The sequence below is a fragment of the Nicotiana sylvestris genome, chromosome 1, assembly GCF_000393655.2.
Source record: "Nicotiana sylvestris chromosome 1, ASM39365v2, whole genome shotgun sequence".
NCBI classification, from domain to species: domain Eukaryota; kingdom Viridiplantae; phylum Streptophyta; class Magnoliopsida; order Solanales; family Solanaceae; genus Nicotiana; species Nicotiana sylvestris.
Genome location: NC_091057.1, coordinates 116,860,548 through 116,913,941, shown reverse-complemented (window position 1 = coordinate 116,913,941; position 53,394 = coordinate 116,860,548). Strand labels below are relative to the sequence as shown.

The window sequence follows — 53,394 nt, the reverse complement described above, 5'->3', positions numbered from 1 at the left end:
AATGATCCAAAAATTACGTGAAGTACGTTGGCACATCACCCGCCAAAGCAACTGCACCATCATCGGCATTTTTTTTTTTTTTAAATATTCATGTTATATTCCAAGTAGACGGCACATTCTATATTATTCTTCATTAAATGAAAATAAAAAAGGCGTAAGATTCTTTACTAACTCTTTTTGAAAAAATCACATCTACTTTTAAAAAAATATGGATCGTATCATGAGAGGTATATAAATATAAATTGAGTAAACCAAATATTTATTGGCATGTTGATTTGGAATGAGTTTGAACTTTGAAGTAATCACCAGTTAAATGCTCTTACAAACCAGTGCACAAGATTCATTAAAAGAAATAAATACAGAACGTTTATGTTTAAAAGAACTTTTACTAATTCTTGAAAATATAAAAAAAAGTTTCTAAAAGTACCTAAACGCTCACAACAAAAACGTTGAATTTCTATATTTAAAAATAATTTAATATTAAAAATTTTAGTTACTCTTTTTTTTAAAAAAAAAAACCAAAAAATTAATATTTAAAATTTTGTGCCCTGATATGATATGTTAATAATGTAATCTATATATATTAAAATAAAGGCGTAATGGCTTGCTGACCACTTAAACTTGTAGGGCTTTTGAAAGCCGATACATGAACTTTGGATTTTCCCATTTGAACACTTCAACTTGACAAAATGGGTAATAATAAACGCATCCACCAGAGCGTGTATATCAATTGCGCTGACATGTAAAACACATCATGCTAAGCTATTTATTACTTGCCATGTGTTATTTGTGGGTCCCATTTTTAAATACAAAATCAGAAAAAAAAAGTTACAAATACAAAAAGGAAAAAAAAACGCCTGAAACATAGTTTGACAATTCCACCGTGGGAATTGTCCCCTCCGATGAGCAGCAGAACTCCGGCGAGGCAAAAATGAACGCGCAAGTTGTTCCAGGTATCCAAATTGGAAAAGTAAGGTACCAAAATGTTCGCCTTGATGAGAAGAATGCTCCTACACTTCCAATTTCATACGGGTACCAACCAATTCCTCCAATTTTACAATCCAAAAGCTCAGGCAGTCCGGTGAGTAAGGTGTTCGACGAAACGCCCCTATCAATTCTGGGCCAATTGGAGACCAATTTCCAATTGGAATCTTTTCTACTACACCCATGGATCCTCTACGCAAAGATTCAGCTCAATCCATTCAAGAAATCAACCATCACCATCAAGTTGAAAACTCAAAACTTCACCAGTTGGCCGGGCAAGGTGATCAGGTAAACCAAAGGACTCAAAACCAATGCCAAACTACTCCTGCTCCTCAGGAGAATGTTTCCAAACCTTCAAACCAGACCTTACATGGGCCAAATCTTTCGAATATCCAAAATGGTCATTCCGCACACTGTTCATATAACAGTGTTCGACCAAATGCCAATGCACCCTCCAGTTCTACTAGGCCTCTTTCGCTAGGATTCTGAACTTACATGTTCATAACATCACTTACTCATATGATAGCATCACTTAATCCATGGTGGACACCTGGGAATATGAAAAAATTGGAAAAGTCTTTTTTTTCTTTTTTCTTTTTCTTTTTTATTTATATTTTATTCTAATTCTAATTTTTTTAAGTAAAAATAATACTATTCACGCGTCTTAGGAACATGATTTGCACACAATTTAGCTATATCAGCTGTAGTACTTTCATATAAGCATGGTCAACGGTCAAATATATTTATTATTACTCATTTTGTCAAATTAAAGTGTTCAAATAAAAAATACAAAATTTGTGTATTCGCTTTCAAAAGCGCTATAAATTTAAGCCGAAGGAAGAATGCCAAATTAAAAAGGTAGTACTCCGTAAAAGATTTGTTTCCTGTAAAGGAAATCAGCTTGTGCTTCTTCCCCAAGCATTCGACAGATACTGAAACACGTCTCTCTGTCAGTATCCCATCCACCTCGTACAGTACGCACCCCCACCCCTCACCCCCACCCACCCCCAGGGCACTTTCACTCCCTCGGCGAAGACGAAAAATCAGGACAGAGTCTGTTGAAAACTTTCCAATTAAACTGTTTCTTTTGATAATCGCAGCTGCAAAGGATCTTGGGAACTTCTTCGGTATCTTCCACAGAGGTATGTATGATTACTTCTCTTCACCTTTTTATAGAATTTTGGAATTGGGTCTTGAAGTTTCGGTTTTTTGATATTACTTTCTTGAATTTGGCTTTCTGATGGGTTCAAGAAGGGTCTGCGTCTCGTTTAATTATCTTTGGGTTTTGTGTTTTTTAAAGCTCTACTATTATGTTTTAGGACTTAGGAGTATTCTAATTTAATTCGAAATTACTGCTGGTAAATAATTGAATTTCAAAATTAACAACAAAAAAAAAGTTTCTGATTTTCCATAAATATTGAAGAAAAACGTGTTGATAGTAATAGATTGAAAAGGGGGAAAAGGAGAAATCTAAGACTCGGTTTTTAATTCAAAGATCCTGGCTTTCTTTGAATGCTTGGGTATGGAGCTATATTTAGTCAGAATTGTACTGGGAACTGTTGATTAGTGTTGAATCTCTCGGTTTTTTGTTTGATTCTGTGTAGAGATTTTTTTTTTTCTTAAAAAAAACTAAGGTGGTAGACGGACAATCTGCTGGGAGAAAAAGAATTAAATTTGTTAGGGGAGAAAAAGAAAGAAGACGAATGAAGGCAAAATACAAGAGGAATGTAACGTTATTCACCTAATTTATTTGGGAAAACACGGTATTCTAGCCTCTAGGTCCAAAGCACTGGTCACTGATCAGTCAAAACTATAACAATTAGCAGATATATTTTTATTTAATGAGAAAAAGATGAGTTTTCATTCTAGGGTAACATATTGATATTTTCTTCCAGTAAATGCCATTTGAAAACCTGAAGCAATCATTGGTTCTCCCGGTTTTGTCAATGCCCAGATATATTATCTTCTTTTTGCTTCATTATCTTTTGGAAATAATAAAGGGTTAACCCTGCAAATTGGATATACTGCAAAAGAAAGGAAATCTTGTATATCTTGTCTTGGAGTTTCTCATGAGCAATTTCTGCTTCTGTGGCAGGTTATTTGCATAGTGTTCTCTCTCATTGTGCTGAGATGAGTTGAATATCAAGATATTGCAAAATGGGACCTGAATTAGAGAACAAGCAAAACGCAGACATGATTTTGGAGGCTTCTGCAAAGAAGGAGAACGGAACTGATTCTAAAGAACTTGAAGCTAGTCATGCAAGCAACTATGAACACTGTACCTCATTGGTTGAACAAGTAAAGGGAGTCCATGGCAGTGAGGATGATGAAATTGATATTACAGAATGTACAAGACCAGCTAATAATTTGCTGGTGGAATCAGACAAGGAAGAATTGACAGAGAGTTCAAGTTCTTTTGAGAGTATTTCTTCTGAAGCAGAGAATTGCTGCACAACATTGAGTGATGCTGAGTGTACATCCGAATACAACGGTGACGCTACATCGCGACTAGCATTTAGTGGATTTGGTGACATATTTAGGATGACGTATGTATTACTTCTCCAAGATCCTTATTTCTTGGATATCCCTATTTTTTTCTCTCTATAGGCTACATTTTGTTTTCTGGTGCCTTGAATTTGATGATTCATATGTGAATAAACATTAGAATCCATTGCTTCATTCATCAGAAAAGGAAACTTATTGCAGAACTCAAGCTCTCTTTCTTGACATTTTGTCAGTGGGTAAACTCATACTAGCATTTTTAGCTTTGCGCAATCATGTACAAAAAGTTGCTCATTTTTATTTTCCGTTGCATGATATTAATTGAGCCTAAAGATGATTTCATGAGTATTTTCTTTAGGATATTATGGCTGGTACTTTTAGACCTTAATGGCCTTATTTGTGATAAAATGAGCTAATCGAGAACATTGCCATCATGCCTAGTAAGAGCTATTCTGGGTTTGTGGTGGGTTTACTTGTTTGTCACTGATTGTTTGGGCATTTAATTAGGTTGAGAGAAAGAGTTAGAGTATTGGCTGACATGTGAATGATAAATCAATAAAAAGTAATACCTTCCAAATAGAGAAAGATGGTGATTGCCATTTTATCTATTCTATAACTCTAACAAAAGCTGGAGTTTGCAAAAGTTACATAGAGGAGAGAAATAAACTCTGGAAATTGATGAGTGGATGGAGAGTGAGTGGTTACTGTTAAAATGTGCTCTGGTGGCACAATCATGCCAGTGAACATGCGCCGGCACATCTATTAAAGTCAATTTTCTTGTTACATTAAATGAATGGGTTTGTCTGAAGAATTATATATGCATGGTTTAGTTGTTAAACCAAGCTCTTTTTCTTTTTTGGATAACGGTAGTGGTCGGGCCAGGTTGTGCGCACCTCAACTAATTCACCTGTTATATACTACCTTCACCAAGGTTTCGGCATATAGATAGAATTCACTTAGTGTCACCTCTACTAAGATTTGAACCTTGGTTTCGTTACTCAGATTTTCAACCCCAAGGGTACCCTCCTAGGGCAGTTGTTCAACTAAGTCTGCCATGAACTGACTTTTGAGGTTCTTGTTCACAGTCAGAACTAACTAGTTGTCTCATTGTTGACTTGTGTCAAGGTTCATGTGTCAGATTCAACATTCGTTGAGGGGTGCTGTAGTTCTTTTTGTGGTGTTTTGTCCCTTTCCAGAGTAAGAGAATATCTGTAAAAACCTTAACATTTACCTTGTTATTGTCCTTTAGGAGGAAAAAGGTGACCCCTCACTGGAGAGACTTTGTACAACCTCTTAGGCAGCGATGCAAGTTGATTGAATTGAAACTCCATATGCTTCAGTCTCGAGCTCGAAAATATGAGAAACAAATGGGGGATATCAAGTGTCAGATGCAACTTCAGCTGGGAAGTGTTGAATTGGAAGGTTTAGGTTCGAAGTCACTTCCATTTTCTTGTAATAGTTTAAGAGATAAGGTTGTGAAGAGAAAGAAGAGAAGAAGAACTGAAGACACACTGGATATAGCAGCTTATATGTCTCATCATCCCTTGTTTTCTTTCTTTGGTAATATTTTCATTTGTTGTCCTTTAGCCTGATATTCTTACTTTCAATTGCAAGTCATGAATTTATATTTGTGAATTGCAGAAAAGAGAAACTCAATTGCTGATGGTTCTTTTCCGGACAATGAGCTGGGAAAAATAGGTAAGGATGCATACTTTTCTTAATCTTGAGTTGCAATTGCTGTTGTTTTGTGTTGCTTCTTGGTGGAAAAATATTTTGATAACATCAAAATAGCAATGGATACATTGTTCCTATTCATGTCTCTTGCTCACCAATATTAATGGCAATTGCACACACAACAGAGGTTATGTTTGGATGTGTATGAATTGGACCTCTTGTGAGACACGTGCTGTTTGGTTAAGAATTTATAATTGTCTCTTGAGTACAAGTATCTTCAATGTTGCACACAGATGTTAAAGATTGTAGGTTTCAAGTTCACTTTGTACTTTTCCTTTTTGAGTTTCTGAGATTTGTTGATGAAGTTGATCCTGAATCTTGTGGCCTCTAATTCCGCCAAAATGCTACATGTCCTATTTTGCTTCCATTGTGCAGTTTAAATTAATTAGTTCTTTCATTGATGGTACAAGATTGCTTGGAACTACGCTTAGTCATTTAGTTAGGTTATAGAGGACTGGGTTGGTGGAGGAATAAAACTCATACTTAGCTAAGATTCCTAAAACGAAGGACAACAAAGCACCAAGAACTAAAGATAGTGAAAAGAGAGTGAGTTTTAAAGGAGTGGCATACGTATGGTCGACGACACTTGAGGTGACACATATGTGCATGCATATGAAGAATCTGCTTGTTGGAGTAAAATTAGTTACAATTATTAGGTTGATGCAGATAAAAGACCAAATTGGGTATAACTCTGTCACATAGGACATAAAAAGGCGTAGTTTTAGGCCTTCAGTCTCAAGGGAATTTGAGTTCCCACATTGGTGGGTGATGGGTTACTTGGTCTCCTTATATGGTCACCTCATGAGCTAATTTTTGGGTTTGAGTTAAGCTTAAGGTCCACTTCTTCTCATGGTATCAGAGCCAGGTCCATGAAATGGGTGTATTAGAAATAATTTCTTAACAAGTTTTGAAAAGGGAGGGCGGCATCAAATAAGATGGAGATGTTATTTCAATTGATTGCTTGACGTAATTACGAGGATAACTTTACAGATGTTGGTACGTTTTGTGATAGACAAACAACACTGATAAAATTAGTTCTATAGAAGTAAAGAAATACCGAGAGAATGAGTATTAGAAAAGCATGTGGTCGAAATAGAATTCATATGGAGGTTGGAAGTGCCTTAGAGAAGTTGGACTAGCACTGCAATCAAGCTATCCAATGTTATATTAAATGGAAAAATGGAAAATTAGTGGAGAATGATTACCCTCATTCCAATTTTCTTTCTTTTAATTATGCAATCTATCGTGGTATCTATGAAAGTAAGAGAAGACCCTAATGTGAAGAGATCGATGAGTTTTTGATCTTCTTTATATAGGAAATTAAAGAAATATAGTGGAATGAAGAGCCCCTTCAACTTCAGTGCATTTTCTTTTGCACTTCCCTAGAACTTATGTACGGCGAAACTCTTAGTAAGAGTATAAACTAGAGACATCACAAGGGTTAATAGAGAACTAGATTGAAATTATGATTGATAAATCTACCATATGCAATATTTTGTTCAGAAAATTAAGGGTAAGACGAATTTCCCATAGTCATTAACCTAGAGAAAGCATATAAAAAAGTGCCAAGGACTTGGCTTGGTAAGAAAGGGATTTATGTCAAATATGTAAATGCTATCGAGCATATGTCAGAGAAATTGGTCACGAGTATGAGAACTCAATTTGAGGAGATATAGAGGAGTTTTCTAGATTCGTGGGTCTAGGAATTTGCCCTAAGCTGTTATTGTATACCCTAGCCAGAATGAGCGAACCAACAAGGATGAAATACGATGGTGCTTGCTAATTGTGGATTATATTGTGTTAATTGACTAAACTAGTTAGAGAGTCCGTCAAAAGATGGAACAGTGGTAAAACACTTAAGAGAGCAAGGAAACTCGCCAACTGGCCCATAAAAATGAGCCCCGAACCAGCACTTCTATAAATTGGGCCTTGGCTGTCCTGGCAAACATATCTGGCTGAGACCAGGCCAAGGCTTTTCGACCCCTCATCCGGATCACAGCCCAGATCAGCCCAAAACTACAAAAGAAAATATGAAGAAATGTTGGAATAATTTGAAAGTAATTCTGCACCAGTTTATGGATTTTCTGGATTTGTTAGGAGGGACTGTAGGTGATGTTGGGATGCTCTTTGTATCTTTTTGTACCATCTTGGTACCTTTTTAATAAACTTTTACCTTGTCAAAAAAGTAATTTGAAAATAGTTGAAAGTTTTAATTACCAACAAACCCTTCAAAAGACTTGCAATCTCTTGAAATTGATACGACTTTGTTAAGGACATTACAATGGAAGCAAAGGGATTATATAGGCGATATTGCTTAGTTGTGATTTAGTGGTAGTTGGTGTTACACACTTACACGTTGCATTATGTTGTGTTTGTTAAGAGTATTTTTGGTGTCCTTAGAAACTTGTATATTTTAGTAGGAATAAGTGAGAAATTTCTGTTATAAATGGGCCTAAATACAATGAAATGGATGCAAAGAATTGATATAGCCGACTGCCGACCCAGTTAGTTTATATTGAGGTATGGTTGATTATTTGATTCATTCTGACCGCCAACTGTGTATATTCATCTCATCTTTGAAGTTGGTCTAGTATATAACAGTTTTCTTTCGTAAATGTGATCCTATACAAAATTCCATCTGTTGTATGTGCTTAATCTCTCGTGCTGGTTTTCTTCTAGTTGTTCTGTGCATTTAATCATTTCACTTCTTAATTCTGTAGCCATCTGCTCTGACAAGAACAATGCTGATGATGAGTTTGAGATTCAAGATGACTTGCACCAACGGCCTGCCGATGGTGATACTTCCTTGGAGAAAATACTCCGTAACATTGGGGTTCTTCAGTCACAAGTTATCCAGCTTAAAACTAGACTTGACAAGGTAACAAGTGAGAACGCTGGAGTGTTCTCAAGCACTGATGACTTGAAATCACTTCTACCATGTAATGCTTTGGCCAGCTCAGCTCGAAGTTCTGCCTCTCTTCCGGACAATCGGGTCAAAATGCCAGTAGAATCTTGTGATGTTGTATCACAGCTGATATCTGAGTATAATATGACTGTGCCTGTCAGTGCAGCTTCAGGCCGTGGAAAAGCGGTGAACATCTCTGATATGAATGAAAGCAAAGACCGTTCCTTTCTCTTGGATACAAACACCAATGTAAGTACTTCAACATGATTCACTATGCTTCATTTAATGTTGTTCTTGGGTACTGTGTATGGGCCTTATCATTCATCATAGATCATTAACCCTTCTAATCTCGTGGTTTTCAAATTAGGTAGGTGAAATGATGGGATGTGTTTTTTCCTGTAGATTTCATTTTATGTTCCATTTTTCTGAGTGATCTCTCTCGCTGTCTTTGTTACTTCCTGCTTTTACTTGGTTAACTAATAAATTTCTGATCGTAATAGTTGGTGGTTAAATAGTTCCTTCTATCGTGAAAGCAGTCAAACTCAATACTAATCGCCTTGGAAAAGTTTGGTGGCTTTGGAAGTAGATGTCTATTTTACCTGAAGTGAAGGAGATACAGCTGTTCCTACCCACTATTCCAACTAGCAGAAAGCTTGTACTTTAGATTTCTACGGACACTATAACCTTGTGATTTGATTTCTGCGCTTTCTTCTTTTCTTCTTCCTTAGTTGTCTATGGTTTACTTTGGCATTGGCTGTTGGCGATTTGGTCCTCAGCTCACTGTGCTTTTGGATACTGAAAAATCTCTTCTAACTAAGCATTATCGATAATTATAGTGGTCTTAGAGGAAAAGGCTTTGATGAGGCCAAGCAATTGTCTTCTAGCTTGCATTTTTTGGCTAGTCATGAATATTCTTCATATTGTATGATGAAGAGCTAAATCTTCTTTGCTACTCAATTGCTGAATTGATGCTTGTAATATGTCTCGAATTCATTAAATCATCTTTGACACGTGCCAGCCTGAAGATGGTGTTCTAATCTACTATCAAAGAATGAAGGAAGAGATGACTAATTTTGAGGAATTCAAGATTCATTCTGTGGAAAAGCCTCAGGTTTTAGAGACAGTGCAGAAGGGTACTGTCCCAACCAGTCCCCCAGATCCAGATCTTGCCCTGGATGATCAACCAGCTCCAAAAATTCGTTCTATTTCCAGGCTTACTGCCCCTAAGAGCAAGAAGAAGAAGGCTCGACGGAGAGCTGGTAGAAGGAATTACTGATCTTCAGCTTAGCTTTCGTGATTGCAGTATATATCTGATTGAGTGATCTAGTAGAAGGTGATTGAAGTTGATTTCAAATCGTCACTTCTCTTTGGACATAAAACGAACATGTAAATTCGACTTGAATCTCAACTGTCCTGTAAATGCACCAAAACAACGATAACTATTCCTCAATCTGAAGTTACATTTTTCAGGTAAATAACGTAGTCAAATGCCTCAAGAAACAGCAGGATTGAGTTTGATTTGCTTATTTCTTGTCTTTCTATATCAACACACCAATTGCCCCCTTATCCACTGGTTGTAATTGGAGGTCCATGCTAGTTTCTTGTTCTATTGAGCATAAATATTATCAGAAATTTTAATAAATAATGGAACTAATTAGGATGGGCAGAATGTGAATTGGTGGTTGTAATTCTCGAAATGAGGAAAAATTGATCGTAATTTTTGCAGAATATTAATCCCTAGAATGCCTTTTTAAAGTCCATGTTGAAAATTTGGGGGTGACCGTATCGAATTATTGCAAGTGTGGTGTAAGGTTAGAAACATGTCATCTCAAGTATTTTGAAAAATAATACTCTAATCGAAGTTTTATTAATTCCATAGTTAATAGCTATGATAGAATGATGACTCAATGAATTTTCTATTGGCTTCGTGCGACTGCTTATGTGTCCAAAAAGGTATCAGTAACTGAAGCAGAGGAGAAAATTGTAGATGCAACCTAATCTTTATAACATTTCCTCCAGTAATCTGAATATATTTGAATAGAAATGGAACCAAAAACTAAATTCCGTTACCGGGAATCGAACCCGGGTCTCCTGGGTGAAAGCCAGATATCCTAACCGCTGGACGATAACGGAGATGTTGTCAAATACAAATGCAGAATATTTATTATATCAGTGAACCATGACTTCATTTTATTAGCTGGTACATTGACTAAAAAGATTGTCAAATACGTAAATATGAGAAAGATAATTTTTCACCTTCTGAAAGAAGAAAAAAAAAACAACGTAAAATGATCACTTTTGGAGGCAGTGTGAAATGTGAATAACTTCAAAAGATTGCATGTGAATTCAAATTAAGGACTCATGCTAGTCAAGATTCACTCTATGAAAAATGTAAACTTGTTACAATATGCATATTAAGTACACACTTATACATGCATTAGAGAAATACTTTACTACTATATGTTTTATAAAGGTTTATGAATTGAGATAACTTTCCTTTTTCTTATCCATGTTTTGGCATGAACACAATTTGACAGCTGAAAACATGTCATGCAACAAAAAGGTACACACGTAATTTAGAAATAAAAGTAGCTAAATAACCAAAAAGGTGTCATGTAAAAACATATAAATACATTTTCATCCGTCTTTTAATTTCTTCCCAAATCTTATCATTGCAACTCTTTATCTGCCATTTATAAAGGTCTTAAGTCATGTACAATGATAATATAATAAATTTTTTATATCATTAATGTTATAATATGTTACTTATCATTTACTATAGATTACCAAATAATATTATTAAATATAACAATAATTACCTTATAAATGAGTTGATTGTAAAAAAATTTTACACTACAATGCCCATTAACAATTTATGGAGCAAAAGGCTGATTGGGTTTTGGGGGTGGGGAGCATGAAAGATTGAAATGTAAAAAGGGGTAGAATTGATGTGAGTTGACAATGGTGATTACCTAGTAAATGGGAGACAATGGCAGCCCCATTTTGCACTCTCCTTTATTGCTGCAAAAGTCAAAAACCAAATCATAGTTACAGCTATCAGAATCATCATATATAGTCAAACAAATTAAAGCTAAGTCTCTTTTCTTGTACAGATATGCAAGGGCAAGTGTGTCCACATTGTACAAGACTGAAGGAAAGAACTAAGTCGTTACCTTTCCCTTTTACCCTCCACTAAGTCGTACTAACACCATGCTCGCTCATGCACCCAACTTTATCTCCATATATATAGTAATAAATTTAGTTGGACCCATTGATTTGAGCTCATATATATAGCTGTATATAGTCACTCGTAAAAATCAAAGGCCATAATGAATTTGTGAACCCCCAATATATTAGTAACTTAGCATCTACAACATGAAGCGTGTATGAGTTTTTTCTACTAGTTTATAAATTCAGTTCATTTTAGGGTTTCTGATCTCAGTAGAGCCATTTTGGCATTCTGTCCACCTCCATCCATATCTTTCAATGAGGAGGGGGCCAGAGTGCCAAACTAGCTCTACAAATTTCTCTTTGAGAAAATGCTCAGATCATATACTACATGCAGCTTAATTCTTCATTGGTATGTTGCTTAACACCAGCTTGTTCATTTCTTGTCATCCTTCTTAATTTTGCACCTTGGAATTATATTCGCTCTTCTATCACTTTATGTTCACTGGTTATACGTACCTTGGAAAGAATAATAGCTTAGCTTAGTCTTACATTAAAAGAATAATACTAAACAAGATCGAGCCCGAGATCTTCTTGGAAAACTTCTCTGGAAAATCCGAAAGCTCTTCTTTGTGGCAACTAGTTATGAATAAAACTAGTGTCCTGTAGTGTTTGGGTCCAAAAATAATTGATGCTTCAGCACCCAGTACTGTCATTGTAACTCTAGTGTGTATATATATATATTCATTAATTCATGCTAAATGTTACTGTAATTTATTAATTATCTATTTCTTGAAGAGAAGCTATATATCTACGAAAGATAATTTTCCCTAAAACTATAATTATGTGAGACATGTTACTCTTACCGTCATTGTCCCAATACTTAGCTAACCATATATATCTCATATTTTACCCATAAATTCTGCCAACTTTTTCAAATAGCACAATGTGTCCTTCTTCAAGTCTCGGTACGTTAAGAACACTCTCTCTGGTCTATCTACACTTGACTTTCGGTACCTTAAAACGTGGTCCATATGGGGATTGGCCTTCATAAAACAACTTGAGTTCCTGTTCGAGTGGAACAGTGTCTGCTTTAAGTAAGTCGACGCTTTAATTAAGCCTTTGCGCGTAATGCCACCACGAAACAAAGGTGTCTTTGGTTCGATCCCTACATATGTAGATATATGACCTTTCAATCTGATTCTAGTACAGATGGTGGCAAGCAAGTATACGGAAGATGTATGGCCAAAAATGGCAACTCTGTGTCAACAAAAGTAGGATTTGTGAGATAGTCAACTTCCGAGCAGGGTATGCATTCGTGGGTTACCTTGGTAAGTAAAGGGTTTGTGGAGTCATCAAAATGATCTCTGGTTATAATGGAAAAGGCCAAGGCTTTAAGCCCATTGTACCTGTTTTTGAGAACTGCAAATGTAAATATCGGAGGGTTGAGCCTTGGAGACTTGTTGCAAAGACAAAAATTGGTCCAAATAAGACAAAAGAGAACTAGAATCCTTGGTATTGTCCATTGATAGTGATCGATCAAGATCAGAAGGATATAGAGGGTTTCTCGTTTGGGAAGGGTTTGTATGGGTCAAAATCTGACCACAAGATGGTTATCATTAAATGGAACGGGGTCAACCAAGTCATAGTCGTGCCCATGAGGCATAGTAGCAACGAGTATCTCGGCTATTGCCAAGATCAAGCTACCAGAAGGCTTACACGGCAGAATATATGCCGCAATACTTGGGCGAGTAAGGAAGAATACAGTCATGAGAAGGTACGCTGGTTAAAGACCGTTGGATAAAAGGGAAAATTGATAATATATATATATATATATATATATATATATAGGAGAGAGGAAGGCAAGAAGGAGGGGGTACCCATCCGAGAAAAAGAGAGTAACAATGTATTGAAGATGAGAACAGGAGGGGATCTCCAACAACGAAGCAAAAGTCCAGAGTTTGGTTACAACTCTATGCAGTCATCATTGTTGAATCAATAAAGATAGATCTCATAGTTATCAACGACTTTCCCTCTCTTCCTTCTTTGCTCTTACAAATACGTAACAATATATCAAAGATGTAAGCTTATCATTTACGTTTGGTGTCTCTTAATCATCTTAAGAAATGTTATATAAGCCAGGCCTCCTTCGATTCTCATATTAAAAATACTTAGATCTATAGTTAATTTTGTTTGGCTAAGATTTATCCTTTCTTTATTAATTAGTTTAATGAAAAGCTCAACATTTTTTGGTCAAACAATTTGGCGCCGTCTGTGGGGATTTCTTAGCCAAAATTTTTAGTTTCCTTTAGATCTAGAACTAGCCAAGTATCACTACCAAGATGTCATGGCCTCATCATCTCGGCATAAACACCAACTCGAAAGACTGGTAGGTAAGTCAGATCTCTACATAAAATAGAAATTGTGACCGATGTCTATGCAAAACCCATGCCTCACCTATAATGATGGGTTTGACACGCCATATGCATGTTTAAAGTAGAATCACGATCACTATGTGCTTGGCATGACCGCAACCCCATTTGAAATATTCACCTTATATGTCGACCCGTACTCCCACCTCTTAGGAAGGGATGATAGCCTACTGAGTGATCCTTTGAAATAGCGGGCATATCCTGTCATATTATCGTACCCACATGCACTGGACGATTTATGAACAAAGTATGACATGTTTCCCTTGTTGTTTGTGCATATTGGACGGGGTCGGATCGGGACTCGGTTTTGACATCCCAACAGGCAAGGTAAGTCCAGCCCACGAGTAGCCTAGACGCGGTCAATGATGGAGCCGAACATGACCGCCAAACCTGAAATCATCATTCGAGTACGAGGCGAAGCGAGCGACCCTACGACGCTATTCCTCCTTTCACCAACTTACCAGGCCAAGGTAACATGCAATTTCGTTTGGGTTTCACTTACCACGATCTCTTGTTAGTTCAGAATAGGAACACGAGCACTCTCACAGGTATGCGAACAAGGAATGAGCGCCACCAAAACACCCCATGAAAAGGCTCCGTACCACACCACCTCGCAAGCAGTGACCTAGCAAAGCCCTCTAAGCCGTACCGAATTACAAAAAACAGAAACGGTTCAGCACAGGTCGACTATTAAGAAAATCTCCAACATGAAATGCACAGTAACCTCCAATGAAACGCACAGAAATCTCCAATGAAAGCAAGGTTAAACTAACCGGGACTCACCCACGAAACGCCCAGAATTCTCCAGTAAAAGCAAAACCAAGCACATCGGGACTCACCACGACGCACGCATAAACAGTATGGCAACATGTTATGTTCTCCTATAAAAATAATACAATGGGTTACAATTCGACCTCGCTCGAATTAGCACCTTTACGGCCACCGGCCATCGTCAAATGTGTTACAATTCGACCTTGCTCGAATTAACAACCTTTATAGCCACCGACCATCGTCAAATGGGTTACAATTCGACCTTGCTGGAATTAACACCTTTACGACCACCAGTCATCGTCAAATGGGTTACAATTCGGCCTCGCTCGAAGTAACACCTTTACGGCCATCGGCCATCGTTAAATGTGTCACAATTCGACCTCACTCGAATTAACACCTTTACGGCCACTGGCCATCGTCAAACGGATTACGATTTCGATCTCAAATTCACGTCTATGCGGCCGTCGGCCATCGCGAAGAAAAAGTAAAAATTCGTCCACCCGAATCAGCAGATTATAATTTGAACTTGTTCGAATATATAAGTCAGAAATTGAATTCTCCCAAGACGGCAACTCCAAGTTCAAACTAGTTCAAATATAAGTTAGAACTTGACTTCGGCCAATACGGCCACTCCAAGTTCGACCTCGTTCAAATATATCAGTCAAAAATTGACTTCGCCCAAGACGACAACTTCAAGTTCGACCTGGTTTGAATATATAAGTCAGAAATTGACTTCGCCCAAGACAGAAACTCTGAGTTCGACCTTGTTCGAATATACAAGTCGAAACTGACTTCTCCCAAGATGGCGAGTCTCAATTCGACTTCGTTTGAATTAAGATTGAATCTGCCCGAGTTGGCAAACCAGAAGTCAATCTCGCCCGAATTTGAAAATCCAAAATGACTTCATTCAGACTCACACGACGAGATCCTACCCGGTCAGGGCAAGGTCGGATTCCAAATTAAAAAGATCAGGGACTCATCACAAAAAAACAATCTGAAGGTCGAACGCAAAATATATATATATATATATATATATATATATATATATATATATATATATATATATATATATATATAAGACAAACAGGAGAGTAGGAATAAGAAAATCAAAAGATACACCAACGAAGGCTAAACAACTATTTTGTACAAATATACATGCGCGACAGCCGCACCTTACAAAAGGCCAAAACATGCCCTCACGAAGAAGATTAAAATAAACAACAACAAAAAAACTAAGTACACAGGTTGCAGCAAAAATTTCACTCGCCATCATCCCCATCGTCGTTCTCCCCAGCATCATCATCATCAGAAGGAAGCCCATCCTCAACATCAACGCCCTCGCCAGCCTCCGGTGTCGCAGGGTTGTAACCGCAGGCAGTACGAGCCTCGCATGCCTTCGTTCGAGCATCTTCAAAGGCGGCCTCTAGAACATTCCCCGCCTCCCATAAACCCTTGTATATATCACGTTGGGCCTCGGCATAGACCCATAGCTCATACAGGTGGTGGGGAACAGTGGTTGAAGTAGACTCTCGTTGGGGAGCTTGGACCAACAATTGCGCTTCTTAGCTTCAAGAGCAGCAACTCGGTCTCCCAAGATTGAAGCGTCCCGATCAAGTTCACCAATTCGCTCCTCAAGTCGTGCCTCCCTTAGCGTGGTCGTCTCCTTCTCAGACTCCTGCTCAGACTTGAGGATGCGGATAGTATCCTCTAGTGTCGCCGCCCTCGCCAAAGCTGACACTCGAGCATTCTCAGCTCTCTCCATCTCGGCCACTTTCTTTTCTAGCTTGGCCACTTTCTCTGTCGATTCAGCACTCAGAGCGTCGACCTTAGCAGCATTTTTCTCAAGCTCAGCTCGTAAAGATAGCACCTTCGCTTGAAGGTCCTCGCACTCCGCGGTAACCCCTTTTCCCACCTCAAGCTCTTCGTCCTTGGCATGTAGCAGCTCCTCAAGCTCACCACATATGCGGATAGACCGCATCAGTACCTCTTCTCTTTTCTCCAATTCTTCCCTGGTAGACTGGGTACTGACGCCCCCTCTGAGCTGTTTGTGCATCTCACGACATCTGTTACGGTATCGTTAATACTTCTCAGCCATCTTCAGAAAAATCACAGCTTGCGTCTCTGCCCTACGAGCACTCTCGACCTCAAACATGTAAGTCTAAAAGAAAGAAGAAGAGAAGGAAGAAATGAGTTAGTAAAAACAAAGGTCACTAAGCAAAGGAAACAAAAAGGAACTCACCCTTAGGCCCATCATGGCCAGACCGCGTGAAAACTCGGAGTCGCGAACATCCTGAAGAGCTCCGCTTTCAGCGGTGGAGCATAGAAGATCGAACTGCGGCACAAAGTCCACCGTATCTTGCAGCAGGTTGAGATCAGATGGAATTTTGAGTATTCATTAAGGGCCTCCCAATTCTACCACAGTACGGGTAAAGCCCTCCTCAAATATCCTCATGTCCTCAGGGTCAATGTCAGACTCGGATTCAATATCCTCAACCGTGACGCCCTTCCCCCTCTCACTAGCCGAAGAGGGGGTGCGGTTCGGTCGAGATGTTTAAGGGCCACCCGAAACAACAACGGCGGTCTCAGAACTCTGTCTCTCCGCCACATTAGCCCCTTGAACGCTCGCAACGGGCGTCGTCTCCACGGCTGAGTTGGCACCACCTCTAACTTCGGTCACCGCCGGGAAAGGACGTCCATCAAAGAAGTTTCGGCTGGAGAAACCTCTTCCAACACTACCTTTCGTCTCTTCGATAGGGCCTCTCCACTACTGGTGCGGGAAGATTCAACCGTTGAACAGACTGCGGGAGTCGGAATCTCTGGCTAAGTAACCTTCAAGCATACATCTTTGGCCGCAGGCGTAGGACGGACAATAGTTCTTGGTGCAGGCTGGGCAGCAACCCTCAGTGCAGGACGGGCAGAGGGCGTCGGTTGACGGAATGTGAGAAGAGGAGCTCTCGTCCTCCTCACTCATCTCCGACCTGTCAATAAGGAGGGATTACATCATACAATGACAAGGTTAAAAAAAACTACGAAGCATGGAACAAATCAAAACTACAACAAACCAACTCACCAGTAAGAGGCTTGCGCCCAAACTTCTCATGGAAGGGCGCCCACTCACGAATTCCCACCGTGTGGGGGAGAATTGTGCACACCCACTTGCGAATATCAGCAATCGGCGGGGGATGTAGTCCCTCGGCTGCAAAAGCAAAAACAAGTCCTCAACGATGTCCCCTAAAGGAAGACGAGCGACGATCGTCTTAAGAAAAATCACAAAGTAAACAAAGGAAAACTCACGAGCGAAGTTCCACGTCTCTGGAAACCCTGCCGAGTTCGCCACAAGGTGCTCTGTCCGCACATAGAAGTAGCTTTCCCAAAAGCGTCGATTGGCATTATCGTCCATATTCACCACCAAACTCTCTCTTCCTCGATGGCGCATATGGATCATTGTACCCCGAATAAAATGAGGGGCAAAGATGTGGAGCATATGCCCTAGGGAAATTCCTCGGCTGGCCAGCTCCATGTACTTGATGAGCATAAGAAAGAGCTTGTACGCATACGGAGAGAGTTGAGTCGGGCACACTTCATAGAAGCGGCAGAAGTCCACCACCATAGAAGGAAGAGGAAGCGTGTACCCAATAACAAAAGGGTACACGTAAAACGTGCAGTATCCCGGGCGGTGCAAATGCACAATATCCTTCCCCGCCGGCACCATTTCGATATGGGAAGGGATTCCCTACTTAGCTTTGAGCGTCGTGATCACTGCCTCATCCATAGTGGAAGGAATGGGTTACGGTTCATTTCTAAAAGGGTTGTAAAAATTGGTCCTCGTCTTCCCCGAATGAGAAACTATCTCATCCACAATAGGAAATCCCTCGTCTTCCACTACCTCCACCCCCTCTTCGAATAGGGATACGTCATTTTTTGGCATCGGAGCACCAACTACTCTATCAGATCGAGAAGAAGCACTAGCCATTTGTCTTTCTTGATCGAAATAAACAAGAACGGTGAAGAAAAAGAGGTAATGGTCCCGTCGAATTCTAGCGAAAGCAGAAGTATGAAAGACTAGAGAAGAAGGAAGTTGGCGAAGTTCTTTCTTAGATAAACTGAAAAGCATAATAATCAAATGAGAGGTTCCCTTATTTATAGGGACATAAATGTCCTGAGCGGGAAATCCAAGAGCCACCAATCAGAAAACGGAAAGGGCATAGGAAAAGATACGGTGCTTGGGAAACGTGCACAATAATAATTCATAAGAAATATTCATGGTACCCTGAATCGATGTGATGATCCAACTCTGAACTGATGTAATGATCCAACGAAATCCTTAAAGCGTCACGTCGCTACCTCGCCATAAGGATATCATTCCTCACATAACGTTCAGATTTCTCCTAACTCTTGAGTTAACAGAATCCGCCCATCGAGCTCGCCAAGAGGCGACCCCAACGGGCAGAAGGACTAACTGTATGGGTCAAAATCTAACCACAAGATGGTTATCATTAAAAGGAATGGTAAGGGGTCGACCAAGTCATAGTCGTGTCCACGAGGCGTAGTAGCAATGAGTATCTCGACTACTGCCGAGATCAAGCCACTAGAAGGCTTATGCGACAGAATATATGTCATAATACTTGGGCGAGTAAGGAAGAGTACATTCATGAGAAGGTACGTTGGTTAATGACTGTTGGATATATAGGAAAATTGGTAATATATATAGGAGAGAGGAAGGCAAGAAAGTGGGGGTTCCTATCCGAGAAAAAGAGAGGAACAATGTATTGAAGATGAGAACAGGGGGGATCTCCAACAATGAAGCAAAAGCCCAGAGTTTGGTTACAACTCTTTACAATCATCATTGTTGAATCAATAAAGATAGATCTCATAATTATCAACGACTTTCTCTCTCTTCCTTCTTTGCTCTTACAAATACGGAACAATATATCAAAAATGTAAGGTTATCATTTACGTTCGGTGTCTATTAATCATCTTAAGAAATATTATATAAGTCAGACCTCCTTCGATTCTCATATTAAAAATGCTTAGATCTAGAGTTAATTATGTTTGACTAAGATTTATCCTCCGTTTTCTTTATTAATTGGTTTAACGAAAAGCTCAACACTTTTTGGTCAAACAGGGTTGATATTATATCTTTGTATTTCATGCTCAGTTCCTTGGAATGTATTGAGAATGAAACTCCTTAGAATGTACTGGTTCAAATAAGCGACTAACTTTGGGAGGGGGAGATGAACTTTTTTGTACTACTGCCAGAATTTTGCTTTACTTGAGTTGAGGATCCCATTGATGACAAGATGCGGGAAGCGAGACTCAGATAGTTGGGGCATGTACAGAGGAGAAGCCCAGATGCCCCGGTAAAGAGGTGTGAGCGGCTGGTTGTGGAGGGCACGAGAAGAGGTAGAGGGCGGCCTAAGAAGTATTGGGGAGAGGTGATCAGGCAGGACATGGCGAGGCTTCAGATTTCCGAGGACATGGCACTAGATAAGAAGACGTGAAGGTCGAGTATTAGGGTTGTAGGTTAGGAGGTAGTTGAGTCTTGCCTTACTACTTCGCACTTTTGTGAGACTAGTCTGGTAGGGTTTTTGTGTAAGATAGCTAGTGGCAATGTCGTGTCTTACTATTTCGCTTTTCAGTGTCAGACTTATTTACTAGCTATCGCTTTTGCTTTACATCTTTCTTTTAGATTTCATGTTGTTCCTATTTTTCTTATGATTTATGTGGTGATACTGATATTGTCTCCTTTTTTTTTTGTCCTCTTGAGCCGAGGGTCTTTCGGAAACAGCCTTTCTACCCCTTCAGCGTAGGGGTAAGGTTTGTGTACACACTACCTTCTCCAGACCCCATTAGTGGGATTCCACTGGGTCGTTGTTGTTGTTGTTGTTGGTCTATCAAAAATAGTTTCTCTATCTTTACAATGTGTGTATATACACTACCTTTCCTAGGTCCCACTTGTGAAATTACATTGGGATTGTTGTCGTTGAAAGAAGTGAAGGGGTGAATTCAAGATTTTAAAGCTTGATAGAAGAGAGAACTTCTCAATTGATATATATAGGAGAGAATTTCCTTAAATTACAAATAAGTCCGATTTTCATTACTGGTGGGACTTTTATCAAAATCTGTAAGAACCAATCAATTTTACACTTCTGTCAATTTTATTAGGAAATCAAGTATTATAATTAGGAGTATATTTTATCTCACCAGTATTTGACTTGAGGATGGTCGCGGGAAGATGGGTTTAAAGTAATTAGAGTAAGCATTACTGAATACTTATCACTCAATTTGAGGTGAGTGGGATAAATTGATTAAATTATTTTTGACTGTATATGAGAAACGACTGCGGTGATGATTGGCAACTTCAAGTCGTAAGGTATTGCTCTGGCACCTCACCACTTGATAGGCACTCAAGCAGTGATTTCCATCAGATAGAATGAGAAACGACTGCGGTGACGATTGGCAACTTCAAAAATTTCTCGCATATAATTAAAGTTTTGGTAGTTCAACAGAAAGAGATGGGAGCAGGATACTGTTAAGTCTCACCTAATCCCATATGTGCAACTTAAATCAAATGCATTGAGTAGTCAACTGCAACATTCCAACTAAGAGATGTACTTCACCTCACAGTAACTCCACACAAACTCAATTTCGCAGTTTGTGGCTTAGTTCAATTATACAATTCCCACAAGTCCTTTGATAACATATCACCTGTCTGGCAAAATATGACTACTATTACTCTAAATATATAGCATGACACACTACAGATATAGATATCTCTATAGGACAAATTACAACAAAGGTTAGACGTTCAGCCAAACAAAACCGATACGCAGAACAAGGGACTAGGAGTTCTTCAATTAAAGTACAAAATTATAGGCTCCTTCATACGAAAAATACAAGATTATTAAAGCAGATCTCATCAAGATCAGTCACACATGACTACTCCCTAGGAACAACTTATCATATGTAAATACATAATCCAGCTAGCTATTAGTCCAGAAGTTGTCATAGTGCAACTTAGACCCAAACAAAAAGAAAACTCAGCTTATATGCATATGGAAAAATGGAGCACATTCCACCTTCTACCAAGCCTTCAACCAGAAGATTAAGACTATTAAGCTGCCTCACCAACTATCTTAAAATTGACAATCTTGCATCCCAAAATATCACTCTACTAGCAACAAAGTCAGAATATAAAAGGTTTGAAGCTGAGGAAGAAAGTTTCACGAATACATAAAGGGCACCAACTACCTTGTAATTAAAATATGTCACTCTTACATGGCAAAATCTATCAGTCAAATGCCCCAACTATCTTGAAACTAAACTGCGTCAGTCTTTGCAAAGCATATGATGTATCGGTTTACACGCAACAGAGTTCGAATCTAAAAAGGTCTGGAGCTAGTTGAGAATGTATCATGGAGACCTAACTATTTCTTTAAAACCACGACGAGGGCCTACTAATTTGGTATTAAAACATGCCATAAACTTACATCCAAGACTTTCGGTTTATAAGTAACAGAGATACAATTTGAAGGGTTTTGAGCTAGCTGAGTGTGTTTTCATTGTACCTCATTTCATCATAAAGAACCTCAAAATCTTTTCAAGTTTTTTATTATTTAAATGCACAAACAATTAAAAGAAACAGAGAATAAAAACAAGCAAAAGAAGAACAAACATTTGATTTCAAAACGACAAAAATGGCTAAAAATAAGGCACAAACTAGCAAAACAGGAGTCATTAACCTCAAAATTACATGTACTCTTACACTTCTCTGAATATCTCAAACATCAAATACTAAAACTTAGCCAACTATTTTTTTGGAAACAGACAAGATCATACTGAAAACAGCTTCTAATCGAACAAACTGAATCCCATATCATCATCACTTTCTTCCTTTGGCTCCTCCTGCACACATTCAACAAACAATAATAAGTACGCAACTCAGGGTTAAACAGATTCCAAAAAGGACCACTAATTTCGTTTACCTTCTTTTCCTCGGCAGCAGGAGCAGCTGCAGCACCACCAGCGGCGGCACCACCAGTGGGGGCAGCTACGGCTACGGCACCACCACCGCCGCCGGCACCAACATTCATGATGAGATCTGAGAGATTTCTCTTCTCAGCAAGCTTGGCGAACAAGAGCGGCCAGTAAGGCTCCACGGTGACATTTGCTGCTTTTACGATACTTGAAATCTTCTCAGCCTATTAATAATCAAAACAAACCAAAACCAATACATCACAAAATAATAAAACAAATCCGGAAAACAATCGTAAGGGCAAAGAAACATACAGTGATAGGGATGTCCTCATCGTTGAGGATCAAACATGCGTAGGTACAAGCGATTTCTCCGATCGACATTTTCTACTCAATCGATTTAGCTGCAATATTGTAACTGTGAGTGAGCAAACGTGCAATAAACATATAGATGACATTGTTAAGGGGCAGTCGAATTGGTTAGGGTTTATACCTTGAGGCAAGAAAATGCTGGTCTGCTCTTTCCGCTGCTGCAACTGATTGCTAGGGTTTTCAGATTTGAGATGGTAAGAGGCTTATAAAGTGTAGAAACACAGGGTTAGTAGGGCTTTGGGGGCCCAATTTTGTAAAATGAAGCCCAACAAACATCAGGCCTATTCGTCTTGTCCTCTTTCTTAATATTTTCTGATAATGCTAATTGAAATAGCAATTTTTTCATTTCAATACACTATTTGAAACTTTATTACGAAAAATATTTATATTTTTGAATTTACCCGACCTAAACACAGTTTAACTACAAAATATATACAATCCATTATTAGTGCTTAAATTAGGAGATTTAGTTATATCTTTTTCCTATTTTCTTTCCACTCATCTTTTAAGAGGACTCCTTCCAATTGTGTATTACCTATTTTAAGCCATAACAAACAAAACTTCAATTACGCAAATTTTAGAGCAAATACTATTCCCGTTACGTCACAAGTTCATAGCTACCAAATAGTTCTCGTCCTATTCTGTTTACAATTTGGGTCAAATTAAGCATTAAAGTTTTTTCTCCTTAATTTATTTTCCTTTTTTCCCCTTTCATGGCGAGGACTTGGGAGTTGAAAATAAACCTAGAAATTACAATTACCACATTCATTCACAAGAAGACAACGATAAGTATATGTAAGCAAATGTCAATGACAAAAATTGATGGGTTATTGCATTACTGAAGTTATCTTTAAAGCAGTTTAAGTTTCGCGTTGCTCTAATTAAATTAAGACTTCGCGGTCTGCTCTTAGACTATCGTTCTTTTGAGTGTGTTCATGGTTTCAAAAAACTTGTAAAGTGCCAATAATAGTGAGAATCAAATAATTAGCGGCATCTCAGACAATATATGATACAATAACATACAAATTTAAAAATAATTTTCGTACAAATTTAATACAAATTGACATATTTATAACAATATACATACTAAAAATAAATTTCATTCAACTAATTATATAGTATACACTTATTTACAATTTATCTACAACTTTCATACATTATTTTTCCTTTTGTATAATACCACTTAAATACAATTTTTTACAATATGTCTTTTGTATATTTTGTATCTAATTTATACATAGTAAAAACAAATTTCATACAACTAATTATATATTATACAATTTATTTACAACTTATTTATAACTTTCACACATTATTTCTACCCAGTTAAATACAACTACAATAACATACAACTTAAATACAAATTTTATATAATATGTCTTTTGTATATTTTGTATCTGATTTATACATAGCAAAAATAAATTTCATACAACTAATTATATATTATACAACTTATCTACAATTTTCATACAATATTTCTACTCAGTTATATACAACTACAATATCATACAACTTAAATATAATTTTTATATAATGTTATTCAACTTTCATACAATAGTTAAATAAATAAAAGAAAAATATATAAACAACAGAATATAATTTTTCTACAATTTTATTACAATTTCTGTAGTATAATGTATGTCATGTCTTCTTCTTCTTCTTCTTCTTCTTCTTCTTCTTTTTCGAAATTCAGCCAAAATCAAGTCTAATCTTCACCAAAACCGCTCAAAATTGAGATATAAACTCCAAACCATATTTCCAATTATTTGCAACAACACCCAATCCAAACAAATAATGATTTTTGAAAACCCAAATTCGAATTCAAAGCTTCAAAGTTTTTTAATGGCTGTCAATGATGGAATTGCTGTTCTCTTTTCCTTTGCTTTACATTACTGAAATTTGGATTGAGAGATAGAGAGACGTAGAGAGAATTCTCAATTCTTTGCAACAACATCCAATCCAAACAAACACTATTTTTTGAAAACCCAAATTCGAATTCAAAGCTCCAAAACTTTTTAATGATTGTCAATGGTGGAATTGCTGCTCTCTTGTGCAAGATACGTGGGGAGGGAGGGGTGGGATGTGGAGAGAGAAACGTGAGGGAGTGGAAGATATGTTAGAGTAATTTTAGGACACTAGTTATTATCATTAATTCCCTTAAAATATACATAAATGGTAATTGGGTATATAAAATGTAATTATAGTAAAACTTGAGTAGGGAGGGTAATATAATTTTATATAGTGTATAAGAATATAAAAATTCCATTGAAATATAGTTTTTTTTGTTAACTAGAAAAGTGTGTGCAAAAGAAAATTTTGTAGTAACATTCAAAGGTGTGCCTTATTGTTAAATGAAGTTAGAATGAATCATGTAATATCAGGATTTAAATTTCAGTAAAGAAAGAAAATATTTACTGATTTTACACATTTAGTGATGTTTTAATGGACATAATTTTCTTTTCACTATGCTCTGAAAGACATATCACACGATATAATGCTGGTGAGAGAAAATAAATATTCGATGAATTAGGCCAAATGCGCACCAGCATAAAAAGACATAGTTGTATTTGTATACCTTTTAAAAAAAAAAAAAAATTGTGAGAAAAAAATATTTTATATAGCTATAAGACCTTACTGCGCTTTGTTCATAAACTAAGATAGTCAGTGAGCAACATAGTTTGTGCCTCAATCTTAATTAATTATCTCCAAGAAACATCTGTAATACGATTAGGGTAATTTGTGGTCTATTTTGTTATCCAATTTAATTGTTTTTATTCTCCTATTTCTCTTTGGCAATTGTCTCAAGTATTTACCGTGAAAAAGAATACTTGTTGGGTTGAACTTTGCTTCACAAAAACAGGTGAAAAAGGTTTTCAGACTTCCTTTTAATGTTTGTAAAAAAACAAAACATTAAACCAAAAAGTTTTTCAATTTCTACAAAACTAAAAAATTCCTCTAGATTATTCATGTTCAGCTTTGAAAACAAACATCACCTTAACTATTTTGCTCATTTTTTGGGACTTGAGGCTCAAGTTTGTAGAAAGATTAATCGAAGGTTTAATTTCTTTATAAATTAAAAAAACAATAGTCTAGGTGATGGTAATATTTTGGATTGTGGCGACGATAAAACTTAGTCTGCTGCTAGAGACGTCTTAAGCGACCTCAAAATGACTTAGGATTAAATCATAGCTTACATAACTATAAGATTAAACATTAAAATCCTTTAAGCAGCCTTGCTGCCTTCCACATTCTGTACTGCTAGATAGTGAAAAACTTTTGTATTGTCATGATTCGCTATTTAACAAAATTGTAACGCTTTAAGTCTAGTTTCTAACATTCAAATGATTTATTAATTAAATTACCATCAAAGGATGAGGTGTAATGGATGAGCTACTTCACCTTTAACTAAAGGTCTAGAATTCGAGCCCTGGGTATGGAAAAATGATGAATTAATCAATGACATGCAATTAGAAATCGAAGATTAGGAAGAGAGAAATTTAGAAAGAGAATTTTTGAGAAGAAGAACTCTGCTCCTTTTTTCAATTACAGAGAGAATGAAGACGACTAAACAGTGTAAATAGAAAAGCTGTACTTAACTACTCTAACCAACTAGTGGGGCCCAACTATACATCTAATTACAACTAAATTAACTTAACTAACTATGGTTAACTACTAACTATAACTATATCCTTTACATCCCCTCAAGCTAGGACTGGGAAAAATGTTCAAAAGTCCTAGCTTGGACAACAAATAGGCATGTTGTGGTTGACTAAGGCCTTTGGTGAGGAGATCAGCTGCTTGTTCTTGTGTAGCGCCATAGTGAGTAGTGACGAGGCCTTGTTGAATCTTTTCACGGATGAAGTGACAATCAATGTCAATATGTTTCGTGCGCTCATGGAAAACTGGATTGACAGCAATTGCAAAAGCTGATTTGCTATCACAATAAACTGGTACAGGAGACTGGTGCTCAATTCCCAGTTCTTTGAGTAAGCCAAGTATCCATACAATTTCAGCAACAGTAGAAGCAAGGCTGTGATATTCAGCCTCAGCTGAACTCATAGATATGGTAGTCTGTTTCTTTGACTTCCAAGAAATGAGAGAACTACCAAGCTTGACAAAATAACCAGTGACTGACATGCGTGTATTGGGGCATGCAACCCAATCCGCATCACAATATGCTGATAATGACTCTGAACATTTTGTCGGGGGGAAAACTCCTAGTCCTGGACTAGTTTTGATGTATCTCACCACTTTAAGTGCTGCTTCCATGTGTGAAACTTTGGGACTATGCATGAGTTGACGGAGACTCTAGAAAGCAAAGGAAATATCAGGCCTCGTGATGGTCAAATAGAGCAGCTTACTCAACAACCTTTGATAAGGTCCAGGATCAGTTAGCAGTACATCATCAGATAATCCTACATGGTTGTCAAATTCAGAAGTGGTAAGCTTCAGATTAGGCTCCATAGGGCATCCCACAGGTTTTGCACATGAGAGTCCTAACTCAGAAATAAGCTCCAATGCATATATACATTGATGCATCAATATTCCATCACCATTTCTGTCAAATTCTAGGCCTATGAAATATTTAAGCTCTCCTAGATCCTTGATCTTGAAAGAAGATTGCAGTTCATATTTAGTTTGTTGAAGTAGTGCAGGATCATCCCAAGTAATAAGTGGGTCATCAACATAGACCAAAACAATGACTATGTGAGCTTTTGTCTTTCTGATGAAAAGAGAATAATACAAGTGACTTTGTTGAAAACCAACATCCCTTAGGGCTGAAGTTAATTTGATATTCCATTGCCTAGATGTTTGCTTGAGTCCATAGAGAGACTTCATCAACCTGCAAACTGTGGACTTATTGTGTGAACCATAGAAACCTTGAGGAATAGTCATATATACTTCTTCAGTGAGATCACCTTGCAAAAAAGCATTATAGACATCCATTTGATGGATGAGCCAATGCCTTGATGCTGCAAGAGCCAACACACTCCTAACATTGACCATTTTCACTACGGGTGAAAAGGTCTCTTGATAATCCAATCCTTCCCTCTGATTATATCCTTTGGCTACTAGACGAGCCTTGAATCTTTCTACTTCTCCTGTTACTTTATACTTGATCTTATAGACCCATTTGCACCCTATAGCCTTCTATCTTTGTGGCAAAGGAACCAACTCCCAAGTTTTATTATCCTCCAAGGCTTGAATCTCTGCCTGCATTGCTTCCACCAACCTTTTATCCTTGATTGCTTCAGAATATATTGTAGGTTCCACTTCAATAGAGAAGCTAGCCAAATAACTTTAATACTTTGAGGAGATGACCTCATATCCAATAACCTCTGAGATAGGATATTTGCAACAACTCACAGAGCCTGACTTGTCTGGTCTAACATAATCTTTAAGCCATATAGAGGTATTGGATACCCTAGTTGATTTTCTTAATCCCACATCAATGGGAACATCAGAAGAAACAATTGGGGCTGCAGGAGGATTAGGTTGAACTTCAGCATTGCTATGAATAGTAGTTGAAGGATTGTCCTGTTCAGTTAAAGGAACAGAAATCATATCTGAAGGGCTTGGAATATTAGGTGTGGCATAAGAGCTATCTGTAGCAGAACATTCCACTGCCATTGGTTCTTCACTGAAATCCTGCCTAGGCACTGGACACATGTCTAAGAAGAATGAGTTGGATGTGCTTTCAGCTACATGAAAAAGAAACATGTCTTCATAGAACACCACATTTCGACTGATAAAAAATACTCTATTCTCCAAATCCAACAACCTATATCCCTTTTGATGTGCAACATAGCCCAATAGAACTGACCCTACAGCTCTTGGTGCAAATTTGTCAGTGTTTACTAGGTTAGTAGCAAAACATAGGCAACCATAACTTTGAGATGTATTAGTAAAGGTGGTTTACAAATGAGCAGATCATAGGGTGATTTACACCCCAAAACAGATGAAGAAATCCTGTTGATGATATATATAGCAGAGTCAATACAGTGTCCCCAATACCTGACGGATAAATATCTTTGAAATCTGATTGCTCGAGCAGTTTCAAGTATGTGTCTATGTCTCCTTTCCACAACTCCATTATGCTGAAGAGTGTAAGGACATGAGCTTTGATGAATAATTCCATGTGATTGAAATAAATCTCTACAGGCATGATTGAAGAACTCACCACTATTGTCTGACCTAAAGACCTTGATCTGCTTGTCAAATTGTGTCTTAATCATAGCAATGAAATTCTTGAGCAAGAAAATAACATCAGACTTAAGTCTCATGAGAAACACCCAAGTCCACCTAGTATAATCATCAACTAGTGTAAGAAAATATCTCATTCCATTATGAGTAGCAACCTTATAAGGTCCCCATACATCCAAATGAATCAAGTTAAAACTGCACATACTTCTGCTAGTACTAGTTTGAAATGGCACTCTAGTTTGTCTAGCTAAGGGACAGATTTCACATTTAGACAATGTACTACTGTGTATGTTGCTACTATATCCTTGTAGACTGGAAATTCTTCTAAGAACCTGAACCGGTACATGTCATGTTCTTTTGTGCCATATATCTATGTTTCCCTTATTAGTCATTGCAAAGTCTTTATTCATTTTCTTTCCTAGTGCAGCTGATAGAATGTATAGATCTTCCTCTCTTTTACCAATATCTTTCACCCTCCCAGACAAGAGGTCCTGAAATACATAACATTGAGGAAAAAAGTTAACACTACACTTAAGATCTTTTGTTACTTTTGAGACTGACATAAGATTGAACTTGAAAGATGGTACACATAACACATCCTTCAATACATCACCTCATGTGAGCTGACATTCTCCCATATGAGAAATAGTGGCTGAATCCCCTGTAGGTAGTTGAAATTGCCCTGAGTTCCCTACTGAAGTTTCATTTTTTAGCAAACTTTTATCACCAGTCATGTGATTAGTAGCACCAGTATCAACTATCCATTTGCATAGCTCTAAGTTTTCACAGAGTGCTATATTGCCACAGAAACATTTACCTGCCATGTTGACACTTGCTTCTTCAATGAAGTTCTTGTTCAACAATTGCAACAATTGATTGTATTACTCTTTGGTGAAAGATTGACCTGTCTCAACATTTCTTCCTGACTGATAAGTAGTCTGTGGACTTCTCAAGTCCTGCTGTCCAGTTGAGTCAACCATCACTGCATTGGCTTTCTTCTTCTGCTTGAATTAGTTGGATATCCAACAATCTTGTAACAATTCTCCTTGCGATGTCCTGTCTTATTACAAAATTCATATTTCATTAGCTTATAGCACTCAATCTTAGTATGACCTTTTAAATGACAGAATTCACATTTTAAGTTGAAATTTCTACTTGGTCGAGCAGTGAAAAGAGCTGTAGGATCAGTGTGCCCTGCTTGCCCATATGCATTTCCAGCAATCATTTTCCTGTTTTCATCCTGTACTACCATAGCATAAGCTTTATCTATGGACAACAATGTTGGCATCAATAATATTTGACTCCTTGCTTGCTCAAAACCATCATTTAACCCCATTAAAAATTGCAACAAACGCTGATATTCCAATTGCTCAATGTATTCAGTTGCAGATGAAGGAGGTGGCAATATTGAATCATATTCTGCCCAAATGTCCTTCAATTTAGTAAAATATGTCGAAACAGATGAGATTCCCTGTGTTAGAGTGAAAATCTCCTTGTGCAAGTAGTACAGTCTCGATCCATTCACTTTGTCAAATCTCTCCTTGAAAGCTGCCCATATCTTCTGAGCATTAGAAGAAAACAACACTCTTATGACCAGTTTTCTACTTACATTGCTCATAAGCCATGAGGTGACGATGGCATTACATTGATCCCATTGACTTCCCAATTTTGTACCAAAATCTTCCTTCGATGTCGATCCGTCAACTAGGCATAATTTGTTCTTCTCTAGCAATGCGACTTTCATCGCACGACTCCACAAAGAATAGTTTTCTATTCCTATCAAAATTAATCCCACCGACATGGATCCAGGACTGTCTGAAGGATGGAGGTAAAGAGGATGATTATGATCCAGTATAGTCGTGCTTCTGACCATTCCAGTTCCAGATCGAGCTCCAACATTCGCATTCGTGGTTGAATCTTCAGGAATTGCCATTGAAATACGAAAAATTAGGGTTTAAGCTTTTGAATTTGAGTAGATCCTCTCGAATTTTTCTTCAACTGCTCGAAAAATTTCCTAGAATCACTCGTTAATACTGCTCTGATACCATCATGAATTAATCAATGGCATGCAATTAGAAATCGAATATTAAGAAGAGAGAATTTTAGAGAGAGGATTTTTTAGAAGAAGAACTCTGCTCCTTTTTTCAATGACAGAGAGAATGAAGACGACTAAATAGTGTAAATGAAAAAGTTGTACTTAACTACTCTAACCAACTAGTGGGGCCCAACTATACATCTAATTACAACTAAATTAACTTAACTAACTATGATAACTATGGTTAACTACTAACTGTAACTATATCTTTTACAAAAAATCTTTGGTAGAGCACTATCCCCGAACGAGACCCTACTCGGCGCGAATCTGAATATAGTCGGGATCCAATACGGATATCGAACACCGGATGAGAAACCACAAAAAAAATAACCCTAGTAAGTCGTAACTTGTAGCAGAAGAGTAACGAAATGAAAATTTCATTATGTTTGTTTTCCATTCAAGTACTCTACAAACAAAGGGCAATTACTGGCTAGATGATAAATATTTTAACTATTACCTGGTTACAATTGTTAGAATGAAACAAAAAACTCTTTTAAATTTTGGTAAATATAGTTTAAAGTAAATCAATTGCCGTCAATCGCAACTTTGACGCCTTTAGCACAATGATTTCCGATACTATAGATGAAATAAGTTGTTCCCTTTGGAACTAATACTTGATCATCTCCTGTACTAAGTACTTCTCCTCCAGTAGGAGCAACAACAACAACAACAACCCAGTATAATCCCACTTAGTGGGGCCTGGAGAGGATAGTATGTACGTAGACCTTACCCCTATCCTGGGGTAGAGAGGTTGTTTCCAAATAGACCCCTGACATCCTTCCCTCCAAGAACTTCCTACCTTGCTCTTGGGAAGACTCGAAAACCTCTTGGTTAGAAGTGGAGGCTGCTTACCATCGGAGCAACCCCTCGAACTCACAACTTCTCCTCCCGTAGCATTACAAGAATTAAATCCTACCTTGCTCACTATTACCACATTGTGCATTCCGACTTGATACTTAAATTCTGGATAAAAAATACACATACACACATTCTATTATTTGCACTATCTATTTTGCATGAGTAACAACAACAACAACAACAACAAATTCTGTGTAGTCTCACCTAAGTTGCTCAGATTCGGGTGCTGGTATACGATACGGGGATGGATCCGAGTATCGAATTCGGCAAAATCTAAATTTTAAGATTCGGGGATGCGAATCCGGATATGGATATGGATGCCGGGATTCGGCTAATAAAAAGTAGAGCTATAAAAATATTATAAATTTTGAGAGATATTCTGTGAAAAACTTATATGAATATTGTAGAATTCAATCTTTCATTCTCCTAAATCTGTTTTGTTTTTGTTTTTGAGAAATCAAAATCTTAATTTTTCTCTCAAATTTGTCGATGGACTCTGGTCAAAGTGTCCGAAGTCAGTTGACCGAATCCGGGAGTATTCCGCTCCCGCTCCCATTCCCGTCTCGTATCGGGACGGGGACGACACCAAAATCGAAGAGTCCGCGCAACTTAGAGTCCAACAAATGGGGTCTGGGGAGGATAGAGTGTACGCAGACCTTATCCCTGCCTTTAAAAAAACAAATATGTTATTTCCGGTAGACTATCGGCTCTATTTTGCATGTGCAAATTACAAAAATTAAATAGATGATTTCTCATTAATTAGAGTATATGATTTCCCTTACCAACGACATCGCCATTCACCAACATTGAAAATCTTGCCATTAGGCCAGCCATTCATGTTAAAGCCCCAACCATTGGTGCCACCAACTAAAAAAATATCTGCATTTGAAATGCTGGTTTGGAGTATGATGACCCAGGGGCGGCCCAACAAGTTTTGTGGCCTAAAGCCAAAATTTATGATGGGCCTTAACTTTTTTTTTTAAAAAAAATATTTATTTATTTAAAGTCTATTTTTCTAGCGTTTCTTAGATGCGAAGTTATTAATAATTTTCTTATAATGAATAACTCCTAATAAGTCTTTCTTAATTGTATAAAGCTAATCTATTTAACCTTTCTTGATGCATTGATGATCTTAGGTAATATTTTATCAATTTTAATTTTGAAAATTTCTTTCTCCTAAAGTGACGGTAACAAGAGTTATTAACATTATTCCATAAGTAATATAGGCATTGGAAAAAGAATCGAATCTTTTTATTTGACCGAGTGTATTAATTAAACTACTATCTTCTAATTGCACTATTTTCCTTAATACTTTTAATTCCGAAAATAAATCTAAACCATCAATATCGAATTGATTATTATGCTTTAAGGAACATTCAAGATTAAGGCAATATTTTTTCAAATTTCCATCATGTAGTGATCTTAATTTTTACCGTTAAATAGAAAATCAAAAATATTTTCATATGCTTCGAATTGTTCAAATCTATTTTGAAGAGAAAAAATAGTTTTGTCTACTATGTATAAAGTAATCAACTCCAAAGGACTCTTCAAAAAAATTTGAGATTTTATTATCAACATTCTCATAAAATTCTTACTTCCTATATATCACACGTTTCTTATGAAATTCGGGTTCGATATTCATTTCAAGTGTAATTTTCTTGGCAGAAATCATAGCAGGTGCAAATCCTTCTTCTATATACTTGTTAAAGAAAGAAATCAAACTTTTTCACTTCATAAAATCTTTTTTTAAACTTATATATAGCCTATTAAGCGTAACAAAAAATGCCCCCCTATAAATGTGGAGCCTAAAGCAATTGCTTTACTTCCTTTATGTAAGGGCCGCCCCTGGATGCACCAGATTGTGGCTAAAATAATAACCCTTTATAATCCATTCATTTTGAAGGGATTAGAGAATGAAGGTTTTGTAATAGGCAATATTTAATATGAATTTGCAGTACCACTTGATTGAGAATTTGTCCATTATATAGGCATCTTTTGTGCAAAGAATTTGATACTCTTCCAAAATTATAATCTGATGAAGTTTTCATGGTAACATCCGTAAAAAAAACAAAAAACAAAAAACAAAAAACATTTTAATGTGAATGGAACAATTCAAGAAATAAAAGGGAAAAAAGTTGATAAAATTTCCAAAGTAAATATGGCTAAGATTACCGAAGGAAATATTACAGAAAGAAAAGGGAAAAAATTAATAATGTTTCCAAAGAAGCAAAAGTGACTGAATTCTTTTTAATGGTGAATGCAATTCCTTAACTATTGAGGTGACAAAGAATTTAATTAAATACTGAAGGTGTTTACACTTAGCTTTAAGAGTTTCGTATTATTAAGATGAAAACAAATAGCGATTTGATAGCTCAAAAGGATTATGAAATATGATTTTTAGTCTCCACCCAACGATAAAATCGACATTTTAGTCAAGTGGGTTGGGACATCTAATTAAAACCTTTTTCTTTAAAAAAAAATTATCGACTTAATTTTGCAAGAGCATAACCCCCTTTATTTATGTGGCTCACGTTGGTTATGAACCTAAGATTTTAAGTGAAATAGGTTCATTTGGTTAAGGAAAAGTATACGCTACTCTTTAGGAAACACAATTACCCATCTTTTTATAAATAAACTAGTGAATTTGACCGTGCCTCGCACAGTTATAAAGATGAAAATAAATTTTGAAATAATATTTTTATAAACTTAGCAGAGATAGAATAAATAACAATTTTCTTGTATATGCATATAATTTTTAATTCTTTTATATTTATTAAATAAAAAAGGTAATATTTTTACTGAAATTAGAATATTTTACTGCATATTTCATTATAAAACCTCTTTTCTAAAATAAAATAAGAATAAAAAGAATTTTTAAGAAACTTTTTCACTTTTAAGTATAAGTATGTATTATTTTCTTATTCAAATTGAAGAAACTAAAAATGAAAACTAAAGAAACTAAAAACATAAAGAAAGCAAAAATACCAACTTATTATTGGTTATATACACTTACATCTTCCAATTTCACAAAAAAAAAATGTCAAGTGAAGTACATATTCATGTACTACAGAAAAAAGAAATCCACAACACACAAACTTTTTCATAAAGGTGTTTCAATAAATCATTCTCCACAAAATAATTTTTTTTTCAACTGGACAACTATTCTAGGCTTGATTTGCTTCTGTTTTCATAGAAAAATTACAAGCTAACATATATCAAATTAGAAATTGGAATAGCTATGTATATATTGCACAGAGGAGGAAAAAATATGTTAAAAATATCTATCTTATATATTTTACCTTTCAGATGAAATTTTTTCACAAGAATCGTTTGTGTACTCCCATCATCCAAAATATAATATTTTCTTCAAACAACACCTTCACCTAGACAAAAATAAATAAATCACAATACTATTAATAAGGTGACATGAGAAGCCAAACGATAAGGTGATAGAAATTGAGGAAGATAAAGAGTTTAAATCAAGAAAATAAAATATGTTAAGAAGAAATTAAAAATGCTAGAATTGGAAAGTGAAAAGATCAAATAGAATATCAAAAGAATGGTCAACTCCCCTTGTCTTGTTTGGCTCTTATATATACAAAGTAAAGAATACATTGGAGTGGGAGAAGAGAGTAATTAGAGTAATTAAGGTGGGGATTGAGAGAGTGACTATTGGAATACCTAGTAACCTAATAGGAGCAATATTTGGTGCAATTACACACTATTACACTTTAATAGACATTAATCATAGGAATTAAGGAAAGGAGAAGTAAACCAAAATATTTAGAGTTATTGTGGAATAAATCAAAAAAAGGAGAAAATAGATAAATAGAATCCTTGGCCAAAGAGAGGTGCCAACTCATCTTCTATTTTCCCAACTTTATATATATATATATATATATATATATATATATATATATATATATATATAGATAGATAGATAGATTCCCTAATGAATGTTGTTCATAGTTGGGAGATGTATTTAATTTTTAAAAGCAAAGTTGGAGGAGAAAAATAATTTTCATTCTAATTTTAACGTAAGAAATTAAAGTTTGATTATAAGCCAGAAGACAAGGTATGCGACATTTCTCTATTAAAAGAGCCTGTTTGGACATAAGAAATTTCCCCCCCTTTTTCCATTTTTTTTTTACTTTTTTCCGAAATCAGCGTTTGTTCATAAATTTTCAATTTTCACTTGAAGATGCATTTTGGAATTTTCAAAATTTTGAAAAATTACAAAAAGCTGTTTTCAAAATTTTCACTCAAATCACTCATAAAACTTCAAAAACAGGCCAACATTATATTCATGTCCGAATACAACTCTAAATTCAAATACTATTTTCACTTGAATTTTTTTCCACCTTTTTTGGAATTTTACAATTCTTATGTCCAAAATTATTAATAAAGTCATATATTTCAAAAGATGAAGATAAGTCACCGTGTGCTGTAGATAGAAATGTAGGAAATTTTTTGTGTATTACTTTCTGTGCCATCTTGTGTATTTATACAAGTATCTCTAGTCAAGAATGTATAACCTGGTGTAAAGAAACTATAAAAGAAAATAAGAAAATCATATACAGCTGCTACAACTCTATTGGCTAAGTAACAACCTACGTAACAGAAATTGATTCCTTTACAATGACATATCACACGTATGGAGCATGTGAAATTACCTACACTCGTTTAATTTGGACGGCTCATAATTGGTCTATCAACTTAACTATCAATGTTCAAGGATGAGCCACGTGTCAGTTCCCTTTCACATTTTATGTCTCTCATTCTTTGTTAACTTTGAACCAGGATAAAGCAAGTAAAACAATTGCTTTAGGCCCCACATTTATGGGGGGGCCCATTTTTTGTTACGCATAATAGGTTATATATAAGTTTAAAAAAAGATTTTGTGAAGTGTTTGATTTCTTTCTTTAACTAGTATATAGAAGAAGGATTTGCACCTGCTATGATTTCTGCCAAGAAAATTACACTTGAAATGAATATCGAACCCGAATTTCATAAGAAACGCGTGATATATAGGAAGTAAGAATTTTATGAGAATATTGATAATAAAATCTCATTTTTTTTGAAGAGTCCTTTGGAGTTGATTACTTTATACATAGTAGACAAAACTATTTTTTCTCTTCAAACTAGATTTGAACAATTCGAAGCATATGAAAATATTTTTGGTTTTCTATTTAGCGGTAAAAATTAAGATCACTACATGATGGAAATTTGAAAAAATATTGCCTTAATCTTGAATGTTCCTTAAAGCATAATAATCAATTCGATATTGATGGTTTAGATTTATTTTCGGAATTAAAAGTATTAAAGAAAATAGTGCAATTATAAGATAGTAGTTTAATTAATACACTCGGTCAAATAAAAAGATTTGATTCTTTTTCAAATGCCTATATTACTTATGGAATAATGTTAATAACTCTTGTTACCGTCACTTCAGCAGAAAGAAATTTTCAAAATTAAAATTGATAAAATCTTACCTAATATCATCAATGTCTCAAGAAATGTTAAATAGATTAGCTTTATACAATTAAGAAAGACTTATTAGGAGTTAATCATTATAAGAAAATTATTAATAACTTTGCATCTAAAAATGCTAGAAAAATAGACTTCAAATAAATAAATATTTTTTTTTTAAAAAAAAGTTAAGGTCCCTCATAAATTTTGGCTTTAGGCCACAAAACTTGTTGGGTTGCCCCTGCTCTGAACTCAAGTCATTTGTGGGAAACCCTAGAGACATCTTCTTCGTCTTTCTTTCTTCTTCATTCTTCTTCTAAGAGAAACCATGAGAGTTAATGTAAGAATCAATTATCTCAACATCCTCCCTCAAGTTGGATAAGACAGAAGTAATACCCAATTTGGTAAGAGCACAATTATGAGCTGGTCCTGAGAGGGATTTCATGAATAGATCGGCGAGCTGTGACGGGGAAGGAACATATGAGAGCGAAATTAGACCAGGGAGATACTGGTGCCTAACAAAATGACAGTCTAATTCCACGTGTTTGGCCCTTTCATGGAATATTGGGTTTCGGGCAATATGAATCGCCGATTTTCTATCAGAGAGGACATGAGTCGGCAGAGAGGGAGAGACAGACAAATCCTCAAGTAATCGAGTTAGCCATGTCAATTCAGCTACAACTCGACGCATGGATTGATATTTCTCCTCTGCGGATGACAAAGAAAGGGAGGCTCTTTTCTTCAATTTCCACGAGATAGGTGACCCTCCTAACACAATATAAAACCCACTGACAGAGCGCATGGATTCAAGGCAAGAAGCCCAGTCTGCATCGCAAAAAGAAACAAGCTTGAGAGAGGGGTCTGAGTTAAAATGATCCCCTGTCTAGGATCTGATCGGAGGTATTACAGAACTCAAATAGCTTCCATATAATGTGAAAGTCGAGGACTTTACATGTATTTTCTAAACTTAAGCACAACAAAAGATAGGTCGGGCCTTGTGTGAGTCAAATAATTCAACTTACCAACAAGATGGCGGTATACAATTGGATTGAAGATCAAAGGACCCTCATCAGCAGTGAGTTTTAAAGATGACTCAAGAAGGGAATCCAAGTTAACTTTCCTTTGACACATCAATAATCCCCGGTGCTTCCCTGAGAATTTTCATTCCTAGGAAATAATACAAATTGCCCAAATCTTTTAGTATTAATTTTGTACTAAGAAATTACTTGAGTGCTGAAATTTCTTGAGAATCATTGCCACTAATAAGAATGTCGTCTACATAAATTGCGATAATAGAAGTTAGATTCCCAATGCGTTTAAAGAATAAGGAGTAGACATTCATAGAGAAAGAGTATCCTTTGAAACTTAAAGCACCTCTAAGTCGAGCATACCACTGTCGTGAAGCTTGCTTTAAGCCATAGAGGGACTTTATGAGTAGACAGACATGGTTAGGACTTGGGAAAGACATTTCAGATGGAAATTTCATATAAACTTCCTCTTGTAAATCGCCATGTAGGAAAGCATTACTCAGATTCAATTGATAGATAGGCCAATCTTTCTTAGCTACCATTGCCATTAAGGATTTGATAGTGGTTATTTTGACCACTGGTGAAAATGTATCTATATAGTCTATTCTCTCCCTTTGAATGTCTCCCCTAACTACTAATCTAGCCTTGAGTCTCTCTATTAATCCATCATACTTATGCTCGACTTTGAAAATCCATTTACAAGGTAAGACCTTCTTCCCTTTAGGTAATAGCACCATATCCCAAGTATGATTCTCCTGTAGAGCTGCAATTTTTGAGTTCATGGACTTTTGCCAACCAGGATGCATAGAGGCGTGAGAATAACTAACAGGCTCTTGCACTTCTAAGATGGATTGTCTGACGTGTTGACTGTGTGCTGAGAAGGCTCCAAAAGAGTAAACAATAGGCTTAGCAGGTTGTGCTAGACAAAAAGCAGTAAACTTAGTGAGGAAAATGTTATTACAAATGTAATCCTTGAAGTCACTTGGCCACTGAGTTTCTCTACCAGACCTTCTAGGTATATGTGGAGTCAATGTATGATCATGAGAGTTGTTTATAGGTGAATGAGAGCTGGAGGTGGGGCTTTTTCTAGGTTAATAGATGGTGTGAGGTGACTGAAAACTAGTTGGGGTTAGGGAAGAAGGGAAACTATGACTAGTTCCACTAGAATTATGTGAACTAAAGGTGTGGGTTAATTGATCAGTAGTAGGGATTGGAAAGTTAGGCGTGTCTGCATTTGGTGATGAGGAAACTGGTGAATAAATAGGATAAGTAGAATCTGTTGGAGAAGAGATAAGAAATATAGAATCTGGAGAAGAAGAGGTAGGATTAGAAGCAAAAAGATATCTATCCTCAAAGAAGTGTACATCTCTGGACACAACAATCCTCTTAGTGTCTAATTCCAACAATTTTTATCCCTTTTGCCCCAGGGGATATCCCAAAAACACACAAGTTTTTGCTCTTGATTCAAATTTACTTCTTCCATTAGATGAGGCAGACACATAATATAAACACCCAAAACTCTTGAGTTGATCATAAAATGGGGATTGCTTAAACAACACATAATAAGGTGTTTTGCCTTTGAAACCCTGGAAGATAACATGTTAATCAAATAAGTGGCAGTTAGTAAACATTCTCCCTAATAGGGAATGGGAACATGTTACTAAAATAATAATGCTCTTTTAATCTCCAAAAGATGCTTGTGTTTCCTCTCAACTATTCTATTTTGATGAAGGGTCGCTACATTTCTTGTTTGGTGAAGAATTCCTTGTGAGAAAAGGAAAGCAAACTCTTGACTGCCTCTGCCAAACTCAAATGCATTGTTTGTTCTTAACTTTTGTACCTTGACTCCAAACTGCCTTTCAATCATCACTAAGAAGTTTTTCAAAACCCCAAATTCATTGCTCTTTATGCTTAACAGAAATATTTAAGTTCCTCTGCTATAATCATCCATAAGTGTTAAGAAATACTTAAATCCATTATAAGTAGGGACTTTGTAGGACCCAAAACATCAACATGTATTAATTCAAATGCTTTTTGTTTTGATATGACTTGAAGAAAATGGGGATCTAGTTTGTCTAGCTTTGGGACAAACATCACAAAAACATGTAAAATTAGGAATAAAACTAAAGTGTTTTATTGATAAAAAAGCAAATGCTCCAATATATTATGCAATAGGTTTACATCAGAATTAACATTTGCAGAAAAAGGAAAAGATATTGAATCCTGAATAGAACCACTATGTTTAAGAAATGAAACTACATTTTCTTGATTACTATTCCTAAAGTTGATAGCGTTAGGTTCCAATAGATATTGTCCCTCTCTTGGTCCACCAAAAACTTGAGAACTTTTCATTAAAGAGGCCTGCAATGGACATTGATCAGAAGAGAATGAGATGATGCAAAGAAACTGTGAACAAAAGCTATTAATAGATAATAAATTATATCTGAAAGTAGGTACATAAAGGACTCTCTCTAGAACATAATTAGGAAGAATGGATATGTTTCCTATGAATAACTATTATCTTAGAAGAACCAAGGAGTTTTATGTGTAAAGGCACATGTAGAGAAGTAAGAGATATAAAAGCATTTAAATCAAAACACATGTATTTAGAAGCCCCTGAATTTATTATCCAAGTGCTAGAATTAAAAACTGAAAAATAAGATCCAAAATATTGCACAATTGTACCAGCAACTGCATTTACATTCACTTTTGAATTTGAACTCTCTGAATCTAAAACTTTGACTTGCGTGATCAACTGTGCCAATTGAGAAAATTGGTCTTTAGATAGATATTGTTCCAATGCATCATTGTAGTTGTTGTTGGCATATCCTCTCTGTTCCTTTGAGAAAGTCCCATTACTCCTGATGGATCCTTATCCTGTTTTCCTATTTGTGAACTTAGAATTTTCAGGGAAACCTATAATTATATAGCAATCTGCCACTGAATGACCTATTTTCTTGCAGTAGGTACAAGACATATTAGGGTTAAACTTTGATTCTTTGCCTTAGTAGGTAACTTAGGGTTTGGATTCCCAGATCTCTAAAAACCACTTTGGTTCTTTTGAAACTGTGTTGTGAGTCTTTGTTTTTCTTTCCTTTGTGGAACACTGCCTTGATTTAGAAAACTCCCTTGGTTGCCTACCATGAAACCTAAAGAATCAGAGGAGATTAGAGGATTAGCATATATCTTTTCCTAATTCTCATCTTGAAGGATGAGTGAATAAGCATGGTTGATACTTGGCAGAGGATTCATAATCAAGATGTTTCCCCTAGCTTGACCATATGATTCATTCAAGCTCAAGAGAAATTGAATCAGTCTCTCATCCTCTTGTGATTTCTCTAACAATTGCTTTCCATCACACACACAATTACAGTTACACTTCATGTTTGATTTTAATAAATATAGTTTATCCCATAAACGTTTGAGTTTGGTAAAGTAAGTTGCTATGTCATTTGTTCCCTGTGATAATCCATGTAGTTCCTTCTGTAGGTGATATAATTTTGCACCATTAGATTGCCTAAATCTATGTTCAAGATTAGTTCACAGATTTCTCGCAAATTTGGAATAAATAATATTGTCTTCAATGTCTTTGGATAATTAATTCAAAAACCAGGAGGTGACCATGTCATTGCACATACTCCATAGTTGATGGTCCTTTGAGGTGGAAGTAGGAGATGGGCAGCTTCAATTAATAAATCCCAACTTGTTCTTTGCGGAAAGGGATATCAACACAGACCTCCTCCAACCTTGAAAACCTCTTCCATCGAAGATTGCATTCACTAGGCTCATCCCAGGAGCATCTGAGGAAGGGGTGATTTGGGTCAAGATTGACTCCGTTTCCAGCAACAACTTGAACTACAGAAGTTTCAGCGACATCAGGCATGATGAAATAGTTAAATTAGTGACAGAAAGTTAAAAAGAAGGATTGATTTCTCCGGAATCGAGCTACTGCTCTAATACCATGAAAGATTAAGATAGGATAAATGTGGAAAATTTTCTGTATATTACTTTATGTGCAAGCTTATGTATTTATACATATCTTTAGTCAAAAATGTATAACCTAGTGTAAACTATAAAAGAAAATAAGAAAATCCTATACATCTGCTACAATTCTATTGGCTAAGTAATAACCAACATAACAGAAACTGATTCTTTTAAAATGACATGTTACATGTATGAAGCATGTGAAATTAGCCGCACTCATTTAATCTGGACGACTCATAATTGATCTATCAACTTAACTATCAAGGTTCAAGGATGATCCACGTGTCAATTTCCCTTTCACATTTTATGTCTCTCATTCTTTGTTAACTCCGAACTCAAGTAATTTATCGGAAACCCTAGAGAAGTTTTCTTTATCTTTCTTTCTTCTTCATTCTCTTCTGAGAGAAACTGTCACGATCCAAATTCACATTAGGTCGCAGTGGAACCTAACACCGCTATTACGCAATCCCACAAGTGGAACTACAATTTATTTACCCCTTTTTAGCATTTAAACAAAAGTTTTCTTTTAGAAAGAACAAGATAAGTAAGATTTCATGCAACTGTTTATACTGTTTTCTTAACAAAATACTAGCATAATAAGTACATTAACTGTAGTGTATAGAAATGATAAGTACATCAGTACATACATGCTAAACCCCCCCAAAACCCGACGCTACAAGTACATGAGAAATCTAGAGAATATACCAACTAATACAACTACTGTCTGAAAGTGATAGACAAAATAATAAACAAGGTAGAGGGAGACTCCGGTGCTGCAGATCATAGCAAGGCAAACAACTCACTACTAAGTCTCCGTAGATGATCGACTACGCGCCCCGCATGACCACTAGTAGTACCTAGCTCAGTACCTGCACATTAAGTGCAGAAGTTTAGCGTGAGTACAGAAAACAATGTGTACCCAGTAGATATCTAGTCTAACCACGAAGAAGTAATGATGAGGGGTCGACTTGACACTTAATAGAGATCAAATAATAATATAAATACATAAGTAGACATGCTGAGTGTAGAACAAGTAGCAACAAAGCAAATAAAAGTAACTGCAGTAAATCCACACATGAGTCAATGTCATATAATTAAACATGACATAACCGACCATGAAGGCACTGACTCAATTATTACCAAACCAAACCCAGTTCCGATTATTAAGCACAAAACTACCGAGGCAAATGGCCTGATCCCGTAGGAATAGTAGTGCTCAGTACTTTCGAGGCGAACGACCCCATACCATAAGAATAGTATTACCAACATGCCGAAGCGAACGACGCGATCCATAAGAACAGTGTTACCATACTGCCGAAGCAAACGACCCGATCCCATAAGAGTAAGCTATGTCACTACTGAGGCAGGAGTTGGGGTGGGGTTGAGTGGGTGGATGGGGAATATGGTGGGGAAGACTGCGAAGGAGTTTTGGAAAATGTTTTCCCTTCTCTTGATAAGAAAAACATTTTGCAAAATATTTAAGCCAACCAAATATAAAAAAATTAGAAAATTTTTTCGAAAAATATTTTCCTCCGTACCAAACACACCCTTAATTATGCTAGTTTTTTTCTTCGTTCATACAAGTACTCCACAAGCAAAAAATTATCTATATGGATCATGAAATAAAACATTGGTACTCCAAAGTACAACAGTTGGAATGAAATAATACTATTTTAATAAATGCACTTTAATTTAAAATAAATTAATTGGCAGTAACAGCAGCCTTAACGCCGTTAGAACAATGTGGCCCGATGGTACAAATGAAGTACTGTGTTTCTTGTACAAGTGTTACTTTGTCATCTCCTGAGCTAAAAACTTGTCCTCCAGTACCATCGCAAGCGTCAAACCCTGCCTTGCTCACTTTCACAACGTTGTGCATCCCAGCCATGTATTTAAATTCTGTATTTTAGGAAAGAAAAACGAAATAGAGAAACGATAATTTTTGTCAAATATATAGATGCACATTTTCATTATTATTTGAATATAAAAAGTATGTTTATGAATGCTTACCAATGACATCGCCAACCTTGAAAGTCTGGCCATTAGGCCAACCATTCATGTTGAAACCCCAACCATTAGCGCCACCAGCAGGAAATGTAGCTGCACTTGAAATGCTGGTTTGAAGTAAGACGCATAGCATCACAGATGCGGCGATAATTGTGGCTCTGTTTCCTCCTGACATTTTTTAAGAATGAATATATTAAATAGATACGCAAAAGGATCTATATATATAAAAGAGGGACAAAGAATGCTAACTTGATACACTAAAGTTCGACGGTTCAAAGATATCAAATCTACCGATTGACCGAGTATATCCGACATAAGTTCACTACGGAAAGTTCAAAGGGAAACCTACTTATCCAGATGCAATTAATTCTTGTTTGCAAATCACACAAGTTTTTCATGCATACTTCCATGATATAGCCATTCCCCATTCATGTGGGGGATTGTTGAGTTTTTGTTTAAGATGAAATAGTCTTAAAATTAGAGTGAATGGGAAATGGGATTTGGATTCGGATTTGGTCAAATGATCGATCGATTGATTAATTTTTTGGACCAAATTTATTTGTTAATAGTGAATATTAACGTGATATAATCCGTGTTTGTAACGGATGTTTTCCAATCCATGTATTGTGTTGCAACACTAAGCAATAAGCAGCCTAGTGCACCTCCCACAATGGTGCAAGTGCTCCTCCCACCAAGCAAGTGTACATTCCACCATGTAAGTGCTTCCTCCATGATAGCCTAGTACTTGTTGCACCATGGAGGGGGCAGATTTCTCTCAAATAACTACTATAAATAGAGCATAAGTTGGAGAGAAAGGAGAACACATCGGAAAAAACAATCAAAACACTCTGTATACACTTAATATACACTTTGTATACACTGGATATACACTCTGTATACACTGCGTATACACTGGAAAAACGAATTGCAATCTGATATTCTTTTCAGTAAGAATTCAACATTGACTATACTTTGCATTCTTTCCTCTCAAAATTTCCATTCGACTTCTGAGTTGTCCTCCTTATTCTGCATTGTTTTTAACTACAAACAAAGCATACATAAGTGTGATTTGCTGCCGAACTTTGTGTTCGCTGAAACACTGAGGTTTGAAGTACCGCTACATCAGTGTGTAATTCGTTCTATCCTGGAAGGAGATAATCTATAACCTTGGGTACTAGGAGGGGATTAAATTCCTTAAGGAAACACTGTGAATTCAGTGAGCTCGAATTAATTTCTGTTTTATTTATATTTACGTTTATAAGCTAACGTTCTAATTTCAAGAATCATTATTTACAAGTACAGAAGGAACAACAATCTTAAGGAATTTAATAATTTAATTTCTGTATTTGTGTTACTTTTATTATTCTGGAAACTATAACCTTTGTGGTTTTTTGTGTACTCCCGTTTGGAGAGTAAAACCTTCGTGGCGGTTTGTTGGAGATTAAAATCTACGTGATTTTTACTCCAGTTTTAAAGCCTTCGTGGCATTTTGTTGGAGATTAAAATCTACGTGATTTTTCACTCCAGTTTTAAACGTTTATTAAACGTTTGATTGTGTCATTTTTACAGTAAAAATGGAGAATGACGGAAATCAAGCTGTTCCGATGATGACTGCCAACACATCGACAAGTCGAACTCCGGCGTTGGCACCGGTAGAGAAACCCGAAAAATTTTCCGGGATGGATTTCAAGCGCTGGCAGCAAAAGATGTTCTTCTACTTGACTACGTTATGTCTACAGAAGTTCATCAAGGAAGATGTTCCTCATCTTCCAGATGAAACTCCAGAGAATGATAGCTTTCTCGTGATTGAGGCGTGGAAGCATTCTGACTTCTTGTGCAGGAATTATATTCTTAGCGGACTGGAGGATAATCTGTATAATGTATACAGTGGCGTGGAGACGTCAAAAGAATTGTGGAATGCGCTTGAAAAGAAGTACAAAACTGAAGATGCCGGGATGAAGAAATTCGTCGCCGCAAAATTTTTGGACTACAAAATGGTAGATAGCAAGTCTGTTATTACCCAAGTCCAGGAATTGCAAGTGATTATTCATGATCTACTTGCTGAAGGTATGTTTCAAATAAATACTGATATTGAAAGTAAATTTTTTAGTAATTTTACTAACGGAATTTTCATTGAAGGTCTTGTCATCAATGAAGCATTCCAAGTAGCAGCAATAATTGAGAAGTTGCCTCCATTGTGGAAGGACTTTAAAAATTATTTGAAACACAAACGAAAGGAGATGTCCCTTGAAGATCTCATTGTTCGATTGAGAATCGAAGAGGACAATAAAGCTGCTGAAAGGAGAGGCCGTGGAAATTCAACAATAATGGGAGCAAATATTGTTGAAGATAACAAAAAGAGAAAGAAGGCTTCTGGTCCGAAATACAACCCAAGCAAGAAGCGGTTCAGTGGAAACTGCTACAACTGTGGGAAAACCGGACACAAATCTACGGAGTGTCGTGCTCGGAAGAAAGACAAGCAAAGGGGTCAAGCAAACATGGTAGAAAAGCATGATGATGTTGATGACTTGTGCGCCATGCTTTCTGAATGCAACCTGGTAGGAAACCCAAAGGAGTGGTGGATTGATTCTGGAGCCACTCGCCATGTTTGTGCTGTGAGGGAAGCATTTTCTACATATGCTTCTGCTGGACCCGAAGAGACGCTCTCTATGGGAAATGCTGCTACAGCAAAAATTGAAGGATACGGTAAGATATTTCTCAAGATGACTTCTGGCAAGGTCATGACTTTGAACAACGTCCTTCATGTTCCCGAGATTAGGAAGAACTTAGTCTCTACTGGACTTCTTGTAAAGCACGGTTTCAAGTGCGTTTTTGTATCTGACAAGGTAGTGATTAGTAAGAATGAAATGTTTGTAGGAAAAGGTTACCTTACTGAGGGCCTTTTCAAGCTGAATGTAATAGTTGTTGAAACTAATAATAAAACTTCAGCTTCTTCTTACTTACTTGAGTCAAATGATTTATGGCATGTACGTTTAGGTCATGTCAATTATAAAACCTTGCGAAAAATGATAAACTTGGAAGTATTGCCTAAGTTTGAATGCGAAAAATCAAAATGTCAAATATGTGTGGAATCTAAGTATGTTAAACATCCTTATAAGTCGGTTGAAAGGAATTCAAATCCTTTAGACTTAATTCACACAGATATTTGTGACATGAAGTCAATACCATCTCGCGGTGGAAAGAAGTATTTCATAACTTTTATTGACGATAGTACTCGATATTGCTATGTTTACTTACTTAATAGTAAAGATGAAGCAATAGACGCATTCAAGCAATACAAAAATGAAGTTGAAACACAACTTAACAAGAAAATCAAAATGATAAGAAGTGATAGGGGTGGTGAATATGAATCTCCTTTTGAACAAATATGTTTAGAATATGGAATTATTCATCAAACAACAGCCCCTTACACGCCCCAATCCAATGGGATTGCGGAAAGAAAGAATCGTTCATTAAAGGAGATGATGAACGCATTGTTGATAAGTTCTGGTTTGCCACAGAACTTGTGGGGGGAAGCCGTTTTTACGGCCAACCGAATACTAAATCGAGTACCCCATAGTAAAACACAATCCATTCCATATGAAAAATGGAAAGGAAGGAAGCCCAACTTGAATTATTTTAAAGTGTGGGGGTGTTTGGCAAAGGTGCAAGTTCCTAAACCCAAAAGGGTAAAAATAGGACCGAAAACAGTTGATTGTGTTTTCATAGGATATGCAACTAATAGTAAAGCATATCGATTTCTGGTTCATAAATCAGAAAATCCCGACATTCATAATAATACGGTTATAGAATCAGATAATGCTGAGTTCTTTGAAAATATATATCCGTATAAAAAGGAATGCGAGTCGATTGGTGAAGTATCTAAACGACCTCGGGAAGAAACAAAAGAAAGTACATTTAATCAGGGGGATCCAAGACGTAGTAAACGTCAAAGAACGTCTACTTCGTTTGGACCAGATTTTGTGACTTTCTTATTGGAAAATGAGCCTCGAACATTTAAAGAAGCTATGTCTTCTTCGGAATCATTGTTCTGGAAAGAGGCAGTCAATAGTGAAATAGAATCCATATTGAACAACCATACATGGGAATTGGTTGATCTTCCTCCTGGAAATAAACCTTTGGGTTCTAAATGGATTTTTAAGAGAAAAATGAAAGATGATGGCACTATTGATAAATTTAAGGCAAGACTTGTTGTCAAAGGGTATAGACAACGAGAAAGTCTTGACTACTTTGATACATACTCCCCAGTTACAAGGATTACGTCCATACGAATGTTAGTAGCATTAGCTGCAGTGTATGATCTTGAAATTCATCAAATGGATGTTAAAACGGCCTTCTTAAATAGAGAGTTGAAGGAAGAAATTTACATGGAACAGCCTGAAGGGTTTGTGGTTCCAGGTAAAGAAAATAAGGTATGTAGACTTGTTAAGTCCCTTTACGGACTAAAACAAGCACCCAAGCAATGACATGCGAAATTTGACCAAACAATGTTGTCAAATGGTTTTAAGATAAATGAATGTGATAAATGTGTGTACATTAAAAATGTTCCAAATCACATAGTCATTATTTGCCTATATGTGGATGATATGATGATAATGAGTAATAACATTGCCAACATAAATGCTACTAAGCGTATGCTAACTAGCAAGTTTGATATGAAGGACTTGAGAATTGCAGATTTAATTCTGGGGATTAAGATCCAAAAGACTCCTCAAGGCCTGGCATTGTCACAATCTCATTATATTAAGACAGTACTTGAAAAATTCAAGCACTTGGGCTTTAAAGTTGCAAAGACTCCAATTGACGTGAATCTTGCACTAGCAAAGAACAAAGGCCAAAGCATATCACAATTGGATTATGCTCGTGTGTTGGGATGCTTAATGTACATCATGAATTGTACACGACCAGATATAGCTTGTGCTATAAGTAAACTAAGTCGATACACGAGCAATCCAGGCCAATCTCACTGGATGGCAATGAAACGAGTTTTGGGATACTTAGAACATACCCAAAACTTTGATTTGCACTACAGTAAATATCCTGCGGTGATTGAAGGATATTGTGATGCAAATTGGATCACCGGTTCAACTGATTCGAAGTCCACAAGTGGATATGTATTCACTATTGGTGGAGGAGCGGTATCTTGGAAGTCGTCCAAACAAACATGTATTGCCCGCTCTACAATGGAGGCTGAGTTCATAGCCTTAGATAAAGCCGGTGAAGAAGCTGAATGGCTCCGGAATTTCTTGGAAGATATTCCATTTTGGCCCAAACCGTTGGCACCAATATGCATACACTGTGATAGCCAAGCGGCAATTGGAAGGGCTGGGAGCGTTATGTATAACGGTAAATCTCGTCATATACGACGAAGACATAAAACCGTTAGGCAACTTCTCTCTAGAGGAATTATCACGATTGACTATGTAAAGTCAAGTGATAATGTGTCAGATCCACTTACAAAAGGCCTAACTAGAGAGGTAGTTGAGAAATCATCGAGGGGAATGGGACTATGGCCGAGAACAAGTCATTGTGGCGGTAACTCTACCTAGAAGACTGGAGATCCCAAGATCTAGGTTCAAGGAGATCAAACAAAGTCATTAATGACGGTTCAACATTGTCAACAAAATTTGTTTTAGTCCATTCTCGTGATGAGACAATGTTCAGTACCAAGGATAAAGCATTAAGGCTTTTTAATGATTTCTAAATTTGATACAGGGTATATCAAATAGTGTATCTACGGGATGACACGTTTAGAAATCACCTATGTAAGTGTGAAGTGTTAGCCGCTTCAAGGAGAATTTTGCAAGGCCAATTCTCTACGCACTTATGAAACCAGGCAGTGTTCATGGCTGAAACGAACACAACAATGAGAACCAAAGACGGTTAAGGGATTGATTGTGTGACTTATGGTTGTCTAGGTATACACTAAAGTTCGACGGTTCAAAGATATCAAATCTACCGATTGACCGAGTATATCCGACATAAGTTCACTACGGAAAGTTCAAAGGGAAACCTACTTATCCAGATGCAATTAATTCTTGCTTGCAAATCACACAAGTTTTTCATGCATACTTCCGTGATATAGCCATTCCCCATTCATGTGGGGGATTGTTGAGTTTTTGTTTAAGATGAAATAGTCTTAAAATTAGAGTGAATGGGAAATGGGATTTGGATTCGGATTTGGTCAAATGATCGATCGATTGATTAATTTTTTGGACCAAATTTATTTGTTAATAGTGAATATTAACGTGATATAATCCGTGTTTGTAACGGATGTTTTCCAATCCATGTATTGTGTTGCAACACTAAGCAATAAGCAGCCTAGTGCACCTCCCACAATGGTGCAAGTGCTCCTCCCACCAAGCAAGTGTACATTCCACCATGTAAGTGCTTCCTCCATGATAGCCTAGTACTTGTTGCACCATGGAGGGGGTAGATTTCTCTCAAATAACTACTATAAATAGAGCATAAGTTGGAGAGAAAGGAGAACACATCGGAAAAAACAATCAAAACACTCTGTATACACTTAATATACACTTTGTATACACTGGATATACACTCTGTATATACTGGATATACACTCTGTATACACTGCGTATACACTGGAAAAACGAATTGCAATCTGATATTCTTTTCAGTAAGAATTCAACATTGACTATACTTTGCATTCTTTCCTCTCAGAATTTCCATTCGACTTCTGAGTTGTCCTCCTTATTCTGCATTGTTTTTAACTACAAACAAAGCATACATAAGTGTGATTTGCTGCCGAACTTTGTGTTCGCTGAAACACTGGAGTTTGAAGTACCGCTACATCAGTGTGTAATTCGTTCTATCCTGGAAGGAAATAATCTATAACCTTGGGTACTAGGAGGGGATTAAATTCCTTAAGGAAACACTGTGAATTCAGTGGACTCGAATTAATTTCTGTTTTATTTATATTTACGTTTATAAGCTAACGTTCTAATTTCCAGAATCATTATTTACAAGTACAGAGGGAACAACAAATTCCATTTCAGTTACAAACATTTTCACCTATAATTGCTCCTATTCCAATCCTATAAATTCAACTTTCTTTCTGACTATTTTTGTTCGTAGGTGAAGTTCAACTATGACAAGGTGGAGTAATGCTTCTGTTTAATTAAGCTTCTATTTTCTTGTAACTATTTTAATGGGTACTGGTTGTTCAACGTAGTACTTTTTTCGTTTATATATTTTATTTGCTTTAAAATTGGTCTGTTGTTATATTGTAATGTCTAACAATCTTTATGAAAGAAAATATGTATGTTATTATTTGTGTTTCTCTAATTTCAGGATGATTTCGAATTTTGAGAGTTACATTAGCATCATTAGTGTCAACTTTGTAAGTGAATCATTTCACTGTCTATAATTTAAAGCCTCATTTAGTAATGGTTCAAAAATATATTAGATATAATTAACTTTTTTTTCTTGATAATCTAAACAATTGAACATGATGCAAAACCTTTACTTCCGTTAGACTGACTGTAGTTACATTGTATGTAATGTTTACCAACCTTTATGGAAGAAAACAGTTTTTTTTTTGGGTTATTTGTATTTCTTTGGTTTCATGATGTTTCAAATCTTGAGAATTGCATTAGTACCATTAGTATTAATTTTGTAAGTTAAAAATATGTACCTACTTAAATTAAAGAATATTATGTATATAAATAAGTTTTCACACTTGCACTATACACAGAAATAATGCAAAGAATTAATTATATGAGAAATAAAAATACAATATTTTTATGAAACATAGACAATTTTTCAAATAGAAAACTATGTAAAATTGTTAAATCAAAGGAAATAATATTTTAGTAATTTTTTCTCAAAATAAAATAAAGTGTTGAACGTATATTTGCAACTAAAGGTCTCAATTTTTTTTATTTATATACTTAAGTGATAGGAAAAGATGATTGTTTCATATTTTAATCAAGTACTCATACGTGACTATGTGATAATAAAATATTTTTTACAATTTGCTTAACCACATACATTTTTGATATTATGAATGTGTAGGAAGTTTCAATTTTAATTTGATAATTCAGCTAAAGTTTTCACTTCTCAGATATTTTTTACAATCGCGTTCGCACGATCAGTTAACTAGTTATTTTATAAAAGAAAGGCTCTTAGTGTTGTTGTGCCAATTGAGTGAGAATTTAGACCCTTTTATAGGGAACTTCTTGTACCATTTGACTCACTATTCATTGGATTTGGAATATCTACTGTTTTACTATTATCTGCAAATTTATTAACAACCTTCCGAAAGTGTAATCTTCGAAGTTTTTCATTGTAAAAAAATTAAAGAATCTTTATTTTATGATAAGTCAATAAAATATTACAAAAGAAAAAGGAATAAATTGATGGACTTTCCAGCGAGGCAAAAGTGACTAGGATTACCGAAGGAAATGTTACAGAAAGAAAAGGGGAAATTTTGATATTGTTTCCAAAGAAGCAAAAATGTGCAAAGATACCATTTGCATTTAGAGGTTAACTAGAAAAGGATGGCCGTGCCATCCACGGGCCCAACATAGTAAGACTGTTGTAAACAAAGTTCTGCTGGGAATCATTCAGCTTTATAACCAGAATTAACAGGTAAACTTGTTCAAGATCTTTGTTTTAGAAAAGGACCGATATAGCCAATTACAAACAAAGTCTATTCAATCAAAAGCATCTTCAAACTATGTACAACACCAAACCATCAAGAAAAGAGAAGACAGTTTTTACAGTCTGTCATTAAAATCCTAGTGATGTCACAATTTTTGGAGTCCCACGGTGCCATGTGGAAAATCAACTCTTCCACTCGCTTTACATATTTTGATGGCGTAATACATACGGAGACACCTAAAGTTGGCACGATCTTTCACTTAG

General features: G+C 36.3%; 4 protein-coding genes and 1 non-coding gene across 5 annotated transcripts; 1 reads left to right on the top strand and 4 right to left on the bottom strand.

Annotated features, from left to right (window-relative positions):
- Window positions 1-1,870: 1,870 nt before the first annotated feature.
- Window positions 1,871-9,666, top strand: LOC104229675 (uncharacterized). The gene is made up of 6 exons (XM_009782354.2): window positions 1,871-2,126; window positions 3,080-3,530; window positions 4,736-5,046; window positions 5,128-5,184; window positions 7,941-8,374; window positions 9,144-9,666. The coding sequence occupies exons 2-6, from the start codon at window positions 3,142-3,144 to the stop codon at window positions 9,399-9,401; spliced, it is 1,449 nt and encodes a 482-aa protein (XP_009780656.1). The 5' UTR covers window positions 1,871-2,126; window positions 3,080-3,141; the 3' UTR covers window positions 9,402-9,666.
- Window positions 9,667-10,186: 520 nt separating this feature from the next.
- On the bottom strand, window positions 10,187-10,258 carry TRNAE-UUC (transfer RNA glutamic acid (anticodon UUC)). The gene has a single exon. It is a non-coding gene; the product is annotated as a tRNA-Glu (tRNA).
- Window positions 10,259-22,216: 11,958 nt separating this feature from the next.
- On the bottom strand, window positions 22,217-23,111 carry LOC104213902 (large ribosomal subunit protein P1). Its single transcript, XM_009763457.2, has 4 exons — window positions 22,964-23,111; window positions 22,786-22,874; window positions 22,482-22,697; window positions 22,217-22,401 (listed from the first exon to the last, which is right to left on the bottom strand). The coding sequence occupies exons 2-4, from the start codon at window positions 22,852-22,854 to the stop codon at window positions 22,348-22,350; spliced, it is 339 nt and encodes a 112-aa protein (XP_009761759.1). The 5' UTR covers window positions 22,855-22,874; window positions 22,964-23,111; the 3' UTR covers window positions 22,217-22,347.
- Window positions 23,112-30,025: 6,914 nt separating this feature from the next.
- On the bottom strand, window positions 30,026-30,979 carry LOC138873737 (uncharacterized). The gene has a single exon (XM_070152215.1). It carries the CDS (start codon window positions 30,977-30,979, stop codon window positions 30,026-30,028), a length of 954 nt encoding a protein of 317 aa, XP_070008316.1.
- Window positions 30,980-44,182: 13,203 nt separating this feature from the next.
- LOC104213900 (basic blue protein-like) lies at window positions 44,183-44,662 on the bottom strand. The gene is made up of 2 exons (XM_009763456.2): window positions 44,491-44,662; window positions 44,183-44,379 (listed from the first exon to the last, which is right to left on the bottom strand). Exons 1-2 carry the CDS (start codon window positions 44,660-44,662, stop codon window positions 44,183-44,185), a joined length of 369 nt encoding a protein of 122 aa, XP_009761758.1.
- Between the last annotated feature and the right edge of the window lie 8,732 nt (window positions 44,663-53,394).

Excerpts from the sequence above, each read along its gene's own strand:
- LOC104229675 (XM_009782354.2), top strand. The coding sequence starts at position 3,142 with ATGGGACCTGAATTAGAGAACAAGCAAAACGCAGACATGATTTTGGAG. Across the intron at positions 3,531-4,735 it reads GGTGACATATTTAGGATGAC|GAGGAAAAAGGTGACCCCTC; the intron begins GTATGTATTACT and ends ATTGTCCTTTAG. Across the intron at positions 5,047-5,127 it reads TCCCTTGTTTTCTTTCTTTG|AAAAGAGAAACTCAATTGCT; the intron begins GTAATATTTTCA and ends TGTGAATTGCAG.
- LOC104213902 (XM_009763457.2), bottom strand. The coding sequence starts at position 22,854 with ATGTCGATCGGAGAAATCGCTTGTACCTACGCATGTTTGATCCTCAAC. Across the intron at positions 22,698-22,785 it reads ATGAGGACATCCCTATCACT|GCTGAGAAGATTTCAAGTAT; the intron begins GTATGTTTCTTT and ends GATTATTAATAG. Across the intron at positions 22,402-22,481 it reads CTGCTGCCGAGGAAAAGAAG|GAGGAGCCAAAGGAAGAAAG; the intron begins GTAAACGAAATT and ends GAATGTGTGCAG.
- LOC138873737 (XM_070152215.1), bottom strand. The coding sequence starts at position 30,979 with ATGGCAATTCCTGAAGATTCAACCACGAATGCGAATGTTGGAGCTCGA.
- LOC104213900 (XM_009763456.2), bottom strand. The coding sequence starts at position 44,662 with ATGTCAGGAGGAAACAGAGCCACAATTATCGCCGCATCTGTGATGCTA. Across the intron at positions 44,380-44,490 it reads CAAGGTTGGCGATGTCATTG|AATTTAAATACATGGCTGGG; the intron begins GTAAGCATTCAT and ends CCTAAAATACAG.